We start from the raw sequence: 72,089 nt of genomic DNA on the forward strand, positions 1-72,089 counted from the left end.
ATCTAAAGGATCAGATGATTTCTTTGGAACTCTTCCCATTGCAGATCAGATTTTTTTTACTTTGATAATAGCTAATAAGTAGGGTGATTGTATAATTTATCGCGAGTGGGACATCTTTGGGAATGAAAATGTACAATGGGCATAAGTTGGAATGGTCTCTGTAAAAGCTAGGATGAATGTTCATCCTGTCTAGCAAGAGTCTACCAAGATACCAAGAGCACTGTGTGTTTGAGTCCATGTCTGCCATGGCCTCACCCCAGTCCTTCTCTGCTTTTCTCTCCCTGCCCTGTGCTCCAGGAAGTGGATTTTTGTGCACCCTGTCTCAATGGTTCATCGACCTCTGGCTTCTGCCAACGGGAAGCCTAGCAGGACATCAGAGGGCCAGAGGAGAGAGAAGTTGGAGTATTTCTTCCCTCTGCCTCCCGACATTGCTGTAGCATCGCTTCTGCCTTCCATGGCTCAGCTTCTACCGGGCTGGTCTTCCTCCAAATTCCAGCCCTTTCTGGCCTCTGGTTGACCAGTTCCTCTCCTTGCTTCCTCAGTGCTAGGGGCTAGAATTGGTTTTTCTCAATTGTTAGTCCTCAGGTGCCTCCATATCCCTCTTTAGTTTCTACAACCCTGCCCATACCTCTGTGAGTAGCTCCTGCATTGCTCATTAGAAGGTTCTCATTCGGAAAAAAAAAAAAAAAAAAAAAGAAGGTTCTCATTTGAACTCTCCTACTTGAAATCCGTGTCCTGCCAGGCTCCTGACAGATACATCTGCTTGCTAAGAGCCAGCACTTTGTGCCCATCATCTCATGGAGTCCTGACAGCAGTCCACGGGCTAGTGACTGTTCTCCCCATTTCATAGGTAAGCAAACTGAAGAGAGAGAAGTTAAATCATCTGCTAAGGTGCACAGGTAGAGATCAGGTCTCATGTGCACAACGGGAATCTGGGGATGGTGAGGCAGGTCTTGCTCAGACTCATACCTGGAGGGCCTCTGACCACATCCCGGAATAGCCAGTAGCTCCAGCAGTTCAATGCAAAGCCTGCAGCACAGAGAAGAGACTCAGATACGTGTTAAGACTCAAGCTGGCTTTCTGTAGACAGATAAAGCATTGACTGTCTATACTTTTCTCTTTTCCAGCCACTGCTTTAATATCGTAGAGCAGTGAGTTCCCCAGACCTGCAGCATCAGGTTCTCTTGTTAGAAATGCCAAATCCAGGGCCCCACCCCACACCTACTGAATCAGATTACCTGCGATGTATTATTGGCGACCTGTATTTTAACAGGCCCTCCAGGGGATGCTGATGCCCTGGCCCTTGGGCTCTTGTGGCTTCCTGCCTGAAACCTGGCCCTGTCTGCATATCAGAGTTCCTCAGGACTTTCCAAATTCTTTCTTTGTCTAATGGGATTGAGAACAGGTGAGAAGATGACATGAAAAGCCCAGGTCCCCTGCCTCCCTCCTTCCCCTGTGGGCCCCTCTCTATTTATGCAGCTGTTAAAATCACTGGAGCAGTTGTTCATGAATATTTCAGGGCCTCCAACAAATCCTGAGTCTGACTAGTAAGGCAAAGAGGAAGGAACCCAGAACTGCCTGACCTTATGGCCTGTTGCTAACAGGACTAGTCATTTATTCATCAAATCCTAGTGGGGCCCCCCCGAATCTGGAAGGAGAAGGCCTTGGTACACATGGGACCCATGGGGAACAAGGATAGTGGGTATAACCGATCTCCATGCTGAGAAGTTTCTATAGGAAGCTTGATGGGGACATTGCCAACACTGTGGTTTAATGGGGTTCTTTCTATTCTGTAGTGATAAGCAACAGAAACTAACTAAACCAAGGGAGAGATCAAAGAAGTTTATTAGAGGATGTATCAGTCAGGGTTCAATCTAAGAAACAGAACCAGTAGAAGATATATATTAAGAGTTTTATCACAAGGAATTGGCTTCCATGACAGTGGGACTGGCTCGGCAAGTCCTACATCTGTAGGTTAGGCTGTCACAAAGGCAGGCTGGCACTCTGAGGCATGGACTGTAGCTGTGTCCACGGGCAAAATTTCTTTTCTTCGAGAGAGCCTCCATTCTGCTTTTAAGGCCTTTCACCTGATTGGATCAGGCTCACTCGGGTGATCTAGAATAAACTCTCTTCCTTAAAGTTGACTGATTAGGGACCTTAATCACATCTACAGAAAACCTTCACCGTTACATCTAGATTTGATTAAGAACTGGAGACTATAGGCCAGCCAAGTTGACCCATACAATGGACCATCACAGAAGAGCATGGAGTAGTCTCAAGAATCAAGGAAAAGCCACACTGAAAGGATCAAGGACCGTTCTGGAAGTCCAAGTAGTTGGCGCCCATGGGATGCTTCTTCTGGGAGCCATTTCTAGGGAGAATAGTTCCAAACAGTTTTGATGTCATGTCATTTCTCCTCAGTGCCAATTCCTGCTGCAGCTGGGTGGCTCAGTGGCTGGGCATCTGCCTTCAGCTCAGGGTGTGATCTCAGGGTCTTGGGATCAAGTCCCACATTGGGCTTCCTGCATGGAGCCTGCTTCTCCCTCTGCCTGTGTCTCTGCCTCTCTCTCTCTCTGTGTCTCTCATGAATAAATAAATAAAATCTTTTAAAAAAAAAGAAGAAAAAGTGACCATTCCTGAGTTTATATGATGCCTTCCGTTCAATTCAAAACTCACAGGTCTTTGCTTTCCGCTCCCCGACGCCCCTCCCTCTCTCACGGTGAGGACACTGGATCCCAAGGATATTGATACATTACTCACTCACCCCAGCCTGCAAGACACACACAATAGTTTCAGAATTGCTGCGTTGTACCCCTACCAACAGCCCTCAAAATGCAGGTGAAGATTTTTTCATACTTTTTCAGTCCCTAGACTATATCCCACTATAGGTGTGGACAGTCAGAGTATTGTGCTCAAAAGTTACCAGAAGGGATCCCTGGGTGGCTCAGCGGTTTAGCACCTGCCTTTGGCCCAAGACGTAATCCTGGGGTACTGGGATCGAGTCCTGCATCGGGCTTTCTGCATGGAGCCTGCTTCTCTCTCTGCCTGTGTATCTGCCTCTCTCTCTCTCTCTGTGTGTGTGTGTGTGTGTCTCTTATGAATAAATAATAAAACAAATTCTTTTTTAAAAAGTTACCAGAATTACTCTTTCTGTGCATGTGTGGTTATAGCATCACCGTGATGTACAGCTCAGTGCATCCATTTACTTCTGTTTGAGTTGGAAGTTAGGATTTGCTTTCTAGACCCTTTTACATTCATTTTCTCTTTTAAACCATTCACAAGTTTCAAGTGTCGGAGGCTTTTTGTGAAGAGGCTACAGAAGCACAAGCCTCCGTCCCAGCCCCCTCAATCCACTTTTCTCAGCACACCTCCGTGGGAAAACATGTTCATTCATTTCCGGTTTATCTTTCCTGGGTTTCTTTTTAGAAGAAGAAGCAAACTCTATATACGTTCCTGTTTCCTCCTATTTCTTACCCAAAAGCATGTTGTACATACTTAAACATTCTTAAAAATTGTGGTAAAAAATACATTTACATACACTTACCATTTAACCATTTTAAGTGTGCAGTTCAGTCCTATCAAGAATGTTCACTCTGCCCTGTGGCAGAGCTCTAGAACCTTCCATCCACCAAACTAAAACGTATACCCAAGAAACAACAACTCCACCCCCCACCCCCCCCAGCCCCTGGCAGCCACCGTGCTTGCCATTACTATGAATTTGACTACTTTAGGTAGTGGAATCACACAGCATTTCTCCTTTTGTGACTAGCTTGTTTCACTTAGCACACTGTCCTCGAGGTTGTGTCTACATCCATTTGGACCTTGTTTTGGGACTTCATCTTTGCTGGAAGCCACTCCATATTCGTCTCTGTGGTTGCATAGTACTCTGCTGTACGGATCCACAATAATTTATTCAGCCAGTCTTCTGTGCACGGGCTTTTAGGTTGTTTTCAATATTTTACTGTAACCAAAAAAAATGTCACAGCGAATAACCTCTTCCATATGTGATTTATATTTGTACAAGTGTATTTTCTGGGTAAATTCCTGTATGGGGGTTGGCTGTGGCAGAGGGTGGAGGCATACACGTTTTCGTTAGATACCGCCAAATCCCCTCGTCAGAGCCCTGCCTTCCGGCAATCCCTCCAGCAATCCACGAGTGTCCCTGTTTCCCTGCAGCATCTCCAACAAAGCCTGTTGATAAGTTTTTGGATTTTCGCCAATGTGATGGACGAGAGACAGTATCTCAGGTCTGGTTCTAATTAGCATTTTTATTATGGTAAGTTCAATTGAGCATCTTTTCATGAGTCTAAAGATCATTTGTACACCTTTTGTTGTGAATAACAAAATAGATGTACCCAGTTTTGGATTTTCTTCTCCCTCTCCCTCAACTTTTTGAGCGGAGCCTTGCACTCTTGACAACTGTGTTTGCCCTAAATAGATAATAATGTAAAGAAGAGAAATATTTATTACTGATATATTTTTTTTCCACGCAGCATCCAAGTTTTCCCTTCTTAAAGCATCACAATCTCCCTCTTAGGGAAATGTGCCATTGTGTGGAGACTGCACGGGCCATGTCCTCCTTCCCACACCCAGGCCATGATGGTGGCACACACAAGCTGCCAGGTGTGGCTCCCTGGACTCAGAAACATGGGCAGGTGGCTGCAACGCAGGGATGTCATTCGTCACAAGTAGCAACAGTGTTAGCTCTTCCATCAGCTCGGCTTTAATTTTGCAACCCAACTCTCCTGAGATTGTGATTCCTGCTGGTCCCAAGCCCGCTATTTCTGGCTCTAGGAGAGGCTTCTCCAACCTCCCAGGTAACTACCAGCTTCTGCTTCTGCTACTCAGAATCAGTTTCTGTTGCTAACTCTAATAATCCAGAATCATTCTTTCATTTGGTGACAATTGTTGAGCTCCTACGGATGCATTGTTCAAGGCATGAGCAAGACAACTGTGAACAAAACAGAAAATGTCCTGCCTCCTTGGAGCTTACATTCTGATAGGGGAGACCCACAATGCAGGAAAGAGATAAGGAAGACAGATGGAACATGTTGGGGGGGGGCAGGGAGGCAAGTGTGTTGGAGAAGGAAGCAGAGAAAGGAACAGGAAGAGGGAGTGGCTTGGCAGCAATTTTAACTGAGGTGGTTGGGGAAGGCTGCCTGAGAAGCTGACAGTTGACTGTAGACTTGTAGGAGCTAAGAATACAAACCATGCAAAACACCTGGGAGAAGAAGCTTCCAGGCTGGCCAACAAAAGACGCACTGGTGCTGAGACAAGATTGTGTGATATATTTGAGGACATCGATGTGCCTAGAGATGTGAGCGGGGGAGGAGGGAGGGAAAAATAGTAAGTGACATCTAGGAGGTGAGGGACGGGTGGGGGGGGGGCACGGGGGTTGTGCAGTGCCGTCCCTCACATCACTGTAGAGGTTTGGGAGTTTCCTCTGAGGAAGATGGGAGCCATGGAAAGTCCTGAGCAGAGGGACGGTGTGATCAGACTTCTTCAACAACCTCTCTCTGGCTCCAGAGTTTAGACTATAAGAAGCAAGGTAGGGGGGCACCTGGGTGGCTCAGTGGTTGAGTGTTTGCTTTTGGCTCCGGTTGTGATCCTGGGGTCCTGGGATTGAGTCTTGCATTGGGTTTCCCACAGGGAACCTGCTTCTCCCTCTCCCTGTGCCTCTGCCTCTCTCTGTCTCTCATGAATAAATCAATAAAATCTTAAAAAAAAAAAAAAAGAAAAGAAAGAAAGAAAGAAGAAGAAGAAGAAGCCAAGTGGGCAGGCAGGAAAGCCAGTGAGAAGACAGGAATTATGCACTTTAGCGCAGGGTGGCAGTGGAAGGTGGATACCATAAAAAGATAATTGAAGTTTCTCCCCACCCCACCTGACATTGTCTTATATGCTCTCCGCGGTACAGGTGTGTGCCTGGGGAATTGCTGTACTATGAAACGCACATTTAAATTTCCTACCGCAGACTAGAAGTCCTACTGAGTTCGAAGGAGAAGATATCCCCATGGGTGGTTGGCCTTCAGGCTCTCAATTGTCCTCACAGCAACAGGCAGAGTGATGCTATTGTTATGATGGTACAGAGGAAGAAACGGAGACCTTGGGCTCTAGTGGGGAAATCAGACCAAAAACAAAACAAAACAAAACAAAACAAAACAAAACAAAACAAAACAAAACAAAAAACCCCACAAAAAAATCCACCACCAACAACAGAAAAAACAAAAAACAAAAAAACCAAAACCAAATAAATAAAAAAAACCAGCCAGTTGTCCTAAAAGCCATGAGAAAGGCCAAAATGAGGCTGGGCTAGGAATTGGGAGAGTGAGAAAACCTGAGGTCTGTATTGGAAAGAAATGGAAGGAGTCAGCTAAGAGAAGAATGGAGAGGAGAGAGGTCATAGCAGGCGGTAGGAACAGTGTGTACAAAGGCCCTGGGGCAGGAACGTGCGGCTCCGCCTGAGAAACTAGGGAAGGGGCTTGGATTTTCCTCTAAGCAGCAACCTCTGTTCATCTCCAGTTTCACATACATATGCATGTGCTGCGTTAGCTCCAGTTCAGCTGTTTCATTTTTGGGGGTAGAACATGGAGCTATTTCTTAATTGCTCTATATTTAGCTTTGTTTAAAAATCTATAATTTAAAAACCACTGAGGGTTGGGCTGGTAATTCAGCTTCCATGGTCCATTTACTCTTTGGCCTTGACTGCTGTGAAAGCCCACCAAGGTGACAGCATGTGCCAGTCACGATGGAAGTGTTTGTTAGCAGAACATCTGCTCCCCCAGAGCTGGCCTGGGTCTAGTTGCCAAACCCCAGAGCTAATCCCAGGGCCCCTTGCTTTAGTTTCCTACACAGGGTGGCCAGACAGAGACAGCAGAACAGCTGGGGCCTAGTGGAGGGAGGCAGCGAACGGCATCACGGGCCCTGGGTCATTTCGAGTCTGGGCTGTGCTATTTAGCAACCCTGTCGCTTCCTCAGGGCCTCAGTTTGCTCACCTGTCAAATGGATTGGATGGAACGAGAGGCCCTAGAGCTAGGAGGCATTCTCATTTACTGTCAGGGGGGGCGTCAACTGGCATGCCTTCTCCTAGGGTCATCTGACAATATCACAAATTTAAAAGCACATTCTCTGATGCAGCAGTTCTCGCCCTAAGACTCTTTCTTCCAGATGCACTCACATTTACACGAGTAATCGTGCACGAAGATATTTACATTAGCACCGTTTGTGATAGCACAGATAGGAAGCAACCTAAATGTCCACCAGTAGGCAACTGGTTATATGAATTGTGGTGCATCCACACAAAGGAGTATAATGCAGCCTTTGGAAAGAGTGAGATAGATCTCAGAGCACCTGGGTGGCTCTGTCGGTTAAGCGTCTACCTTTGGCTCAGGTCATGATCCCAGGGTCCTGGGATCGAGCCCCAGGTCAGGCTCCCTGTTCAGCGGGGAACCTGCTTCTCCCTCACCCTCTGCCCCTCTGCTCTTCCTCCTTGCTCATGCTCTCTCTCTCTCTGTCTCTCAAATAAATAAATACAATTTTTTAAAAAAAGATCTCTATGTAGATAAGCATGATCCCTAAAATATAATTACATCAAATGGTGAATATTGTGTGTATTTGCATTTTTTAAAAAAGTGATGATATAATATACTTGCAAATGCACACAGCATCTCTACAAAAAGAGACACGAGGGACCTGGTAACAGTGGTTGTCCTGGGAACCTGCATGACCGAGTGAAAGGGAGGTTGCCTTTTCATGGTATATTCCCTTCATACGATGTGGAGTTTTCCCCACAGGCATGATTAAATCAATAGATTAAATTAAATTTTAGAATGTTTTAGATGCCTGCAGAACCAGATAGGCAACCTCACTGACCGCAACAGGCTGAGTGTAAAACATCAGGGAGCGGCAGGGACGTTGGTGAACTGGAGTGCTCAAATCTACCCAAAGGGACAGCTGTCACTCAGCCAACTCGACAGCGGCCATGGGACAGGGAGGTCAGGGGCCAGGCGTCAGTGTGGCCAGACCTGACTTCTCAAGAGAAACAGAAATTCACATTTTAATGTGAACTCTTCTGATGCATAAGTGTTCACAACCGATTTACACTCATAAAACCAGACAAAGCACCGCTAGTCTAAAAACTTTGTTCCTGCTTGCATCCAGTTTGTGACTGCTGTATTAGATGACTTTCAAGTGTCCTTTCGACTTCACCCATCCTGTGCCAGGGATACTTGCAGCCGCTGCACATATATTTGCAATGGGTCTGCTTCAGGTTGGTGCAGGTGATTCTTCAGAAGGTGGCCCGGCCAGTAAGACAGCATGATCTCTCCGTGCCAGCAACCCTGGTAAATGGGAAAAGCCTCGGGCTCTAGGAAGCACGGGATGTTCGGCCTGACACATTCGGCCTTGGCTTTCCTCATCTGTGAAATGGGGACAACCATCATCCTGCCCTGCTGGTGTTTGTGAAAATCAAATAAAGAGCTGAGCATAAGGGGCTTTGAAAAATGATGGAGCAGGAGTATGACACTGCTTCAAGGACACAAACCTGGGTGGCCAGTGCCAGGCCTCCGGGTGAATTTCCTTCCTACCCTGCGCTCATGGGTCCTTGGGGAGTTTGCAAGCCCCCAACACCCCTGTCTCCAGAGGAAGTCTAGCGAATCCGATGTCACACACAACCAGAACCCAAACCGCTGCAGCAAGTTCACAGATCCTCAGTGGATGGTGAGACAGGCATGCCACGTTCTAGCACACATCCTCCAGACACGCTAGACCGGAAAGCCTGTTTAATTAAGAACTGGGCTGGAGCCCAGAAAGAAGTTATTTTCTACCACCTGTGAAATGACTTGATACTGAAACAAAACAAAACAAAACAAAACAATGTTCTAATCAGAGTGATATGGAAAACTTGTACAGCAGGACAAAAACTTCTCAACGAATCCCCGCTTTTGCCACCAGTATCAATACCCTTTTATTGTCTACATTTACACAGCGGTGGGTAAAGAAGAGCCTCCTTCAGTGTGGCTGAGGTTCTGAGCTCTGCAAGAAAGATGTGAGAATTGAACGGGCAATAAATAATGTATTAAAAAGCAATTATTTATCTCCTTCCCTCTAATGGCTAGTAGCGGCCTGTTTCCCCTGGAATGAATCTGTTTCCTAGAGTATGGCTCTCAAAAAATAATAATAACAAGAAAGCCAGCCCTTCCACATAAGAAGACTGATTACGGAGGACGCTTTGCCAGGTTCACAGAGGTTGCAAAGCACACGGAAAGGTAATGCGGGTCAGCGCGGAGCAGGGAGGTGATTATCTATTCACACAAGGCTCCCCTGAACAATCCGGGAAGAGAAGCCTCAAAGACACACTTGAAAGATGATGTGAAGGGGGAAACGATCAGCCGTGTCTCCCCAATTATGGGACTGGTGCAAGTCTGAAGAGAGAGCTCTTTGTATAAAACACTGGAACGCAAACCCACACCTGAGCCTGCAAGCCCCCCGCGCAGCCGGATCCAGCGCGTCTGCTCTGCAGCAGGAGCTCGAGGGGGAAGTGACGCTACACTTCACATCACTAATGAATTCGCAGCCCGGCATCTGAGAGCCTCTCATCTCCCCTGCCTGTCTCTCCTCGCCTCCTGTCCAGCCAGCCTCAGGAGGATCAGAGCAAGGAGCTGTTGTCTGTTGAGTGCCAGGCTCTGGGAGCTTGCAGACATTCTCTCTTTTCGACCTCAAATCCGCCAAACTGAAGAGGAAATGGAGATGCTTGTTTGGAAACAGAAACAACTGCAGGATTTGAACCCAGGACTGGCTACCGCCAATACCCAAATTCATCCTACTGAGAAAACCTCCTGGGCTTCTAACTGTTTAGGGGAAAGAAAAAAAAAAAGGTGTAAGTCCTCAGCCTTGGCATTCAAGGTCTCAACCCACCTGTCCCTTCTCATATCTGCCAGCAGCTCCACTTCAGCACAGCTTTCCCATTTAAACCACTTCTGGAATGTTCCTTGAACCACCTTGCAAATGCCCTTTACCTGGGATCCTCTGTCCTCATCCCTCCTCTCTTAATTTGCTCATGGTCTGCCACGGCTCTGGGAACAGAGAGCTTCTCATCTCCCCTGTCTGGTCCTGTGGCTTACCGTGCCCCCTCTCCCACCCCATGCTTCACAGAGCATATCTGGAGCCACAGCCCATGTTTCCCATAGTATTTGTTCAGCAACCACACTCGGCCCAGAAGAAATGGCTGGATTCTAGCTCTACTATTGGCAAACTTTGTGATGTTCGGTGAGTGAGGCAATGCTTCCTGGTCTCACTTTCTTCATTCTGATGGAGCTAACTAACGATCCTTGTCCTGCTAACAAAGCTTTTGGTGGAAAGGCTGGGGTGGGACGGACAATGAAACAATGAATTGCAAACAGTGTTTAAACAATGAATTGCAAACAGTGTTTAAATCTTGTCGGAGAAGTTGTGTTATTGTTAATATTTACATGTTTTGAATTTTCCTCCATCACATCCGGGCCTTCAAATGTTCCCAGGGAAAGGATGTAGGAGAAAAGTATGCTCTCGATTTTTATAGATGGGAAAACAGGAACCTATAAAGGTGGAGTGATTGACTTTCGGAAGAAACAGAAATAGAAACAGAGCCCCGAGAGGGTCTTTAACATCCTAACTTCTTGTTTTTTCATTAGATTATAGGGTCTTGTTAACAGACCTCTGTTCTTATTCCCAGAGAAATAGTAATTTTAATAACTCAAATCCAACACTCTTTTAGTGAGTAGTTACTTTGCTCCAGAAGGAGATTTGAAGGCCTGGTCTGGCTCCAGGAACATTCATTTATTAGTTTTAGCCCAAGAAACGGAGCCACAGTGTGAGCTTAGGGAGGAGGCAGGATAGACCAGTGGTTGGGCATGTGGGCCACATGCCCCTTCATCCTGTTGCACCCCGAACCAGCTGGTTACCAGCTGTTGGTTACCTGCTCTTTGTCTCAGTTTCCTTATTTGTTTAAGGGCACCTCTGAAGTCTTAATACTCATAAAGTGCATAGAACAAAGCCTAGCATCAGCCAAGAGTTAATAAATCCTACTGTTCATTTGCCCGACAAATATTTGCTCAGTGCCCCCGGTGTACCAGGCTTTGTCTTAAGCACTGAGCATCTAGCAGGGGGCCAAAACAAAATCCCTGCCCTCATGGGGCTTCTAGTCACATAGGGAGGCAGGTAATAAATACATAAGTAATTCTGTTAGCTTTTCTTAGTAATCATCATTTTATAGATTGTGACATTTTTCATTCGATTTTATTGGCAGAGAATATGAACACTTACTGGATCATTGATTTTAAATTTCTACATGACTTGGTTTCTAAAGATCCCAATTTTATTGTCCATGTCTCGTCCCCAGTCACTCACTGGAAAGCAAATGCCCAGGAGACCACAGTTCTACTATAGCAGGGAACTAAAACCAGTTTGGTGTTCAGACACTAAATGGTAGAAACTCAGGCAGGGTTTGCTTAAATTAGGGCTTGCAAACTCAAATGTTTGCTGAGGTCGAGTAAGTCACATAAAAAAAAAAAAGGCAGCTGGCTGAAACTGAGACTGGGAGGTCCCCATCACATGGGGAAGTGGACCCAGTGCAACCAGAATTTTCTGGAACAATCCAGTAGTTTTGTATAAAATTTCCTGATTTTTGTTTAGAGGCCACAAATTCACCTTTAAGATGAAACTGTGGAACTGGACCCAGTGTGGATGGAACGAAACTCTTCTGCAGGCCAAGTTCAGCCTGAGAACCACCAATCTGCAAAGATCCTTGGTTCATATCACTGTGCGTAACTTTCAGCTTTGCCCGAAACTGCCCTCCCTTTGGAAGACACTGCAGTTGTCTTCCTATTGTCTGTCTCTCTTCCTGGCATCATCATCTGTGACAGCGTCCTTGGAAGAGGATCTGGTGTGACGGGAGAGCCTGCGCCGACTCCGCTCCAGCGCTCCAAGCAAGCCTGCTTTACAGCGGGCCTTGGAGTCCATCTGAGTGTGGGGGGAGTAACCAGTCCCTGCTCTTCCAACTTGAGTAATCACTGACTCTCTGTACTTTCCATCTTTCTGGGGATGTTTGCTTTCCTTGCATATTAATGTGTCCCTCAGCAGAACGCTTGAGTCCAAAAAGGGAGCAAGTGTGGGGAGTAGCAGGAACATACAGACGCATTCATAGTCCGTCTGGCATAACACAGATGAAACCGGAACCCCTCTGGTCTCCTCCGCTTACCCCAGACATCCCGGAGACTTTGGCTCTTTGTTTCCCGAAGACTACAGGATTAGAGGAACTGGTCGCCCTGGCCCAGGATACAATCAGCCGTGCGGCTGAGTGGGGCTCAATCCTGCACCACTGATGAGTGACTGGCAGAGAATTCGCGACCAGCCCTACATGTGAGTGTGAGTGCGTCTTTATTCCTGTGTTCTCAGAGCCAACTAAGGCAGCTTTGAATCGTAACAAGCTTTTCAGGGCTTTGGGCTCTGGCCTTCACCAAATGGAATTCAGAGGGGATGAGTTTACATTTTCAGTTGCCTGGATTTCAAAGAAGCCCTTCAAGTAAACACACACATCTCCACCGCCTTCTAAGGTAGAGATTCTGAATGTTGACAGTGCTTCAGGAGCACCTGGACGGCCTGAGGACACAGGTTTCTGGCTCCCCTGCCCCCTTGAGATTTGGGATCAGAAGTCTAGGAGAGGGCCCAAGAAACACATTTCTGGCAAGTTCTGGAGGTGATGCCAATGCTGCTGGTCTGGGGACCACAACTTCAAGAACCACTGTTGTAAGGAATTAGCAAACAGATTTCTAAAGAGTCAAGAATGCATGCTCTCTCTCTCTTTTTTTTTTTTAAAGATTTTATTTAATCTTTAAATAAAGAGAGAGCCAGAGACACAGGCAAAGGAGAAGCAGGCTCCATGCAGGGAGCCCAACGTGGGACTTGATCCCAGGTCTCCAGGATCAGGCCCTGGGCCAAAGGCGGCGCTAAACTGCCGAGCCACCCGGGCTGCCCTCTTTTTTTTTTTTTTTTTAAGATTTTATTTATTTATTTGAGAGAGCACACAGGTAGGCAGAGCAGAGCAGCAGCAGGCAGAAGGAAGAGAAGCAGGCTCCCCACTGTGCGGAGCCCCCCCCCCCCCCAGATGCAGGGCTGGATCCCAAGACCCTGGGATCATGATCTGAGCTGAAGGCAGACATTTAACCCACTGAACCACCCAGGCTCCCCAGGAATGCATGCTCTTAAAATACGGGTTGCTTTGAATGATATTGAGAAGCTTCCAGTCTGGTGGACATGGAATCAGGACATCTGGTTTCCAACCCTGACCTTGCGTTACCAGATCTGTGACCTTGGGCAAAACACTTGCCTTCTCCGAATCTCAGGCTCCCTCCTGCCCACCCTCCATTCCCATGGGGAGCTGAGAATAATTCCAGCCCTCCTTCTCGAACAAGGGTGTGGGGAGATGCCAGTGACATCAGGCATGCATGGGCTCAAGACCCTTCATGCAGGCATGAGGGAATCCTATTGAGATTGTAAATCCTGGGTGGGGGAGGGCTTGTTTTCCAGGCTGTTCATGTCTTTCTGATGTGTGGGTCCTCTGCCCGAAGTCTTTTAAGGTGAAAGACCCTCAGAATTTGAGATCGAAAGGTTCATTTTCATGACAAATGAAACTTTGTGGAGAAAAAAAATCACTGTGACTTTCTCAGTCTCCAAGAACCCGTCCCAGCCTGAGAAATGGGCTCACTGACAGAAGTAGGCAAAGCTCTCAAAATAATGGCAACTCATAGATGTTCTTAACAGACTGCATTCCTGCTCATGTGGCAGGGGGTTTGTTTTAAACATTATGTTCAAGAAAAGATCGTTGAGTCGAAAAATAATTCAGCATCAAGGAAGAGCTTAATTAAGCCAAGACAATAAGCAGATGTTAAAATCATGGAGCACACTATGGGGTCTCTTCAAAATGGCTGGGATTTGACTCACCAAGCACGTCTCGGAGCTTCTTCTCCAGCACAATGGACAGAAGCTCTCCCATAATCAGCTCTTGATTTCTTTCTTGATTATAAACAGACATTTCTTTTCCCTGTTGGCTCAGCCCACATCCGTGCTGGGCAACACTAGAATATTTTCTCTTACATCTCCAGGCTCTTTTGCAACATCAGACCCGAAGGCTGTGCTGAGTTGGCAGTTGGGTGTCTGGCAGTCTGACCAGGGGCTGCAAAGGGTAACAGTAGATGTGAAGGTGCAACCTAGAGCCATGAGATAAGTTGAACGTCCCACTTCCTGCTCCTAAGTCCCAGGATCTTTCAAACCAGTTTGTGGCTTCACTGGCCCATTGATTTCAAGTGTTCTGTGTGACTAATATGGGCCATGTAGGAAAAAAATCTATAGCCAGACTGATTACAAGTTTCCTACTATCCTTCAATTCTCAGCTGTGGAGTGGGTAATTTAATTACAGCAAAGAGGAAAAGAATGTGAAATGATCCCTGCTTTGTGTTCTCCTGCCACCAATAGCTCCACACTGACAGTGTCAGCTGTTCCTTTAATCAAAGGTTAGTGGTGTGACATTGCATGTTAGGAGTGAGCCCAAAGACTTCCCCAGGGACTGGATGGAAGTTGAGGTGGAAAGAACTGACTTGGAATCCTGATATCATGGCATGCTCCAGTCAGGAGGATGTTTGCAGACCACTGGGTCCAACTTCCTTATTTTATAGATAGGGAAACGGAGATCCCAAAATGGGGAAGGACATGTCCAAGTTCACTTGGGTTTTAGTGGTAGGATCATAGAACTAAAAATCAGAGCTGGAAGGGCTTCAAGGTCATCCAGCCAATCTTCCCATTCAATAGGTACCCGCAGGGGCTGGAATTCCCCTCTGTTGCTGGAATGTTTCCTGTGATAGGGCACTCACTGCTTTCAGGGGCATCTCATTTCCTTTTCCGATAGCTGGAAGCATTGGAAAAATCACTATTTTATTTGTCTTCCGGTGGTTTCCTAGTTCTATCCTAGGGGACACATGAATAAATCTCAATCTTTCCTTTAATTGCCAGGCCTGTGGATATTCGAGGCCATCTATCATGTTTTCTATAAATCTCTTTTCTTGTCTAGGACAAGCATCCCTTATGCCTCCTGAGATTCACTGTCCATTTCTCTCACCACTCAATCGCTCTGCTCACATTTATCCACGTCCCTCTTAAAAGTACGATGCCTCAAACTGAATACAACCTTCCTGTGGTCTAATTAACATGATTATGTCCTTTGTTCTAAAGACTTCACACCTATTAATTCATCCTAAGATCACAGTGACTGCTTTCAAGAATAAATCATTTAGGGCTCTTTGGTTGTAAGTGATGAAAATGCAATTCTAAGCAGCTTAAATAAAAGTGGGAATTTAATGGTTCACATAACCACAGAATCAGGAGTTGAACTTCAGGTATGGATGGATCCAGGGGCTCAGGCAACATTCACCTGAGGTACGTATCTCTGTAAGTCTGGCTCGGCTTTTCCAATTATTGGCTCCATTTCCAGGCAAGATAAATGCCAGTCACACTGTCCTAGTCCCTTGGACCTGCTGTAACAATATGCCACAGACCAAGTAGTTTTATAAACAACAGAAATTCATTTTTTCACAATTCTGGAGGTGGGAAGTCTGACATCAGAGTGCCAGCATGGTAGGGCGATCACTGTTTTCCAGGTTGTAGACTTCTCATTGTGTCTTCACATGGTTGAAGGGGCTGGGGAACTCTCAGGACTGCCTTTTATGCGAAACTAACCGTGTTCACGAGGCCTCCACCCACATGGCTTAAGTCCCTCCTGAAGGCCCCACCTCCTAATAGCACCATCTGTGAGCGTTAGGATTCTAATGTATGAATTTTAGGAGATCACTTTCAGCACAGGACATACCAAACCTAAATTTTCAAAGTTCCCAATACATGGGAATAAAAGAGAACAGGCCTCCGGATGAGTTTGTTAGGGCTGCCATACAAGGTACCATACTCTGAGTGGCTAAAACAACAGAAATTGATGGCCTTATGGTTCTGGAATCCAGAAGTCTGAGATCAAAATGTTGCCTGGATTGGTTCTGTAGAAAAATTTTTCCCCAGCCCTTCTAGGTTCTTTTGGCTGGTCTATTAATTAAATTGACATAAGACAGATTAACAGGGAAAAAACTAATTTAATTACCTATTTATGGGAGCCCCAGAAGAATATGAGAGCCTCAGGCCTAATTGAGGCTAAGATTGCCATTCTGGGCTAAGGAGAAGGGGACTGGGGTCTGGGACTTCAAAGAGGAGGGAGACAATTCACAGGAAGATGGAAAGAGTAAATGTTTGGTAAGCAAATGTCTGCCATGCCACGTAGAGACCACGGGACCCAGGCTTTGCCAGGCTTCCCCACAGCTTCCCATACTTAGACTGTATTTTTGGTAGTTATCTGTGGTGATAGTCTCCTTCTGGAACAGGTCCCTTAGTAAAATCTTTTAGGCAGTTAAGGGGGCGGGGTAAAAGCTCTCACTTAGTCTCTTGGGCCTTGATTGACTTCAGCTCTCAGTAATCCCCATGCCAAAGTGGCACATCTTGGAGATGCTCTTTCTGAACCCCTTCAGTTCCTCCTGAGGGCCATGAGGAAGAATTGGTTCCAGGTTCTCACTGAGGTTCTGATGATTTGCTGGCAATCTCTGGTGTTTGTTGACTCACAGAACCATCATTCTAATGTCTTCATTTAGGGTTCTCTCTATCCATATCTGTTTGTGTCCAAATTTCCTCTTTGTATGAGGATGCCAGCCATATTGGATTAGGGGTCCACCATAATGGATTAGAGTCCACCTTACTCCAATATGACCTCATCTTAACTAATCCCATCTGCAGCAACCCTAGGCCCAAATAAGGGCACATTCTGAGGAGTACTGGCAGTTAGGACTTCAAAATATGAATTTGGGGGCTGGGGGGCACACAGTTCTATCCTTAGCAAACTTTTTTCATGACAGTATGACCAAGGACTCTCAAGGTTGCAATTCATGGATTTCTAATGAATCACACACCCATGCCTGAACTAATTCATCTCTGTGATGCCAGGATGGAGACATGCCCTTCCCCAGAGCCAGAGGTGAAGCCAACAGAACCCAAACCACAGGGGCTGAAAGCCAGGGAGGGGAGGTGCTCAAGGATAATGGAGATGCCCTCAGAAGAAGTACGAATGGACGCCAGACACACGAAACCGGTGGACATAGAGTGCATGAGAAAAACCGAGCAAGCCTAGAAGCCAGGGCCTGGGCAGCAGCTGAGGCTCCAGAAATAGGCAACTTAAAGGATGGGCTTGACTTTATCCCATTAGAAAGAAATTGTGTGTGTCATGAGTCAAAATGGGAAGCTGAGCCGCCAGACTGGTTTTGGTTCTTACATGGCATCATGGAAGTGGGGCTGGTTCTTGGTAGCTTTGTGTTTTGCATTCGTTTCTTTTCATATTGGAAGATTAAAACAATAGCTTCTGGTGATCATCGCACATATTATTGATTAAAATCCTTGCCCGAAGACCTTCCATCTCACTTTTCAGCCTGGTGTGATTTACTTTTCTTTTTACTCCCTGTAACATATGATTAACGCTGATCTCCTGAGTCCCGGTGAGATGAAGCTGGGTGTCAGGTACGATTTGTCAGCTTGGAAGTATAGATTATTTTATGTTTCTCGAACTTTGTGGCCAAGGGAACACAGCTCTTGATTGTTAAATCCATCCACACTTTCCCCTGGGCTATGAAATGCCAGAAACATTAAATAGCCCACTTAATGCATAACCTCATTCTGTATGCTTGACTATTTTGTTTTTAATTTTTCTTCCCTTTCCCGGCTGCTCACATGAAATGGGATCAAAGAAAAAAATTATCCTCACTGGATTTTGTTAAAATATTAATAGGTTAGGGTTGACTGGCTAAATTGAATATCTTTGCTGATCTCACTTGCATGTTTAACTTGTGCTTAGGAAAATATGTTTCCTAGGTGATAACCTTTTATGTACCAGCCTGACTTCATTGAAATGCATAGAGATAAAAATATGTCACGCTCAGCGGCTATGCTATTCTTGTGTGGCACTGTGATTATTCAGATGGTAATTGACCCCCACCTGTAGACAGCTCCTATTCTGTAGTCAATCATTTCATTTGATGTTAAAATATGTGAAAGTACAATTATATAATTTACATTACAAATCATGCTGAATGCCAGGGGTCTCTGAACCGCTGACAAATGCAAAGGAACCGGGGATTGGGGGAGAGAACCCTGGTCAATAAATGAAGTGAATTACACCGGGCAAAGGGTTCAACTTTTCTTATTTGTGTCCACAACAAGAGCTTTTGTCCATGTGTCATTGAAAGAGTAGCTATGGTCTTCTCTCTGCACCATAAATGGCAGCCTTTTAGAGGCCTTTCTAAGGATGTCTCCCCCTTTTCTGGCAAAGAATCGCTTCTCCCATTAGGTAGAGAAATGAGGGCTTGCCCAGGCCGGGGGGGGGAAAGCAGATCTATTAAAAGGAAGAAGGCGTCAGGTCTGGGAGGTTAAGGTGGATCCTTGGTGGAGAACCCAGCATAGGCATTTACACAAAGCTTGTAAATGAGCCTTGCATGTTTCCAAACCCCAGATCTTGGCCATCAAACTTGACACTTGCATTACTATTATTGGGAGTCATGGCCATTATTTATCTAGCATTTAATATGTGCCCAGCACCGCGTTAAACATTTCAGATACATTATCTAGGCAACCCTCACAACACAGCCACATGAAGTAGTAGATCTGCCATCAGTACCCTTTTCCAATGAAGAGAATGGGCACTGTGGTTACAGGGCTTGCCCAGGGTTAGATGAGGAAGATGGAGTTAGATGGAGGAAGAGCAGGTGGTGGCAGAGCCAGGCTGGGTGACTACCCTGCTCTTCTGGATCAGGCATCTGATGCCTAAGTGACCACGCAGGACTGAGAAGGTGCACAGGACACGGTCTCTAACTCGTCCGGGCTTAGAGGAGGGCAGGCAGGTCCAGGTGGTAATGGGGATCCTTGGTGGGGGGTGATCCAAGTAGGGAACTCACCAACCATAGAGTTTCCATGTCCACCTTGTCCACCGATGGGAAGCAGAAAGCCAACATGAGTCCTGCTCAAGACTTCCTAAGGAACTAGCCTTTGAGAACTCCTGTAGGCCAGGAGAGAATGCATGGCTATTTCTCTTGTGGGTACATAATACTTCCTGCATTGGAGTCACCCAAAGCCAGATTCTTGCTCTTTCTTCTGTTGCATTCCAAAGCAGCTGGGCTCTGTAGTCCCTGAGGCCTCTGGCTTCCAGAGCAGGTGCTGTCCTGATCCAGGCACGTGAAAGAAAAAGCTCCATTTCCCCCCACAAAGTGATTTTGGGCTCCTAGAGCTGGGTTGGTTTCTGATGTGGACACCTGATCCTTGAAATGTGCCGGGAATACTGCCCTGTTGGCTAAGAACCACAGGTTTGCTTCCAGTGCCTCTCCCGTAGGCGTGAGCCAGCTTCTGAGCAACCTCTCCTGGCAGTCCTCAGGAAGAGTACATTTCCGAGTACATCACCTGGAGCAGATGCTCAACATCAGATAGTTGCCTTCATGATTTTTACACCCTATCCTCCTATACTCTTAATCACCAAGAATAATTGCAAAAAGCACAGAGTCTGCAGACAAACACCTGGGTTCAAATCCCTGCTCTGCCATCTGCTGGCTATGAGATCTAGGATAAACAACCTTCTGTTTGCCTCGGTTTCCTCATTTGTAGTGAAATGAACAATAATGCCTGCCATATACATCACAAAAATTAAGAGTTAAAACGTAAAGCACTTGGAAATGAAAAGCCTGATTGATACATAGGAAGAGTACATGTGAAGTGTTAAATAAATTTGCGTTTTTTTTTTTTTTTCTTAAATCAGGCTGGTCTTTTTCACCCAATTTTATAGGCAACCTAAATTTATTTCCTTTTTTTTTTTTTTTCAGTAGGCTCCATGCCCAGTGCCAGGCCCAACTCACAACTGTGAGATCAAGACCGGAGCTGAGATCAAGAGCTGGGTACTCAACAGAATGAGACCCCCAGGAGTCCCTTATTTCTTATCATCTTAAAAAAAAAATGTAGGGCAGCCCGGGTGGCCCAGCGGTTTAGCGCCGCCTTCAGCCCAGGGCCTGATCCTGGAGACCAGGGATAGACTCCCATGTCGGACTCCCTGCTTCTCCCTCTGCCTGTGTCTCTGCCTCTCTCTCTCTCTCTTTGTCTCTCATGAATAAATACATAAAATCTTAAAAAAAATGTAATTGCTAAATATTGTTTTAAACTCTGTTCTCGGACCCCCAGTGGACTGGCCACTGCATTCTGGGGAGCACCCCCCGCAAAGAGTCAAGTTCAAACCCCTTGGCCTGGCAATCAAAATCCCCCACAGCTCGTCCTCCACTCACCTTTGCCCATTGGCTCCCACTGACGACTCACCACGTACCTTGTGGCCTGTTGATGGATATACTTAAAAGACACAGAGTTGTTTCATTATTTTGTCCAGAGGCAGCGCAGCGTAGCGGTGAAGGACGCAGGTCTAGGGGCGAATGGCCCAGGTTTGAACTCCAGCCTCTGTGCCATCTTGGCTGAGCAATAGCATTACTCACCCCCCGGGTCTCAGCCGTTCCCATTTGCAAAATGGGGACAAGTGTTAGAATCTACCCCAGTAGAGAGGTTAAAAGCATTAAATAAGCTACTTCGTGAAAGTACCTAGTTCAGGGCTCTGCCAAAGCGAGTGCACCCGAAGTGCGAGCTAAGCCAGTCTTTGGTAGTTTGGTCACATTTCTATGTTTAATAAAAGCCCTTAAGCCTGCGTAATGGCCCAAAGAATGCAGCCTGGACCCCCCTGCCTGGGCTCTAGCAGAGCTATTTGAGGAGCTCGCCCCAAAGCCCTTTCTCCCCGCCGGGACTGCTCAGCAGACGGCCAGGACGGCGAGCTGGCTGCGCTGGGAACCGGCCGTTCCTCCTTTCAATCAGACATCCCGGCAACAGAAATCGCCCCTCCGTGAATGAGCCAGACGCTCTGGCCAGGGAAAATTTCCCAGGCACTTTCCGGAGACTCATTTTGAAAGTGAATTGAGACATTATCTTTAATTAAAGTGGCAATCTGCCCCCCATGACTTTCCCATCCCTAGATGCTCAGATGACGGCTTCGTGTTTTGTCCCTTCCCTGCCTTCTCTCTCTCCTTTTAATTTCAAACCCATCAGCAGGCCAGTTTACTAAATTGGTTTTAATGGAAATTTAGCCAGCATGAATAATAATGAAATGTAAAATTATTCCTTAGCTAATGAACAGCCAGCGGCTTTGGGGTTAATCGTTTGCTTCTGGTGTCAGCTTATTTATATTGAAATAGAATTGTAATAGGATTCCAAACTAAAACTGTTTCATCTTCTTGATCATCGCTTACCTTAGGGTTTATTCTTTATCATTAACCATTGTTCAGTAATCGCTCCCACTCTGGATCTACTTGTGAATTAATTAATTACCTACCTAAACTTGAGTGGTATTTTCTTTGATAGAAAACTTATCTCATTTTACCTTAGCATTGTGCTTTTATTCCAAAGCTCTCCATAGGCACAGAATTATCTTCTTCACTGATCTTGACACCAACTGGTCGTCTTGATCAGTGGGGAATCAAGGGGTTCTCATGGCTTCTGGCTGTCCCCACAGATGCTCTCAGCTGCCTCCCAACAGAGGGCTAAGACTATTTCTAGAAACCCATTTTCCTTTTTTAAGACTCAGGTCCCCTTTTAAAGAGGTGTGGGGATAGATCACTAGAGCAATGTTTGTTAAGCCTGTGGAGGTTGTTCAGGAGTTATCGCCGAGGGACATTGGTGGGCCAGGGGTCAGTCACTCATTTGGGGGAGAACTAGCCATCCAAGAAGTTTTTTCTTTTACAGATAGGTTTTCTGACTTGAGTTTTTATCTGGAAAAACAAAAAGAGCAAAAGGTGAAAGGGTTAGTTGCACTATTTAAAAAAAAAAAAAAAGTTTAGCCTATGGGCCAGATTGATAGTTCCCAAATTTGGCTACATCGAAATCACAGGTGCAAAAATTTCTTGGATATTACACCAAAAGCACAGGCAGCAAAAGGAAAAAAATAAATTGGACCATCAAACTTAAAAGCTTCTTTGCATCAAAAGACACAATCACCAGAGTGAACAGGCACCCCTCAGAATGCGACTGCAATCGTATGTCTAATAAGGGATTAATATCCAGAAAGTATAAAGAACTCCCACAACTCAACAACAGAAACCCAAACAACCAATTAAAAAATGCACAAAGGACTTGAAGAGATATTTCTCTGAAGAAGATATAGAGAGGCCCAAACAAGCACATGGAAAGATGCTCCACACCTCTTTGTCGTGCGGGGAAATGCAAATTAAAACCACAGTGAGATACCACTTCACACCTACCCACCTACCTCAAAGAACAATGATAAAGACTGGAGGACAAAATACATGGGAAATAGCACAATGAAACATTAAATAAATTATGAAGACGTCAGTTAGTTCACCGGACACAAATTGAGCACCTGCTGTATGCCAATAAGGTGCTCCGTGCTGGTGCTCATGGTTATAGGGACCACGTCCTACCAGTGAGCTTGCAGGAGGGCTTGGGAGGGAAGGTGAAATGGTAATAAAAGATGAAAATGTTTAAGAGCAGATTGCTATCTGTCTGATGACAGGTATTTATTTTGGGTTGTTCTTAATTTTTCTTCATTTAAGAAAGACCAGGAGGGGCGCCTGGGTGGCTCACTCGGTTAAGTATCTGCCCTCTGCCTTCCGCTTGGATCCTGTTCCCGGGGTCCTGGGATTGAGCCCGCATCTGGGCTCTCTGCTCAGCAGGGAGCTTGCTTCTCCCTATCTCTCTGCTTCTCCCTTTGCTTGTGCTCTCACTCTCTGTCAAATAAATAAAAATCTTAAAAAAAAAAAAGAAAAAGAAAGACTAGGATATTAAAGAAAAAAAAAACACCCCAAACTACCCTATTTAAGACTGTGTCTAATTCTTAAAACACCTGGAAGTGGATTGAGCACTGGCCACCTAGATTTGGCTTGTTTCTGTTACACTCATCTGGAATTCACTAGAAGACCAAACCAAAGCACTTTACCCAGAGGCCCTCAGCGCAAGGCAAAATGAGGCTGGACTATCCAAGCAGAGGTCAGGACCAGCCCTCAGCCAAGCTGCCAAGCATTATGAGATGTAGTGTCAGGATCTGAAGGGGTCCTTGGTGTCTGGTTCACCCATTTCATTCTGTAGCCAGGGAATCTGTGGCCCTGAGAGGGGAAGCCCCCCAAGCATGTTGCCACACAAGGGAGTGCGATCACCATAGTCTAATTGTCTGCTCATCTGTCTTCACACCATCGCCTACCACACCCTACGGAGCATCTCTCCCCTCATGGGGGCTCCTGCCTCCCCGTTCTCAGCTGACCTCCCATCCAGTCCTTGTTAGAACTTCCTTCCCCTTAATCCTGCTCCTTACAACTGTTAGAGATGATTAAAGAACACAATTTGGGTGATACAAACAGACTTTATTTAACATGAACTGGGCAGTCTCGGCTCCCGAGGGTTTGGGTGAACTGCCAAGCAGAGCGGAAAGCAGGAAGCTCGGGTAGGATCAAGAGTAAAGAACGAAGAGAAGGACAGAAAATGAACGAGGGACAAACAAAGTTAAGCACAGAGCGCAGAGCTGGTTTGGCGTCTGGGGGCTGGCTGACTGGATCTGCCGTGTTTCCGGTCAAGTGGAACACTCACGGGGACGTGCAGGCTGTGTAAGCCTCGGGTCGCTGCTGCGGCCCCTGGGCAGAAGCGACTCCATCTTGGGCCTGGAGATTTCTTTCCACACAACCGCTTGCTCATTCTGAGGTCACACTGAAGGGTAAGCCGTGCCCTGGGGTGAGGTGGGGGGGACATTGTAGACTGGCTGGAAGGGCTTTGCCGGCTGGGACCCGTGATTTCCTCCAGCGTCCCAGCAAGGCAGCCCCTGCCCTCCCCCACGACGCACTGGGCCATGGCCAACCCTCAGCCTGAGGCCTGAGCACCTGCTGACCAAACTTACCAGGTACTCAGGGTCGTCCACCACACTTCCCCAAGGGGTGTCCTTGGAAACTCCGATTCAGCAGATGCCATGTGGAAGCCGGACTGTCTGCTTGCCCCAGCGCCCGGGTGATCTTAGACGTTGTCTAGCTGAATCAATTTATCTTGCCCTTCCTTTCCTCTGCGTAACTTGCAGCCAAGAAAATTGAGCCCCAAAGGTAAGGAAGAAGTAATATTTTCAAGTGTGTAAAACTTGTTCTAGGACCCACCTACCTTTTAAGAACTAATTTATTCTTCTGTTCCAAAGCTTTGAGGAAGACCATAGGAGGATAATCATCTCTCTGTCGCTCACAACCTTGACAGTTGGATGGCTCTTTCTCGTGTCTCTCCTCCGGGACAAGCGTTATCATTTTCCTTTGGCAACAACTCCCTAGTCGCCCCACCCACAAGTCCTCTTCTAAAAACACCCCCCAGTGTCAGTTCGCAGGGAGGAGTAACAGGGCCTGGGAACAGATCACTCCTAAAATTATAAACGAAAAACATCAGCTCTAAATATATCATCCATGATGAGCCTTCTATTTTTAGTCCATTGTTGTATGGCTTGATATCCAGGAGCTATTGGTGTGCTAAGCTTTGCTGAAATTAGACTGCAGATATTAAAAGCAATTAATGTTCCTCTCTGTAGTTTTATTTATTTATTTCCAGGTTTCACAAAGCAATTACTTAAGAGGCCTTCAGAAGAAATCCCGGGAATCATTTTCAATCAGCAGAATGAAAATGTTGCCTTTTGTGATTTGGCAAATAAACGACGTGTAGAAATAACTCCCTTCTATGCCGCTGTGTACTATTCATTAAGGGCTAATTGCTGTGGTCTCTAAATGAAATATGGCAAACTGTGCCACTTCTGTGCCAGTTTGTTTAAAATCTGCAAAGCTTTATTATTAATACTATTTAATTATGAGAATGTCAGCCACGCGGAATTCCAAACCCATACTTTCCCTTCATCATTAGCAACAGGGCAAAAATGAAACACTTTCAACAATGAAGGGTTCATATTTCAAGCTTATACAGTAGCTGCTAAAAGGCTATACTCAGAAAATCAATTTTATTAAAGTCCTCCGAGCACTAAAGGGACTTGCATGCAACTAAGCAATTTTAAAAACATGTCCAGGAGCCGCGACTTTTTGATTCATGTTTTTAGCGGGATTATTTTGAACTATTTTCAATATTGTCTCCTTACACTGGGGTCAGGAGTGATCTGGGGAAGGGGCAAGCGGGGCAAAAGGGACGTGTCCTCACAATTTCTCCCTGCCTCAATTTCCATCAGACACGGGGATCTATGGAACAGGGTATCTAGAAGAGAGAGACTAGGGGAAGAAGGACAGGGAGGGAAGGGCGACAACATCTTTCATTTTATTTATTTAATTTTTTCATTTTAAACTCAAGAAAACAGTATCTAACTATGGATCTCAGCCACAGCTTTACCAGCTTGGGCATGGAAGCCTGCTCAAGACCTTCCCAGCTAGGCAAGTTCTGCTAACCATTCCAAAAAGGTTGTGTTTTGTTCAAATTCCTCCACTGGCAATTCATTTACGGCCTTCCCACAATCATCAACGCTACTTACTTTTATCTCTGAACTCTTCTCTTGGTGATTTGTGTGTCTTGTCTACTCAAAAAGGTTGTGAGCGTTTTGAGGGCAGAGACCACGGATCCATCGTCTTAGAACCAGGAAGCCAACCAACTCTTTCCCTAAGCAAGCACTTTCATCTTTAATTACTATTTGTCTAGTTGCCTGTGTCTCTTCTCCCCAACCTTTTTTGCAAACCCTTTAGTAAGATGCAGCTTACGTCACCAGAGTGTTCAGAATAGTGCTTGGCACATGGCAGGTGCTCAACATATGTTGGCTGAATCCACTGGTGTATTAATAAGCAATGGCTCCATCTCTGTGGCTCTCATGTAGTGTGGCCTGGGGCTTTTGTTTTAGTAGGTACACAATGATTTCTTTCTGTATTATTATTTTAGTGTTTTAATATCATGTAGCATTTTAGTATTATTGTTTTCAGACTCATTGGCAGGGCAACACGGGAACTCCAATCAGACAGCTTGGGTCTGAATCCAGGGGATGCCTATTTGCAGCCATGTTATCTCCCTGAGGTGGATTATTGATGTCTCTAAGGCAAGAACTGGGCCTTCCCAGTTTCTCTTCTGGTTTAGAAGAGTGGTAAAGAACTAGGGTCTTGCCATCATATAGGCCTTCATTTGAAGAAGGATTTCATTCTGTATGCCTTGTGTGACCTTGGGCTACTCCCCTCATCCTTCTAGGCTTTTATTGCTTTCTGTGTAAAATGTGCATAATAATGACTATTCCATAGTGCTGTTCTAAAGATTAGATGGGATGATACACATGCGGTATTAGTGTTGGGTTGGGTACATAACAGGCTCTATAATGGAGGCTTTTGATGACATCAACAAGGACACCATGGCTATTGTTTGGTTAGGGGGAGGGAGCAGGGTGAAGTTTTCAGTGTGAAACTGTGGCAGAGAAGCCAGGGATGTTTGAGTCTCGTCCCAACTCCGGCTGTGAGCAAGGCCTTTCATATCTCACTTTTATCATCTTTGAAATGGGTACAATCCCATTCACCCTGTTTGCATCCCACTGTTGTGAGGCTAACATAAAGGATAGATCTAAAAGGAATGGCACTGTGCACGATTACTCAGCCTCTATCTAAAATACGAATTTGTTGAGCGTTCGAAGCCCTGAGTGGTGCCTACCACTGTGGGGACCTGTATCATCTAAGTCCTGTCCTCCAGTGTAAGGTAAGGCTAGCCCTGCCCTAACAATAAACTTAACATTTATTGAGCACTTGCGGTGAGTTGGTCCTATTCCTAGCGCATTGCTGGTTGATTCATTTAATCCTCATAACAAACCACTATGACAATATCATTTTCACTTCTCTTACAGATAAGGACATTGAAGCTCAGAGAGAGAAGGTGATTTTGCCCAGAATCACGCAGCTAGTAAGTGGTAGAGCCGAAATCCAAACCCAGGCAGTCTAGCTCTTTACTACCCTCAAGTTGTTTGTTCAGAGGTAAGCTGCTTCCCCTCTCTGGGTCTTTGGATTCCCTTTTTCAAGACGAGTGAATAGTTTTTCCCACATGCTCTTTGGATCCCGGAAGTCCTCAGGGACAGAGGAGAGGAGTGGAAAGGGACTTTAGCAGGAAGGGTGGGAGATGGCCAAAGGGACCAGGGCTCTATTTTAATAAAAACAGAAAAATATTTTAAGTTGTCAAACCATTAACATTTTTATACACAGTTCCCTTCCTTGTGTGGATATTTACAAAGATCCTCTGCAGCCCAAGGTCAGATAAAAATCTTATCATCTGGTCTATTTCTTGCTTTGTTTTAGTTTTACGTTTATGTCTTTAATTGGACTGGAATTTAGTTGAGCGCAGGAAGTGAGGTGAGGCTCTAACCTTGTATTTTCTAAATAGTTAATCAATTTCCTTGGCACAATTTCATTAAATCATTATTAATTTCCTAACTTCTTGGAAGTGCCTCCTCTATCAAACAAATGAATATGTAAATTTGAGTTTGTTTCTGAACTTTCTCTTAATCTGTGGATGTCTGTCTACTCGTGTTTCAATACCACAATGGCTGTTGCTCGTGGATCAAAACAAATCCAGATCCAATGTCTGCACATTAATAATATTCAAAACTGAGAACTTTGGATGTGAGGTCAAAGACTACATGGACCCATTACCATTAGGACTTTGCATACCTGGGCAGCCTTCCATCAGAATAGTGCAGTGGTCTATCAAGGCTCTGGAAACATTGTTTGCCAATTAGTCATTTGACTCATGGTCCAAATGGTTGGTGGGAAGTCTTGGCAACCATCATGAAACATTTGTAAAAGATAAGGGTCAGGTGGAGTGCTAAGAATGTGGTGCGTTCTCCTGATTTCTGAGAGCCTGCAGAGGCATTTCGAGATGGGTTTTCATGTTCCCCCAGTGTCATTCTCTGACACAGATTTGAGCTGAGGAAGCCACTTCACTATCATTGGAGATGGACTTCGGTGGAAAAACCCATTCAGTGCAGGGAAAAAGTCCAGTGAGAATTTCTCTAGCTGTCTGTCTCACACTCAGGGCTGTGTCCCCTCCATCCCATAGCAGGTATGCATTGGGAAGCTTTGGAAGACCCTTGGAGTTTGGAGCTAGAAGTCATGCTGCATGAAGGGTGACCATTTACTTTCTGAATAACCTTGGACAAATCTCTGATCTCTGTAACCCTCCATTTCTTGCTCTGTAACACGGAGTTAATTGTTCTTGCCATCGTATACAGCTGTGAAGGTCAAGTACAATGATACATGTGAAAACACATTATTTTGTAGCCTTTAAGCGATTAAACAGATGATGGTTATGAGCACTACACCTGGACCATGATTCTTTTTTTTTTTTTTTAAGATTTTTCATTTATTTATTTTTGAGAGAGAGAGAGGGAAGGAGGGAGGGAGAATGAGTTGGGGGAGGGGCAGAGAGAGAGGGAGAAGCAGATCCTGGACCCCGGGATTATGATCTGAGCTGAAGGCAGACACTTAACCGACTGAGCCACCAAGGTGTCCGTGGACCATGATTCTTTATGGAGATGAATTGTCAAAGACCAAGTATTTTTCTTTTGTTATTGATTTGGAAAAGAGTCGGATTGTTCAAAAGTCTCTAAAGCTTTAAACAGGAGTTACAGAATCCTCCAAACCCCAAGAAAGAGGAAAGAGCCTGGAAGAAGCCATTCACTGGACAGCTAGATGGCAAGTTTCATTTGCGTGATAGGATTTTTTTTTCTACTGAAAAGAGGGCAGTAGAGATGCTGTACCTTCCAGAAATGTCTTTCTATTTAAAAAAAAAAATGCAGTTGATAAAATCTCCAGTGTAGGTCCAAAGAAATGCAGTGCCTTGGGTCATGCACTTTCATGGAAATCTATGGTGGCATTGAGTGGCCTTTCTGCCACACCAAGATTTAGTATTATGGAGTTTCACACTGAACTCCTCAAAACAATCATCTCTTTTCATTATCTTCACTTGTACTTTTTCCATTTTTTTTTTTTTTTTTGAGCCCGGTCCAATCAGATTTGTCTCCACCGAGAAAGCTCCTTTCAAGGTCATATTAAAGGATAAAGCCCATGGCCAAGTCTCAGACCTCATCTTACTCGGCTCCTCTACAGAGTGTGCCATAGTTGATCATCCTCTACTTCAGGAAGCATTTTCTTGGCCTCTAGGATACCACACCTCCCTGGATCACGCTCTCCGTCAAAGGAAACTTTCTTAATTGGATCTTCCACTATCTCCCCACCCAACTGTTAAATGTTGTGGCACCTGTAAGCTCAGTTCTCAGATTCTTTCCCTCCTTCTCCCATCCCTGCTCTTTCCTCCTTTCCCTTTCCTGACTTTCCCCCTCTTTTCTTCTCTGTTCACACTCATGTCTTTGTTGGTTTTCTCCTCTGGCTACTTATCCAGCCTTATGGCTTTAAATCCCATATTAGAGCATACTTTTAGATGAGACCTCTCTCTTGAACTTCAGGTGCACATATCCACTTGGGTGTCTAAAAGACATCTCAAACTCAGCAGGTCCAAAACCAAATTCCTGAATCTACCACTCCTTGGTGGTCATCCTGTAATTGCCCCATCTCAGAAAATACCTCCATTTTCCCAATCATTTAAGCCAAATTCCTGTTGACTCTACAATATATATCAGGACTTCTCCTACTCACCCTCTCCATGCTACCAACCTGATCCAAGCCACCAGTATCTCTTGGGTGGATGACAGTAATGACCTTCTATCTGGTCTCCTTCCTTCCAATCTTGTCATGGTCTTTATAACACTGAGAGTCGGAATGATTCTGTTAAAATGTGAATTTGATACTGTCATTCCTCTGCTGGAAGCCCTTCAATGGCATCTCCTCTTACTTGGAGGAAAAGTCAAATTCTTACAACGGCATACGAAGCTGTACATGAGCTCCTTCTCTGTCTCTAATATAATCTCCCACTTACTGCCTCACGCATTCTGCTCCAGCCAACCTTGCCTTTTTGTTGTTCTTATCTCAAGACCTTTGCACTTGCTGTTCTCACTGCCCAAGCTGTTCTTCCATCAAGCAGCTGCATGACTTATAGCCTTATCTATCTCTGGTCTCTGTTCAAATGGCACCCAATCAATGAGGCGGCCAGCCCTGACCACCACTGATAAAAAAACAAATCCACCTCTTATCTTTGCTATCCTTTCTGCCTTGTTTTATTTTTCTTTCTTGACCTTATCACTACATGATATCTCTGTGTTTGTGTGGATACATAATAGGTGCTTATAAATACATTTTGAACGAATGTGTGAATGAATGAAGCAAGCCTGGCAACACAGATTCTTATGAAAGTACTATCTATCCAATGGGCTTCTTCTCTCTAGGGTGGAAGGCCATCTACCAGCTTCTAGGCACCCACCGGTGCCTCACACAGGATGGCTTTTCTGTGTCCCCCCTAGGTTCCTCCCAAGTGGTGTGAGGCAAATGCACAGCTGTCCCCAAGCCTCAGAGGTCCAGATCCTGGTGATGGGCCTGGCAGGATGGGAAGGATTCAGGGTGTTGTTGGCTTGGCAGGCATTTGGACACAAGTCTTGAAAAGGAAACAGAACGACTTCACAAGGGAGACCAAAAGCCAACCAAGCAGGCTGCCATCATAAACTGCCGAGTTTGCTGTCCTAGGTTTGTAGAGAATTTGTCTGGACTGATTTCCTCCGGGGAAACAGTAATGTGTGTCAGCAATTACTCTTTCAAGTCGAAACACTATCTTTATCACAGGGCACTCAAGCGCTCGCTTGCTTGCTTGCTCGCTTGGAGGGTTGCAGGGAGAGGAAGGGGTGATAACTGGGACCTTCCTGGGCCTGGGGCAGGGATGGGGATGGGAGAGGGCACAGGGTGCCAGCTCCCACCAACTGGAGAGACCCTGGCCTGGGTAGCCAGCTTGAGACTCAGGAGTACCCCTGAGCTGGAGCTTGGGAAAGAGAGCCAAGCCACACAGGGCCGGTTTTATGCTTTTAGTTCTAAGACAGCGATCGTGGGGGGAAACTCCCTGCATTTGTGGGATCATAAATTTTTTAAGGTCTCTTGGCTCCACTTTTAAATTTAGTGCCTGAATAAAATGTTGGCTCGAGCTCCATATTCGATTATTAAAAATCATACTCAGGCCTGGGAGACGAGTATTTACACATCTGCCTGCGCATCTAAAGCCCCACATATCAAAATGTGGCTCACATCACAGTGCGGTTTCATGGGAAGAGAGGCACCCGGGAGCCCAGCACCACGTTTGCTCAATGAGCAGTCGGACCACGGGGTCATTAAGGCTCTTTCTTGCTCTGACACTCGTGAGTACTCCTGGCTGCCCTTTCACCGAATCCATTGTTTGTTTTCTCTCATGATTTTTAAAGAAATACATGGATGCATATGTTACGTGTGTGTGTGTGTGAGAGAGAGAGAGAGAGAGAGAGAGACAAAAGGAAAGATCTGGAAGGACACAGACCAGCTTGATAACACGGTTACCTCTTACAAGGGAACCAGGATGAGAAGGGGTCGGATCAAAAGAAACCTCACCCTTACACATTTGTTATACTTGTACTTATATGTTTAGTTTTTTCCTAAGAACATGTGGTGGCATAATAATTCATTAGTTTTAAACCAGTGCACGATTGTGTTGGTGTCAGGGTTACAAGGACATGGCTTTTAAAGTCAGGGGAGGGGCTCTGGTGTTGTTGCCAAAAGGGATGATACATACATCCTTTCCCCCTAAATAAAAACCAACCATAAAATACCCCGAGGAGTGAGATGTGAAAAGTGTCCATTTTGGCCCATTTAAAAAAACATCTGTACATTTTATTTTGGTGGATTATGGATCATCAGAGTCCCAGGCATGAGAAGTATTTACCCAAAGGAGGGAGAAGGGAGAAGTCACTAACAGGAAAAGGAGACATGGAAGCCGTTGAAATAAGGACGAAGTTTCTAATGTTTGCTTTAGAGGAAGTTTAGTGAAAAGACAGCTGCATCCCAATGGCTCCATTACACCTACAAAAATGCTGTAAAAACACCTGTGGTTCAAGAATGGCTGACATGGCAAAATACATATAGATTCCAGAAAGAAAAGAAAGAAAGAAAGAAAGAAAGAAAGAAAGAAAGAAAGAAAGAAAGAAAGAAAGAAAGAGCCTATAAACAACTAATCTGTAGTTTGGAAATTGTTTTCCATGGATTTTAACTGGACTTCACTACCACCAACAAAGCACACACTCATGTGCATGCACGTATACACACATACACACTTTAAAAGCATCAAAATGGAAAAACAAACATCATCAATTGGAGGAAAATTCTTTTAATATTAAATGATTCTCAAAACAATGCCCTAAATACGAATGCATGTAAATGGTGATTTTTAACGTTCCAAAAAGATCACTGGGGTGCCTGGGTGGCTCAGTCGGGTAAGCATCTGCCTTCAGCTCAGGTTGTGATCTTGGGGTCCCGGGATTGAGCCCCACGTCAGGCTCCCTGCTCATTGAAGAACCTGTTTCTCCCTCTCCCTCTGCTCCTCACCCCCACTCGTGCTCTCTCTTTCAAATAAATAAACAAAATCTTTAAAAAATAAATGAGATAAAAATATTAATTGGTGATACTCTTTTTAAAAAATTACAAAAGCCAAAAAGACACAGCAGTGTCATTTCAGTTGAGAGCTTGGGAGACCAGCGGACTTCACCCCGTTTTAGAACGAACAGTGATTCTGGGTTGAGAGGAGGAGAGAGACTGGTCCCAGTCAGGGACTCCATGCTGAGTGGGAAGTGATCAAGAGAAGTCCTCAGCCAGACCCTAGCCGGACCTCCTGACCCCCACATAAAGCAAACCTTGGAGGTAGCATCTAGATGGTCACTCTGCCCCCTGCCTACCTAGCCTGCCACTCTGGGCCTTTGGGAGCTGAGTTCCCATTCTCAGAGCCTCCCGGTTTACATGCATGTGCTGGGTAACAAGAGAAGTACGTGGGGCTTTGGGGTAGGGGGTAGGATGGGGGCCATACTCTTAAGGACAGTAGTATCTCTGCTTCTTTGCTTTAAGCATCGAATCTGTCATTTTAATTGTCTCCATAGCAACTCTACTCTCATAAACATAATTTCTCTGCTGGAAAAGCTGGGTCACGAATGAAAAAGACCTGATTCAAACACTAACCTCTTCATAGTGAAAATGGATTCATCATGGCTCAGGGTTAGCAGGAATGTCAAGGGTATCTAGTTCAACCTGCGCCTGATGCTTGAATCTCCCAGATGACATCCTGTTAGACACTTTCCTCTTACATGTCCACATGGGAGGGGAACTCATTACCTCCTCGCAGCCCAGAGTGGAGAGTCTCCAGTAACTTTTCCTCCCACTGAGTTAAAATCCAGCTCTAAAATCCTTCATCCAATGGTCTATGCTGCGGGGTCTCCATGACAACAGGCTGTCACATCTCCCTGGGGTCCCCTTCTGTGTTTCTTCACTACTCCTCACATGTGTTTTTCTAGGTGCCTTTTCTGTGGGCTCACTGCTCCACCCCCTACTCACTCCCCCCAACTTGCCTTAGCTGAGAACCCCAGAACCGCTAATGGGTGTCTACAATTCAGATGTTCAAGGCATAGATTGCATTAATCAGGACTCCTTCCATAGTAAGTGACAGCAGCCTGGCTCAAAAGGGCTTAAGCCAAAATAGGGAGTTGTTTAGCTCACGCTACAGTAAAGTCCAACAGTGGGTCTCAGGCATGGCTTGATCTATGGGCTCACAGATGTCCTCAGGGCTGAGGCTTATTATCTCCATCCAGCCCCTGGGCTCTCTGTGGGCGGCCAGAGGGGCAAGATGGGCAACTGCAGCTTCAGACTTAGGCTCTCCCAGCTCTGAAGCTGGCTGAGGAGAGGGCTCTCCTAATGGTTTGGCCCAAAGTTCTGGGTCTGACTGTCCCAGGCCCGAATTGGATCCTGTGCCCATCCCCGTGCCAATAATGGAGGCCACAGTATTGTAGAGTTCTGACTGGCTGGGTGTGAGTCAAACCCCCACCTCCGGAGCAGGTGTTGGAGTCAGCTTCCCCCCAAAACCCATAAACAGAGACCTGGATTTTCCAGAAGAGAAGAGGAGTCCAGTTACCAGGAGGAGGGAGAAGGGAAGCTGGGGGTATGAATGTCCATTACTCCAGTTGAAGGCATGCAGCTCCTGTTCAGGGGTCACTGATGGGGACAAAGAAAAGATTCTCGAAGAGTTAGGGAAGAGCCATGGAGGGTTATCTGTGCAGGTCGGGAATGTCCTTTGTAAGCACAGAAACAGCCAGATTCTCCCCCGGGGCTTTCGATAAAAGCTTTTCCTCACAAATCCCTCAGCTTTAGCACCAGCATTCACAGCTTTCGGGTTGTTGCCACATTGTTCAGAAGGGAAGCTGATTTTTACACTTAAATTAGGTTGCTTAAAAAAAAAAAAAAAAAAAAAAAAACCACTAACTACTCTCCTTTTCCCACCCTTCTCCTCACTTTGTTCAAAGACGATATTCCTTCTCTGGGATCCACTAGAGACTTTCGGTGCTAAATGGGTGCCATGAGGATGGGAACTGCATCCAAGAGGTGGTACCAACATTTTCTCAAAGAATGTTGTTGCCAGAAGGTGGGAGGTGCCGGGGCACCAGGTGGGGCTCTGAGATGAAGTACAAAGAGCTCCTATGGTCATAAAAGTGAAATCCCACTGGATAGATTGGCTTTGCCCACACGAACAACAGTTCTGAGGACAGGGATAAAGCGCAAGGAGAATGCCCAGTCACCAGTGACCGAGTGCCAGAGCCACATGAACATCACGCCCAACTCGTGTTATTCTAATGTTTTTATTAAAATCCAAGAAGACCACAAGCTTGAGACAGGGGAGATGTTTCAGTTAGTACCATGACAAAACATCCCAGGTATATATCACCCTCTTTCGAATTTGTTTGCCTGAGACAAATGCCCCAGTAGAAAAAAGTCAAAGACTTTAACCAGGCAGTTCATAAATGAATAACAATGGATGGAGAATCAACCTTCAGAGCAATCAAGGGATTTAAAACAAGATGTGATATTTTGGGCCCATCTAAAAGTTGAAGGTATTGAAAGTGATAGTGCCCCAGGGTTGGTGGAAATGTGGGCACGTACTCCTGTATTTTGCTCAGGAGGGTATGGAGTGGTCCAGCTTTTTTGGAGGGTGTTTCGGTATTTCTACAAAAAGCTTCCAATATATGTATGCCCTGTTACCTGGCAAGTCAACATTTAGGAATTCTCCTAAAGCAGTTATCATACCTATTTATAGAGCTTGATGAATATGAATAATTACTGAAGCCTTATTTGCAATAGCAAAAAATTTATGAACTTAAATTTCCGTAATAAGAGACTGGCTAAAGGAGCCATGAAAATCATGTTTTGGAAGAATCTGGTGACATAGGAACTGTTTATAATATACCTGAAATTAATAAACAAATTGTATGTATGTGTGTGTGCATGTGTGCACACGTGTGTGTGTGTGTGTGTGTGTGTGTATCTGGGAGAAAGATTGGAAGGATGATGCCCAGAATCTTAATTATGGTTACCTCTAGGTTTGGGATGGTGGGTGGGGTTTTTTGCGTGTATTTTTCTATATTTTCTATCATAAAAAACAATAATGTTGACAATGGCTACTAGTTATTGAGGACTTATCCCGTGCCGGACATTGGGATCTTTTCACAGATTAATTTACCATACCCACTACCTTATGAGAAAGGTCTTACAACTGTACCCACTTTACAGATGGAGAGACTAAGGGGATGTGCCCACTCAAAGCCCTACCTGTCTTCTAGTCTGTGCTCTGGATACCCAGAAGCCTAGCATTTCCTGCCTAAAAGGCCCTGTTGTAGGTAAGCCTACTGAGCAGGGCCCTGAGGATGGTGGGAGAGCTTTCTATCTGTCCATCTGGGTCTTGTTTGTTAGCGAATGTACACCTAGTGTGCATTTTTAAAAAGATTTTATTTATTTGAGAGAAAGAAAGAGGGCACACGAGCAGAAGGAGGGGCAGAGGGAGAGGGAGAAGCAGGCTCCGCTCTGAGTAGGGAGCCGAGGACCAACGCAGGGCTCGATCCTAGGACCCTGAGATCATGACTGAGCTGAAGGCAGCCACTTCCCCGACTGAGCCACCCCTGCACCCCTCACCTGGTATGTATTCTGAGCCTTCTTCCCCTGCCCTTCTTTATCCTTAAAGAAAAAAAGCAGAGCAAATGAAGGAAGTACTGAGTAGAATTCCAGGCCTACTTTGGCTGTGTGACCTTGGGCAAGTCACTTCCCCTCTCTGAGCCTCAGAGTTTCCAGCTGGGGTTCAACTCACTGTTCTGATGCTCAATGATACTACTTATTAAAGAGGACCTCTAGAACAAACAAACGGCAGCCCTGGTGGCCCAGGGGTTTAGCGCCGCCTTCAGTCCAGGGCATGACCCTGGAGACCCGGGATCGAGTCCCATGTCAGGCTCCCTGCATGGAGCTGCTTCTCCCTCTGCCTGTGTCTCTGCCTCTCTCTCTCTCTCTGTGTGTCTCTCATGAATAAATAAATAAAATCTTAAAAAAAATAAAACAAACAAACAACAAAAAACACCCAAAACTCAGGGGGTATTGGTAGGAGCTGAAAAAAGTCAGTTCTCTTTCTTCAGGCCCCAGACCCTTGGGCCTTCCGAGATACAATTTCTGAAATCCATTCTTTCGTCCCCTTATTCATACGACTTACTCCTGTGTACCCCTTTCATGTACACGTTTGTCCTCAATCCTCCCCAAGGGCTATATTCACTGGGTGTGTATTAAACAAATGATTATTGGGGCACTTGGGTGGCTCAGTGGTTGAGCGTCTGCCTTTGGCTCAGGGCATGATCCCGGGGTCCTGGGATGGAGTCCCGCATTGGGCTCCCTGCAGGGAGCCTGCTTCTCCCTCTGCCTGTGTCTCTGCCTCTCTCTCTCTGTGTCTCTCATGAATAAACTTAAAAAAAAAAAAATAAATGAGTCATTATTGACCTTCTAATTGCAGGAAAAAGATGTGTTTCTAGGTAGTTTCATTAGCCATGAGATGAGAAAAATCAAAGACAATGAAGGTTTTGTTGGTGTCCTTTTTGGACCTTCCAGGTAGGTTGAGTTTCAAATTCAGCTCTTGTTGAATCTGCCTTCATGCCCCGACCCGCAGAGGACAAGCGAGGTCTGTGGGGAGTGCCTGGGGTGGGTTGGCATCCACGGTCTATGCATGCATTCTGCTGAGTTCTAACCCCGCTATTCTGCTGCGTGCACGCTGATGAGGGGCTGCCCTGGGTGTACATGGTATGTAAGTATGGGGTGCGGGGGAGAAGCCTAGAAAGCAGAGTCCCTGTGAGAACACATAACCCCATGCGAATGAAGGACCGACCATGTAGGCCCCTGGTCTAAAACCCTCCAATAGCAACCCTGGAATTTAGGGTAAAATTCAGACCCCTCCCTGGAGGCCCACAGGCCCTAGGACAATAAGCCTCGCCCACATATCTGATGCCCGCCTACTCCCCTCCAGCATTTTCAGCTCCAGTGCCCTAGCTAGAGCATTTTTAGACTGCAGGGACCTACCAGTCTTATTCTTACCCTCTGACCTTCACCTCAGCTGTCCTTCCGCCCAGAATGCTCTTTTTTCCAGACCTTCTCATAGCTGGCTTATTCTGGAGGCGATGTTCAAGTACCCACAAATAGCAAGGGACCTGGTTGGTCTCCACTGAGGATCCCCCGGCACCTAAAACAATACTTGGCACATAGCAGGCCCTTGGTAAACTTTGGAGACACAAATGATTCTTCCAGGAGACATCCCCAAGGTCTGCCTGGAGGAGGGGGCATGGAGTTAGCCCCAGAACACTAAGCAACTCACTGGGCCTCCCCTTCTCTGGCCTGCTTCGCCTTTTTTTTTTTCTTTTTCCATCTGGACACACGCTCTTTCCCAGGATGACCTCATCCATGTGTCTTCTGGACTTCGGCTACTATCTTTGCCCTACAACATCGTTTCACAGTCCCTCCCTTCCCCTTTGTCCATTCTCAGCTGTCCTATTTCTGGTGCTTAATTACAGTCCTGCCATGCAGACAATGATGATGCCATCATTCTCAAAAGATGATTGTGTCTGCTCGCTCTTTTGTCCAGAGCAGAAAGACGGGCAAGACCGTCCAGATCATAGAAATGAGTGCTGTGTTAGTTAGAAACCATTTCAGAAAGCCCTCAGAGGACCCTGTCCCCAGGCTCACCCACACGGCACATGTAAGCTTCTGATCTGCTCCGGGGCCAGGATGTCTTACTAAATTAATGACAATTTTTAGACCTGAGTCGCGCCCCCCCATCTTTTTTTTTTTTTTTTTTTTAGAAGCTTTTAAAACAGGTTGTGTTTTGTTTTTGTTTTTGGTTTAAACGATAGGAACTCAAGTTTTTCCAGCCAGCAGCAAATGTAGACATAAATAGCTTGTGTGGGAAACGTGCTTTTGAGAACTTCAGCTCCCGTTCAGGTTTTGGCAAACAGAGCTGTTGCTTTCGGTGGACACAAGAGGCAGAGGGCCAGAAGCTCAGACTTTTCAAGGCCCTTCAAATAGTGGTTGGGACCTAGGGTGAAAATAATGTCACTTACTCCAAAAGGAGAAAAGGGACCACTGTCTCCTGAAAATAAATAAAAATGTTATAAACAAAACCAGAAAATTCTTTCCCATTCTGTATGGCAGTCGGCGGAGGGGAGGACCCAACCCCAAACAAACAACCCCAAACTTACATCTCACGTGGGACATGAGTGTATTTTATTTGACACGGCCTCGGAAGGGACAATGCAAGGAAGAAAAGTTGGGTCTGTAAGGGGTCTCGCAAGGCCGGGCTGCTAAACAGAGTTCCCATGCTCTGGTCTCCTGACCCCGCTAGAAGCCACTTGCACCCTCAGAAGAGAAAAGCTTTTGCGGTGGTCCAGGAGAGGCTTTTATTCCTCCACCATAAACCGGAGAGTTTCAACTTCACCAGCAAGAGGGAGATTTAAGAATTAAAATGATGAAAACTTATAAAATCTTTCCAACAGGACGGTAATTGCAGTAATAATCCCCTTTGTTATAGAAGCTACTGTATTATGGGTGACCTTGACTTCTATTATGTACTGTTACCTTTAGCTCAGAATCTATAACTCAAGAGACTATTAATTATCTTGCCATAAGTGCTGGCCCGAGTAGGGGACTTTCTGGAGAAGTAAATGCCACATCAATATGAAGTGGAGCTCCTCGGCCGGCCGCTTGACGGCTGTTATCAGCGATTAGGGTTCAGCAACCCACGGTCAAAGCCAGGAGATTATTCCTGCTTAGGTTCCACCCGCCTCTAACTTTCCTCACCGCTGTGACCTCTATCTGTGATTTACCCTGGCGAGCAAAACAAAAACGGTTTACATATACAATTTAAACACTCTGACTTTTCCCATCAACCACATCCCTGGGGTGTGCTCTACTGCTCAGAGTTTTGTAGAAATAAAATGCCGTTTTCAAATATTTTTTTTTCCTTGGGGTCCTTTTTTTTTTTTCCCCCAGTGGATGGTGGAATTAGGTATTCCCTGCCGATGGAGGTATTTCCAATCTTCTGTCGTTTATTACCACCAGGATAGAGGATGTTAATTAAGCCTCTATCCAGCCGGATCAATGTGGAATATGCTATGTTGGGGACAACACGAAGGCGATATTTTTTAAGATCGAGCTAGAAATCAGGTAAAAGAAGGGCATTTGGTTTGCCATCATTTTCTTAAAAGGGCGAGCCCCAGCCGAGGTTCTGACTACGCGGCATCCGTTGGAAATTTTATCCTTCCATTTCAGTCTTCAGTTACAGCCGAGGAACTATTCCGAGAAGTTCTCAGCAATCTTGACTAACCCCAAAGCGAAATTTCCATTTTTCCCCCCTAATGCCCTAATTGAATTTCGGGGTCGGTTATGTTTCGCGTAGGCATCCACCCCACATCAATGGCATAGATTCAAAAAGAGTCTTATGGAGTGGATCAGATCAATGTGGCCTGCAAATGTGCTGATTTACCCCAGCTTGTAAAACAAAACAATTTACGTATACAATTTAAACATTCTTTCTAGTTTTTCATAAACCACATCCCTTGGGTGTATAATTGAGATTTCCTTGCCACCCAGAAGATAGCAAGATAGTCCGCTGGGCTTTGTTCCTCTTCTGCGGGAGGGAGGCTGGAGCCCGCGCGCTTAGCAGCCCCGGATTCGCCGCTGTCAGATGCTGGACCCGCCGGCGACGCTAGGGAGCAGACTGACACCAAGGATTGTGGGTGTGCTGCAGACACCCCATCTGAAGAGGCGCAGGCCCCTGCCGCCAAGCCTCCTCTGCTTCCTTCTTCCTCCAGGCTCGTCCAGGGCCAGAGTGGGAGGAGAGAGCTCCGCTCCCCTGAGCGCACGGAGGGGACCCTTCCATCCTCCAAGGGCTCAGCCAGCTTGAGCCCAACTGCCAGCGATGGGGTCCTCGGAGGAGATGCAAGAGCCACGGAGGAAGGGATTTTTTTTTTTTTTTCTCCTACCTTGGTTCTCCCGTGGTTGAGCCCTGGAGGAGAGGATGTAGATCTTCCCATAAGGGAGGCTGGGGCCTGTCCAAGTACCTGAAATCGACTTCCATAATCAAAGGACCCCAGGCATCTTTTTCCTAAGGGGTATCAGAACACCCACAGTAAGCCAGCGAATTCTAGTTGTCCATCGGTAGGGGAATAAATGAGCAGTGAATAACTAGCCAAGTCATACAAGTAAAATCATAAGGTGGGATATTAAAAGGGACGGATTAGGTCCCTTTTAGGGTTGTCAAGTGGACAAAGGAAGTTGTAGATTTTACAAACACACCCAGGGACGCTGTGCCTGGCGTCTGGGCCCTCTATAGATGTAGAAAACGTACAGAAAAGAGGACAAGAAGGAAACATACAACGTTCAGTCCAGTCTCTGGAGAAGGTGGAGAGGAAGGAGAGAAGAGACCTCAGTTTTGCGAGTGTTGTTTTATTTTTATTACAGTGATGCAAAGCCAATATGACATTTAAAAAAATATTGGTTCTTTCTGGGTTGTGGAAGGTGGTTTGTTTTTATTATTCTTTGTGCTTTTTTGTATTGGAAACAAGGTTTGTTTTGTTTTGTTTTGAAAGAAAAATAACTGGAAACATGAGTGTGTCAACTGCAGCCGGAAATTCACTTTGAATAGCTCAGGGCCTTGGGTCCGTAAGCACCCAAGTCAGAATATGGCTCAAAAGTTCTAGAAAGCAGTCACCTTTATAATTTTAAATTGCACCATTTGGGTATAATTGGGTCCCTGTCCCCCTCCTCCCCTCTCCTTTTAGTCAAATTAAACTTATTGATTAGAACCCATTAGTATGTAATGGATTGTTAATTTGACTCTTTTTACAAATCATATTTATCTGCACCAATAAAATATTTGGATTTAATATTCATATGTCACATTTATGGTGACGTTGATTGAGGACCAAGCAATTTGAAGTGAAAGCAGACATCTTGTCCTTTCCTCATGCCAGGGAAAATGCACAATTAGCTACATGAACCCTTCCAAAGGTGGGAGGCTTAAATATGAAAAAAAAAAAATAGAGAAAAGAGAGAAATGTGTCCCCCCCCCCCTCTTTCAAAGTTGAGAGAAACTCCATAGGGCTTTTGCATACTCTTCAGCAATAGACCAGAATTAGGGTACCCCGGTGTGGTATTCCATTTATTTGTAATGTGGCTGCAAAGTCTCTGCTGAGAACAAGAATCAGATTTTTGGCGAACATCAATTGAGCTGTGGCCTCTTGTACTCATTTCTCTTCTGGAGGAAAATAGAACCCAAAGAAAGATCAACTACTTGCCTTCTTTTGCTGGCAGAGGACACTTAGCATGCAGGTGCTTAAAGGCAAAACAGGAATATATTTTCTGCGTAGTTCAAACACAGTATATATTAACTGGATGCTGCGGGTGATATGGCTGCTGGGGATGAAGGACAAAATATTGAAAACTGCTACCATTTAATGAGTGCCTATTCTCTGCGTGGCTCTTGGGGTGATGGTAAAAATATTTAACAACTAATACAGCATGAGTATGGGCCAGTTAGAATGGATGTCAGCCGAAAACAAAACAGCTGGTAAGTCTTACTGGTGTACCAGCAGAGTTTCTGTCCTGCTTGCTTCTTGAGCAGGAAATGCTATATATCTAAGTCCATTTAATGCTCAATTATGGGAGCTGTATTTGCCTGAGCTAATGATGCCCTTTCTTTTTTTTTTTTTTTTTTTTTTCTTTCTTTCTTTCTTTCTTTCTTTCTTTCTTTCTTTCTTTCTTCTTCTTTCTTTCTTTCTTTTCTTTTCCCTCCTTCCTTCCCTCCCTCCCTCCCTTCCTTCCTTCCTTCCTTCCTTCCTTCCTTCCTTCCTTCCTTCCTTTTTTGCTTTTAAAAAATTCTATTTTTATATTTACACCAGCTTAATGCACATAGTTTTTGTGTTTTGTTTTGGTTTTGGTTTTTGCAAGCCATCCTAAACCTTTTGAGAAGCAGGCAGGGTATACACAGTATAAATAAATAAAAAATAATACATGCTTTTCCTGATCCTGGCCAAATCCCATTACAAAGAGAACCAAGGCACCATCAGAATTCCTTTGTTGCCTAGGGGTTGTCCTATCAATATTGTATAAAGCAAGCAGGTCATTGGCTAGGCCTTGGGATTCTTTCTGTTATTTCAAGGGTTTCGGGTGATATTTGTTGTAATGAGAGCCAATCTGTAAAAATAAAATTCCTTTTTTGCCAGGTGGTAATGAAAAAAAAAAAAAAAAAGGTTTGCACAGCCAGTGACGGGCTATGACAATATTTGGTCCATGGTCTTTGCAGACAAAGAGCTTGGCTGGTCATCATTAACGATAGAGCATGATTGCTACAACTTTTTTGACAGCCAGCTTCGGTAGAAACTATATGCAGCCTATTGTCAAGTCATTTTACTGAGCTCAGGAAATTTCCATTTGTCACTTAACAGCCATGTGTCAGAAGCAAGATGCTTTGAACACGAATTGTGATTTCTTTCAGTTATCTTCTAAAAATGCATGTCCTTTCACTAGTATGAAATGACCTAATTTTTTAACCTTTCTTTAAAAAAAACCTATTAACAACCAAGTTTTCATATTGAATACCATCTGGATTTTTTTCTCTCTAAGAAACCCAACCCCCTTCATGAGCAGTCATTATTCTAGATAAGTATATGGCGAGCCAGGATATAGAGAGGAAGCTGTGGAAGTTTCCTTGGACTCAGCAGAAATTTGGTGTCAGAGGCAGAAATAGCCCCTAGTAAGTGCCTGGCTAATAGTTATGGAGTTCCTCCTCCCCTGCCCAGGTTTTAGGGGATAGATTTTTACAAGATGATGTTATGGCTCTGGACTGAACTGTAAAATACTAGAGGACAGGGAATAGATTGCATTTGTTTATTTCTTTCTGCAGGACCTAACAAAAGAAGTATTTGTCGATTACATGGTAAATTCGGGGACGAGAGATGTTTTTAAAATCTTGACTGAGTTACTTCAAAGTCTGGCATCCCTGTTTCATCGTATCTGGACCGAATGTAAGAATATTTTGAAGATTATTGAAATGTTGGGTAGCTCTTGTGCTGTTTGGCTGTTGAAGAAAATGAGCAACAAGGCAAAAACATTTCTAAAATTCATAATAATGATTTATGCGGTAAGTTATACTCCCTCAGGCAAAGATGTTCTATAAACCACAAAGTATTTGGCCACTGCAACATTTCAAACATCTTACGATGCTTAAATGCCATGAGATTTATAAATATTTTTAGTAGTTAAATAAATTTAACTTTGAAAGTTACCCAATATTCTATGAGGTTTGAGATTGGAACTTGTTTTTCTTTTTTTGTATTTGACTGTGCTTCATTTAGGTTGATGCAAGCATGTTCGTATGAGTGCTTAATGGCATATCATAAAGGATTTAACTTAATTCCACCATAATGAATTAATTCTCTCAGTGACACTGTTTTCATTATAGATTTAATGACATCACCTTGGCTAAGATTCAGGAATTCAGAACTCTAAGTTACTCTGAATTATCTGAAAACGAAAATGGAAAGATGATTCTGTTTTGTGTCTACGTGTACTCCGACTGCGGATAAGGGCGCATGGGGAACGTCTCGTCTATTATTTTGAGTAGTCGAGTTAAAAATAAAACTCTTAACACCAGTGAGGAAATTGGATTCCACGTTCTCTTAAATTGTCTTTAGGGACATTCATTTTATAAAACATGAAACCAGGAAGAAGAAGAAAGCCCCAGTGTTTCTGTTCATTTGCTTATGTCATGATTATTTGTTGTAAACATCAACGGATAAATATGCAATCTCAAATCATAATTCAGAAACAAGTTTCCGCCAGCTAAAGAAAGACGGGGGGAGTGGGTGTAAAAATATTTAGGTTGCATTTTCGAGTGCTGTGTTATATTTCCTTTTGGGTTTGTTTATTTTGTGGAATTAGAGGGATGGTGCCTCCTATTTTTACAGGCTTGTATTGTTACCCCAGGAATGCTTCGGTAGACGCAAAATTAGAAACAAATTTCGTGTGTTCTCCAGGGCCTTTCAGACCCTAAAGGACAGGAACAAAGTGCAGTGGTTTGTCATCAGAAGTCCAGGAAGCCACAAGGAAATGGAGCTTACGAACCAAATTGTTCAAAATGGGAAAGAAATGAAAAATGTGCAGCAGATGCTCCCAGCCCAGAAGTGGAAGCTTCAGGAAGAAGGGACCACCAGTAATGCTAATTGGTCTTGAACAATGGCTGTTTGCACTGAGACATGAGACAGAGTCCCGTTTCCCTCTGATTCTGTTCCATAGACATCTTTCCAGGATTTGAAATTGATAATTGTCGACACAAAGATACACTTGGCCTAATTTGCCAGCCTAGTGGAGTCATGGGTGTCACCCCACATGTCTCCATGTGTGCAGATGGTTCCTGCCAGGTTCAATCAAATTGGAAAACACAAAATCTGTGTTTTTTTTTTCCTTCAGACTATTGAAAGACGCTGGTTGTCAGTGCCCTGGGTGTTGAAATGAGAAATGTTATGCTCATTTTTAGAAGTGTTTCTTATGCTTATAGACCAGCACATCAAAAACTTAGTTATTTGGGCGAAGTTCAGGGATGGGGAAATAGAGCCAATCAGTAGAGGAATCAAGTCGGAATTAGTGAAATGCCTTAACAGAGCAGATATAATTTTGGGTTTCCACCTGTCAACAGAACTTCTGCTTTAATCAGTTAAGTAATTATTTATTAACTCGGTGATTGCCAAACATCATATAAGTATGATTTTTTGGTACATCCGAGTACCTCTTATGCTGCCATTTGCCTACTTTTCTGTTCAAACAGACTTACTTTTTATTTATTTACTTTTATAATTTTTAAAAAGATTTTATTTATTTATTTGAGAGAGAGCCGAGCACTGGAGCAAGCATGAGCAGGGAGGAGGGGCAAAGGGAGAGAGAGAAGCAGGCTCCTCACTGAGCAGGGAGCCCAATTCAGGGCTCAATCCCAGGACCCTGAGATCATGACCTAAGCTTAAGGCAGACGCTTAACTGACTGAGCCACCCAGGTGCCCCTAGATAATATTTGTTTTAAAAAGCAAGTTTATATCACTTCTATAAGTGGGGAAAAAAGGCCCACAAAAAAACAAGGACATTACTTACCACCTATACAAAGCAACCATTAAAATAATTGTTGCTGGCCTAGGATTCCCTGAGCCTCAGGCCTTCTCTTTCTTCATTAAAAGGGAGATTCTCCTGTGTCAGAAAGGTGTTATGCTGGTGCCAGTGGAGAATACTCTTTGATAATCAGAAGGCTGTAAAGAGCAGTGAAGAAGGACTAACCTATTTGACTCAAAAGGCCCACGGTGGCTCCATTTCTCCGGGCTTGGAACTAGTCACCAGTCTTATCCTTCCGAGGCTTCTGTGTGCCAGCTGAAAAAATACCTCTCCGTCAGAACTGATCTCTACATCTATATTATTTCTCTAGATACATACTGAACTTTGTATTATGCACCTAAGTTCCATAGGAATTTAGAAAAGCTGATTAACAGCTACTGTTTATTGAGTGCTCCTTCAGGGCACCACGCTAAATGTTTTTAATGGGCCCTCGTGTTGAACCCTCCCACTAAACCTAACTACACGGGCATCCCACATTACAGATGTGGAAACTGAGAAGTTAGCAGGCCCAAAGTCAAACAGGTGAAAGTCTTGGCGTCTATGATGTATATCAAATAATGCTTATTTATATTTGGTATTTGGTTTGTAGGCAAATATGGGCTCCCTTCTAGAAAAGCACCTGGTCTTTTGTATTGGTTAGTTATTGCCCCAATGATACTGTGTAACAAGCCAGGCCAGGACTCAGTGGCTGGCAAACAACAATCATTTATAGTTGCTGATACATCAGAGTCTGCTGGAGATCCTCTGCCCAGGGGCTCTGCTCCACCTGCCTCTCATCCTTCCCCTGGGACCAGCAGGCTTTCCGGGGTATGACTTCAGAATGATGGCAGAGCAGCAGAAGAGCAAGCCTCTCTTTGCAAGCACAGGCTCACTGGCCCGTGTAAGCCACTAGTCACACTGTGGCTATGAACAGCCCATTGGCCAAAGCAAGTCGTGGGGCTGAATCCAAAGCCAAAGGGCAGGGATTTACACAATAAATACATGATGAAGGACTTGGACCCTGGGAGGGGTGATGAATCAGGCCAATGATGCAGAATCTCCTCCCTCTTTTTAAGCACAGGAATATATCCTTCTCCTGTTTGTAGTTTTAACTTGATGGGTACTTGTTTATCCTTTTAAATATAAGGAGTATCTCAGTCCAACCTCTGTTCAGTGGCAAGAATATGAGCTACAGAATGGTGGATGTTAGAATTCCTAAGTATTTAATGCAGCTCTGCTGGTTTCTATCATGAAGAAACTCCAAGGAGAGACAAGTCCAAGGAGAGGAAAATGCCTTTTCCGGGTCAGAGAATGAATGAGTGGCAGAGGGTGGACCAGACCCAGATCCCCCCACTCCTGTCTGCCTCGCCTACCTCCCGCTCTGCAAAATCAATGGGGTCAGAGTCAGTGAGATTTTTCTTGATGCTTTTTTCAAGTAAACAAGGGAGTTATTGAACTCCACAGAGAACAAGATAACTTATTTGAGTTAAAAGAGCAGCACAATAAAAATGTTTAGAGAAGTTACTATAGAGATATTTTGGGTCTATCTGTTCATTGTAACTGAAACTAGATGTTACCAATGAACACAGGCTTACATTTAAGCTAGTGATTTTGGAGACTGATTTGTACTGCTTTAAAGTGTTTTAAAAGCAAAAGCATTAGTGAAATCATTTACATCGTGTCATTTCAAATATGCTACACTCGAAAGATGGCAACATTTTCATTTTAGGACTTGATGGGGTTTCTTTTTTCTTTCCTTGATGACATCCAGTTGATTTCACTTTGGTAGGGTTCACTTTGTCCAAAGCTGGAAAAGAAAGCAGCATGTTTATTAAAAAAAAGAAATACCGGGATCCCTGGGTGGCGCAGCGGTTTGGCGCCTGCCTTTGGCCCGGGGCGCGATCCTGGAGGCTCTGGGATCGAGTCCCACGTCCGGCTCCCGGTGCATGGAGCCTGCTTCTCCCTCTGCCTGTGTCTCTGCCTCTCTGTCTCTCTCTGTGTAACTATCATGAATAAATAAATAAAATCTTTAAAAAAAAAAAAAAAAAAGAAATACCAAGGATTGAGACCTGCTTTATCAGAGAAAGGCCTTGGCCACAGAGTCTGAAGATCAAGCACATCCTTGCCAGACAAACCTTCCCTTCGTCCCCGCCCCAGGCATGGCAGCTTGTCCCAAGTCTGCAGCAGCAGCCAGATCATCCTGCCTGTTCTGCCCACTGTACTGTGAGTAGCATCCCCCCCAGGCTCCAGCTGTGAGCGGTCAGTCTGTGCAGCATCGAGTTATTTGGAATCCCTGCCAGCAGACACGGACCACAAGTGGGGCAGAATCAGAATTTCCAGAGCTAGGAAGTTCTAAAAGATCATCTGGATGGAGGCTCTCATTTTAAGGTGGGAGTAGAGGCCCAGAGAAAGAAAGTATCTTGCCCCACATAGCACAGCTCGGTAAATGGTTTAGCAGAGGTTTGAGCTGGTGATGTAATTTATGGAGATAATGTTCTTTCTGTAGGGAGGGAGCTCCTTGAGGGCTGGGTTTCTGCTGATTTCACCTCTGTTATCCCTATTAACTTATTAGGGTCCTTAGGATTGACACAAGGATTCTGGGCTGCTCTGGGAGTTATTTTCTGGGCACTTTAGTACAGTCCGTGCTCTGCTTTAGGCAGAACCTGTTAAACATGAGCTGAAACCAGTCCTTACATTTGTATTACGTATTATGCTTTTAAAAAGCATTTTACAAAGTGGAGTCGTGTGTCATTGACTCAGTAATCCACATTCTCTGGAAATGACTTAAGAAGAAAAAATATAGTAAAAAAATATTTTAAGATATTAAAGCACAAAGATGTTCACAACAGTGATTTTTATAATGGCGAAAGGATCGTAACAGCGTTAAGGTCCAACCACAGGGGGCTGCTGAAGGAAATGATGGTTTCGTGTAGCCATTTCAATGATGTGTGATCACAACCTGAAAATGCATTTCCCCCCAAAAAAACCTGACCCCAAGTCATGAGTGTCAAAAAGCTAGAAAAACCCCACATCATTGATTGTCTTGGATCAGATAGATGATAGTAAGGGTTCTTTAAAAACTGCTTTGGGGAGCTTATTATTTGTTTATTTTATTTTAAAGATTTTATTTATTTACTCATGAGAAGCACACAGAGAGAGAGGCAGAGACACAGGCAGAGGGAGAAGTATGCTCCTTGAAGGGAGCCTGATGCAGGTCTTGATCCTGGGACCCCAGGATCACACCCTGAGCTGCAGGCAGACGCCTAACCACTAAGCCACCCAGGCGTCCCTATTCATTTCTTTAATGAGCATTTATTATAAAACCCACCTCTTATTTCAAAAGAAAAATCACACACCATATATTATCTTGTGTGATCATGGCAGCCTCCTAGAAGCCCAGTAAAGCATACTTTATCATCCCCCAGTATATATACAATGGGACTGAGGCTCAGAGATTTTCTTTAAAAAGATTTTATTTATTTATTTGAGAAAGCAAGAGAGAGAGAGAGAGAGAGAGCACATGAGAAAGAGAGAACACTGGGGGGAGGAGGGACAGAAGGAGAAGCAGACTCCCCACTGAGTGGGTCCCAGAACCCAGATATCTCACCTTGAGCTGAAGGCAGACACTTAACTGACCTAACCACCCAGATGCTCCTGAGACTTCTCGTTTTTTTTTGTTTTTAGATTTTATTTATTTATTCATAAGAGACACACACACAGAGAGAGAGAGAGAGAGAGAGAGGCAGAGACACAGGCAGAGGGAGAAGCAGGTTCCATGCAGAGAGCCCAATGTGGGACTTGATCTGGGGTCTCCAGGATCAGGCCCTGGGCCAAAGGCAGCCTAAACCGCTGAGCCACCCCGGCCGCCCTGAGAAAAGAATCTTAAAAAGAGCTCTCTGGTGAGCTCCATAGCCAGGATAGCTAAATGTGTTGCTACTAAGACACAGAGGCTATTAGGGGGCATAAAGATACAGGAAAACGGGAAAGGGTCCTGCCACCCGGCCAGTGAGATGGAATGAGGTGCTGGTTTTTCCCAGTTGCCGTAATGGATGCCGTCGTGCTGGGTGCAGCTCAAGAGCAAGTGCAAGTGTGGTCAGGCAGAGGGGTTCGGTGCAAGAGCATGGGTGGGAGTCCAGAAATATGAGTGTGGATTTCAGAGCCAACACTCACTAGAAGAAGTAAGTTTAAAAAACAGAAGTCTCAGGGGCGCCTGGGTGGCTCAGTGGTTGAGTGTCTGCCTTTGGCCCAGGGAGTGATCCCAGGTCCTCTGTGTCTCTCATGAATAAATAAATAAAATCTTAAAAAAAAAAAAAAAGATTCTTTCTCAACACCTAGAGCAGACACAGAGTCTTGAAACCCTCTCATGTAGCTATCATTATTTCCACTGTAGAGATAGGGAAGCTGAGACCCAGAGAAGGTAAGCAACTCTCCCAGGGTTAGCCACCTAGTGAGATCCAGTGCTGGCAACTCCCAAATCCATACCTTGGTCACTCTGCCAGGCTCCCTCTCCCAGATGTACACATGTGGTCTTGAAGAAAACTAGATTCCCAGGAGTCTCTCCTGTCCATCAGGATTCAGTAGTTCTTGGGTGCGGCCTGGGAATCCAGATTTTAATTCACACCAAGTGAGTCTCCTGATGCTATAACCAGAGCATCACGTCTCATTTTAACATACTGCCTTGTTTTAAGACACCAAATGTAGAGCCTACCCAGCAAACACAGACCTCTATGTCCTTCCTCTTTTCTCTCTCCAACACCTGAACTCAGCCATGCCTTTAAAAGGTGTTAGCCAGGGCCAGCCCAGTCTTCACATATTGGGGGAAAAAAGCATAATTGCTCTCTTTTGTACCCAAGGAAATGGGAGGTCAGAAATGCATTGTGATTGGGCATTTTGGGGAAAACATGTAGAAAAAAACCCAAATCAAACACTAGAGCAGTTGCCATTGGGAATTATTCAAGTTCTACTCAAATATATGAGAGTTTCAGAGTATTCCTTAGCCTGAATGTCCTATGGGAGGAGATGCTATTCCTGTTGCCTTTATTTTTGTAATTCTCATCTTATGACCAGGACTAGGGTAAATAACTTGTTTGAGACAACATGCTGTGATGGAAAAGCGCCAGACTGAGACGCAGGAGAATGGGCACCCCTGCTAAATGACATCCTCAAAAAAAGTATCCTCAAAAAACCCAAGATGGATGGGAAGTGACAAGTATGGGGCTCAGTCCTCTGTTTTCCAGGTTCTGAAATGGGTGGTAAGCAGACACAGCCCCCTTCTAAGCCCCTGCAATCTCTGGCAACTGTGAATTCAACAAATCAAATCAACAAACTAACACAAAGAACCAAAATAAATAAATAAATAAAAAGGACAAGTACTTGCAGCACTTCTAACCTACATCATGCCCAGTTCTGAAACCCTTCCTAGTAGGTCAGCACTGACATATTTTTCTGAGAAGGCATCAGCAAATGTGCTTTGGGTCTCTCTCTGTGCCAGGAAACGAGGGTAGGAGCTGGAGACAAAATTTCCTGAGTCTTCCCTAATCCCACTGAAAACAAAGCTGAAACAAACAAAATATTCTGACCTTAAGTGTTTACAGTCTAGTCGAGGGTGAGGGGAAGGTAATAAATGAGTCTCATAAATAATGGATATATATAATATATATTCAATTCAATATATATATTGAATTATATATATATAATATATTATATATGTTATAATATATATTGAACCAGTATATAGGAACTCCAATAATATACTAATAATATAGGCATAATATTGGGACAGGCGTGAGTGCCATGAAGAAGACTGGGTGGTACCATGAGCATGTAGGTCAGGAAAGCTTCCTGGAAGAGTTGACAACAGAGCTGAGAAGGGAAAGGAATCTTGGAACTTATGGCTCTTTGTGCCTTAGGACATAATGGTTGTGGTCTAATCTGACTTTCAGTAAGTGGAAAATCCAAAAGAAAATAACTCAAAAGTGAAATAATCTTTGTTCACAATCACTAAACTTGCTCCAATTCCAGCAGACCTGAGCAGTCATACCAGCCCGAGCCACCTCACACGGCTCACAAGAGCTAATTGCTAAAGTTTCAGGAATTTTGAGTTGGTTGTAAAACATAATCATTATTAAAAATTGAACTATATGTGTGCCTTGGTGGCTCAGTTAGTTAAGCATCTGCCTTTGGCTCAGGTCATGATCTCAGGGTCCTGGGATCGAGTCCTGCATTGGGCTCCCTGCTCTGTGGGGAGCCTGCTTCTTTCTCTCTCTCTCTCATTAAGAAATAAAATCTTAAAAAATTAAACTTTAAAATTTAATTTTAAAATTTAAAAATTAAATATAACCTTTCAGTTGAGTAAGTTCTACTAAAAACAAAGCTAATATATACTTAAAACTCATCGCTTCTCAGTTATTTGTACTATGTCAATGGTCTTGAGATTGTTTTCATGTATTGTGTGCATGTGGTGGAAATGCCATACACCTATTCCAACTGTGAGTCTCTTTCCGATTTCTTGCTCGGTGAAGGCATACTGGGGACGTGAAATCAGTCATGACAGTATTTACACCGCAGAAATCAGCCAACGCTAGAAGTCAGGGCTTCCTTTTACTCCATCCTAGAAAGCCTACCAGTCATGCAACCAAGGCACCACTGCCTGGCACTGCCCTTCGGAGTCACTCACTCTAGGTGATCCCTGAACCCTTAGCAGGGTCACTGGGTTGACTGCAATCAGAGAACCCAGTGGAAGAGTCACAGCTCAGTCCTCGAGGAGCACTCAGGTACACACAGTTGCATGAAGGAGATAAACATCAGTGAGGAAGGGCGCAGCATGGAGACCTTGCCATCTGAGAAATGACCTTCTGACTCAGCTGGAGCTGGCATCGTCGGATGCCTCGCTGGATGGCAGGTCGTTCTGCAGCAGAAGTAAATGAGCCAGTGGACGTTCCCTCTTTGCTGAAAAGAAGGTGGAAGTCAACAGGTGCTGAGACAAGAAAGAGAGAGGTGAGAAGGTTGTCAAAAGAGAGAGTAGAGGCAGAGGTTTGTGGCCAGCTCTCCCTGGGGAAGTCTATAACCACTGTTTAAACAAATAGAGTAATTCGTGCTTACAGCTTAAGAAATTCAAAACCAAGATTGATGGGAAGTGACAAGTAGAATCATCTCTCTCTCCATCCACTCCCCAGCTGTGGTTTTCTATGTCTTTCAGACCTTTCTATGCCGATGTCACATTTTTTTCTCTCCCCACTCCAATTCTCTATGAGTTGGTCAGTAAGCTGCTTTTACTTACTGTATTTGACTCTTTTCTTCATATTTTCAGTTTGTCTTCTTGTTTTGCCACACAAAATATTTTTATATAGTCAAATTTATCTATCTTTCTTTAAGGATTTATATTTATTTATTTATTTATTTATTTATTTATGATAGACACAGAGAGTGGAGAGAGAGAGAGAGAGGCAGAGACACAGGCAGAGGGAGAAGCAGGCTCCATGCCGGGAGCCCGATGCAGAACTCGATCCCGGGACTCCAGGATCGCGCCCTGGGCCAAAGGCAGGCGCCAAACCGCTGAGCCACCCAGGGGTCCCCAAATTTATCTATCTTTTATTGAATAATTTCTTGGTGGCATGCTACATAGAGAATAGCCTTATATTGTCCTTTTGGTAAGACAAAATTATTTAGGCTCCCTTTCAGTTCTTTTCTTTTATGGTTTCATATTTTATAGCTGAATATCCGAGACATCTGTAATAGTTGTAAAAAAGCTCATTAATGTTTAATTTCATTTTTCTCCCAAATAGCCAGTTTTCTCAGCACTGCTTATTGAATAAGCCATAGTTCTCCATCAGTTTGACATGGCACTTTTATTATGTGTAAGGTCCCCATATGTATTTAGGTTGGCTTCTTTTGGCGATGACTTTTTTTTTTAAGTGGGCTCCACACCTACCATGGGGCTTGAACTCATGACCCTGAGATCAAGATTTGCATGCTCCACCAAATGAGCCAGCCCAGCACCCCGGGCTTGATCTCTTTTAATTCTCTTTCATTGACCTGCCCACCTGGCTTTGCACCAGGCCCACCCTATTTTAATTATTGCAATTTTTAAATATATTTTAATACCTAGTCATGCTTCTCTTCACTATTTTTATTTTCAGAATTTTCCTGGCTATAAGACTGTCTTTCCATATGAATTTTGATATCCTTTTGTCAAGTTGTTCCAAAAAATGCCTATGAAATTTTAAGTTAATAACACCCCCTTGATGATGTGTTAATTAACTCAGTAGGGAGAATCCTTTCATACATTGTGTGTGTATCAAATCATCACATTGTAGACTTTAAATATTACAGTTTTGTCAATTATACCTCAATAAAGTTGGAAAAATTCACCTCCTTCTTTGAAAAGTTCTTTTGACCCATTTTCTCATTTTATTCCTAATAATGATGCCGGTAATCCAAGGCCGCCTGTACAGGTTTAAAAAAATCTGTCAGGGGCAGCCCGAGTGGCCCAGTGGTTTAGCGTTGCCTTCAGCCCAAGGCATGATCCTGGGGTCCCGGGATCGAGTCCCACGTCGGGCTCCCTGCATGGAGCCTGCTTTTCCCTCTGCCTGTGTCTCTGCCTTTCTCTCTCTTTCTGTGTCTCTCATGACCAAATAAAATCTTTAAAAAGAAAACAAACCTATCACACTCTTGACACTTGCCCACAGTCACCTAGCTAACACAGGGGCAGTGTCCTAAGGCTGAAACCCAAAGTTTGTTTGTTTTTTAAATTTTTAAAAAAATTTTTCCCCAAAGTTTTTATGACTCTAAATCCAGAGCTCTTTACGTCATCTCCAGAGAACTATCGATGAAGGAACCAGTTAAGAAAAGTGAGGAAAAAAATATAGTCATTTAAATCGAGAGCCAGGAAAGAGATCAGCCAAGCTGAATTCATTTGGAATCCAGGTGTGTGTTGAATTCTGCAACGCATCATGTCAAATGCGGCCACCTGTCCACCTATACCATTCAATGCTGCCCTTTCTCTGGTTTGTTCCCATAAGCAACTATGCAGGGGTCATTAGCAGCAAAGACTCCAGAACTTCTTGCTAATATTATGTATTAGGTACAACCACATTGCTGCTTTGGGCTGCTTACTTAAGAATGGAGAGAAAAAAAATAACACTGAGACTTTGATCTCATGCTTTAAATCTGGCTGTTATAAATAGATAGAATTTCAGCTTAAATATACTAATGATTTTTTTCACTATGCAAATTATATCGGTTCCTTAGCAACAGAACAAATAAGTGTTTCTCCTCTAATTCTGCGTATGTTAGTTTAGAGAAGGCACACAATAAGTTAATTAGAGAGTGGTTGAGGGTGATTTGTAAATGTCATATTAACATGCTGCTTGCTTTTGTAGCACCCAAAGACTTTAAAATATATGGATGCCATTTCTGGCATGGTCGATTCTTTTGTGTGTGTGTGTGTGTGTGTGTGTGTGCCTCTAGAACCTTTTCCCTAACTAATATTCGGAATAAAGGCTTGAAAGTGGCATGTGATGCTTTTGGTTGCAGCTTCCAATTGCAGAAGTGCTCAGTTTTGAGGAAAGTAGATCTGCAAAAATTGAACCTGAAAATAAAGGTAAATCACAGAAATACACTGCAATCCCAGTGTATCACAGGTGCTCCTTAAAAGCCTTTGATTTCATGGGGAGAGAACTGAACAATGACTTATCCAAGAGCCCAATGTCTGTGGTTGGCTGAGCTTCTAACCAAACCCAAGACTCCCTGATCCGTCCGCCAGCCCTTTCTCACTTCAAGGTTTGCCCCTATGTTTCTTAGGTCACCAGCTCTTTACTGTTTATTGGTAAGGCTTTGTTCATACTTCTGTTTTCTATCCACCTTGGACTTGATTTTCTCCAAAAGTTACCCTCTTTCCTCTCTGCCCACCACAAATGACTGGTCTGCATTACATCTGATTCATGAACCCTCTCTAGGCAGGGGAGTAAGGAGAAGGAGTGAGTTGGGAGAGTTATCATATCTGGGACAACTTCTGAGTAGAAAAGCTGAAAATAACTTTGAGAGAAAAAACAACAACAAGAAATTAACTGATTAAAACAGCCACTTGTTTTCTATTTTAGTTATTTTAGTTGAACAATTTAAAAAGTTTGGGTGTGTTTCTATCTGTGTAAGCCACCACTCTTATTCTGACTGTTAAAACATGTAAAGCAAAGACCACCTTTATAGTTTACGTCTCCCAGCAGACTGAAGAAAAGCAGTAAAATGGACAATGGTATAGACTTTGTGTTCAGAGACAAAAATCACATTTTGGGAATGCATTTAGCCGCAAGTCACAGAAAACCTGACCAATCATGGCTTAAACTGCAGGACTAGTCATTGCTCATTTTACATTAAGTCTGGATAGGCGCAGTGTTAGGATCAGTTCAGAATATAAATGACGTCAGGGTCACAGTTGTCATGATAGTTGGTGCCACTGCCCCCTACCTCATGGCCTCATGAGACCTGTCCAAGGACAGGAAATGCAGGGAGGCCAGGAGGTGAGGGGTTGCCTTATGTATCTCTTCCCTTTCATGAGGAAGCTTTCCCAAAAGCCCCAGGGGTAGTTCTGTGACATCTCAACAAAGCCAACCTCAGCTGCAGAGGTGGCTAAGAAAGCCTTCGTGCTGACAGGCTGGCAAGGACGGAAGGGGTTGGGTGCCTACCACGTGCTGGTCTGCCAGCAGAATGCCCAGCCCCTGGCCCCTTGGCCTTCTCCCTCTGTGGACATGCCGTTGCTATGTTCTACTGTGAGTGGCTAAGGGCTTTCTCTCTTGGCTGCAAGTTGGCAAGGCCTTGGTGCTGGGGACTCGAACCCCCGGGTCTCCCCTCGAGTGGGACAACCCTGAGGCATACTTCACATCTGGTCCCAGTGGCTCCTGGTGGGATAGCCACCCAGTTGCCCACAGAGGTCCCTCATCTGTCAACAGACCCTGAGTTGGCTTCCTTGCCTTCTCTGTGATGCCTCTCCACCCCTACACCGATGTTTACTGGGATCACCTTCCAAACAAATCGTTTGTGTTCAAGTCTTGCTTTGGAGTTAGCTTCCAGGCACATTCTGGCCTATGATACTGGCTACGTGAATGCTCCTTAACTTCAGTTCTTCCAGCCTTGGAAGGGAGATGCTAATCTTCATTCAGGTAGTCCCGTTGGGAAGGTCAGTGAAAGAGACATCCATGTAAACATGTGGCAAACCTCAAAGCATTAACTAGACACTGGGGTAATGTAGGCTGGAAAACACGATGTGCCTTTTCACCCAACCCATCAGTTTGGATTCCATCTCTGTAATTTCGCCCATACTTGCCAAGGACTGAGTCTTTGGGCAGAGATCCCTTCCTTTGACAAGTAAAGGAAGTACAATTGCTAAAGTGCTCCTTTCCCTCAATCTCAGCTAAGAGCCTTGCTTTTATGGCCATTACTGCACTAGGATTCCAATTAGCTATTATTCTTTAGAGATGGGGTGGCCGTGATAAAATGGTCCGCACTGTTGTATTACAGTTTTCCATATTCACTATATTGACAAAGATGAACAGTTCATTCTCTGTCACAGGTACTCAGTTGGAGACTCTTGGGACTGCCTCAAACATCTTTACTCCCTGGTCTCATTTCCTCCATAGAGGCAAAAAACAAAGGCACCTGGGTACATTGGATACCATCATCTTAATGAAGCCAGGTTTTAAAAAAAAGGAGCAAAGTCATCTATTTCCAGGCAGTTGAAATTCTCATCTAATATGGCCTGTGGTTTCTTCTCCTGTGGTGTTTCTCTTGACCTCCAGGCTGGGGAACCGTGGGCCCTGTTCTTCTAACTCCTGTCACCTGCCTGGTGTTGTTCTTCTGGCCTCATCATGACCTCCTGCTGTGGGTCGTATGTGGGCTGCCTGGCACCTGTGTGGGCTTCTTCTAAAAATAGCACCCGTGTCTGGTGTTGCCCAGCTAACCTCACGCTCCTGTCCTTTGCCCTGCTCTGTGTCCCTGGAGACTGGCATCTATAGTCTGCATCACCAGGCTCCCTTGATCTCTGGCTTTCCACCGGACAGTATTAGCAGGAGCCCAGGGGTCCCTCTGCTTCCTGATGGCTGAGGCAGCACCCCAATTTCTCTTTGAGAGAAATCACCTTTGTCCCACTGGGTAGAGACAGTGGGACATCATAATGAAGGGGCCCTGCCTTTCCTCAGCCAGGACCACGTGGCTCAAGCAAGTCCAGAAGGGACTTCAACCAACAGCAGTGTAACCACCTGCCAGAGGAATAAGCTTCAAAATGGCTGATGAGAAACCCCTATTGCTCAGACTTCCTGAGCTGCTCCGGTGGGTGGCTTTTCTAGGCCTGATTCTGCAATCCTGCCTCCCTCATCCTCTGACCCCTTCCAGAAGCTTCCAATCAATTCCCTATTTTGCTCAAGTGAACCAGTGTAGGTTTCTGTTGTGTACCCCCCAGAGAATCTTTGCTGATGCTTTTCCCAAGCAGCTTATTCTACCCGTGGCCTTCCCCAAGCATCCGTATGGTCTTACCTAGAGGCCCTCCCTACGTCCCTTGTTGGGGAAATTGATCCTTTTGCCTCCTTTCAGTGATTGCACTTGCTACTCACTGCATTTGGATAGCTTCCTCTTTGCTATTCACATGCACACCCATATTCTATGAGAGTGGCTTCTCCTGATACTTTCCAGGTTACCCCACCTTTTGGAGTTGCTAATTTTTGCCTGTGATTCCTCTTTGTAATGGTACAGGACCTCCAGACCTGAGCCATACCAAAAAAAAAAAAAAAAAAAAAGGCAAATACTTAAAGACTGTGTTTCAAATTAGTTGGCATCTGTAGCTCTTGAGTATAAAATTGGCTGAGGAAATGCTATCAGGGAGATGTGTATAGTATGTTTAATTCATCAGTGTTTATAAAGCTTAAATTTGGTGGTGGGGGTGGGTGTTGAACACGAGGATACAAATGTTCATCAGTTGGAGAATGGGCTAAATGCACAGTGAGGAATTCACACTTTGGATCACTGGTGATTGATGAAGAGGAATGGGCTACATTTCTTCTCATGGATGGGCATAGGTGTCCCAGGAGCTTGATACCATTTGTGAAAGAAACACACAAACACCAATGCTATCTCCACATGTCTGCATGGGCTTACACATATTTGTGTCATGCAAAGAAAAGGCTTAGAAGACACCACATCAAATTGACTGAAGTGCCCACCTCTGGGGAAGAAGAGACCGGGATTCTTTTGGGGGAGGCTCATATGGTCAAAGGGGATTGTGGCCAAGACTGACAGGCTCATGGTCAATCCCATTTCCCCTTCTTCCTGATAACCCAACTACATGGCATTTCCCAGCTTCCCTTGTAGTTAAGTGTTCTTGTGTGATTAAAATGTGGCCATTGGAAAACAGGGGAAGAACTCACCACCTTCCAAAAGGCAGCCCTCCTTGCCTTTTCCTTCCTCTGCAACCTGGAAGCTACTTTTCAAGATGGCAGGGCCACAGAGAGAAGAAGCTGAGTTCCTGGACCTCTCGGCCTGGGAGAGAGCTGCCCGCAGATGAGGAACCCTGGATTGGATTTCATGAAAGCAAGAAATAGACTTCTACTCTGTTAAGCCACTGAGATATCGATGTTTTTCTGTGCTGGGAACTAGCCTTATCCGAATCAACGTTGAGATTTTAGTGTTAATTGAAGTGTTTTTACTTTTTAGAAAAGAAGAGTGCATTCATATATCACTTGTGCAATTAACTTTTTCAAAGATGGAGCAAGAGCAAATCTGAGAAGGACTCAGGATTCAGTGCAAGTGATAGGGGATGCTTTTCTGGAATCCCGAGGCTCCAAGTGGAGTCCTGCCATGCACCAGCCAGAAAAATTCACTCTCCATTTTAGAAGGGCATGAGCCAAGAAACCTGAATTCTAGCCCTAACTCCTGACTCCACCATCAGTGGAGCCTTGAATGAAGCACTTCCCTTCCTTGGGCCTCGGTTTCCCAAATGTTTATGGTGGGTTCCCCAGGAAGCAGCCTCTGAGACTCTGAGGTTGACTGCGGAGTGAGTGTTCTTGACAGGTGAGAAGTGAAGAAAGTAGGATTGGGCAGAGGGAGAAGTTGGATTGTGATATGGTTGAAACAAAGACCTCATGATTCCCTGAGGAGCATGGGATGGGCTTTTAGAGTTGTCCCCAACTGGGGTAAAGTGGCCAAGCCTTCGCAACCACCAGTAATAGACCAGGGTTTGGATGCAGAGTGTTGCTTGACCTTGACACCTGAGAGCCATCAGCAGCCAACACTGGTCGCAGCTGGAAGGAGTGCCTAAGTCATTACGGGGGGTCTGAACATGCACCCCAGATCTACCACCTATTCCAATACTTACGTCCTATGGTTGGGGAGGGAACCAATGGAGACCTTGAATTGGAAAGAACTTTGTCAATTATAAAGGACGTGCCCATGAGGTAATTTACATTTGTGTCAGACACTGAAAACAGAGAGACAAATACATGCACTTCAGCTGAGTTTTACTTCTCGTTTGCTCTCTAACGGGTGTGGGCACCAGAATCCTAGGAAAAAAGAAAGCACAGAACATTAAGTCCAGAGAGGTCCCGGAACAGAGGTGGGTCCAGATCGACTTATCTAGTCACTTTCCTGTGCGTATCCATTCAATAATGACGGCTGATTTCATAATGACGAAGGGGCTGAGTTGCTGGTGTCCCCCGATGGTCTGAAATTACCAGGGACCTGACATATGTCAGGAAGGTGAGAGCCACGGTCATTTCGGGGTGGGCTTGAGGTAAATGTACTCTGGATCATCATCCATACTGTGATCCCCATCTGTCTGATAAGATTAAACCCTAAAAGTAAAACCACTGCTGTTCGAATTGAAAGCCAAGACTGCGGCACAACTTTGGAGATGTGAAGACTTTAGCCAGGAAGCGGCAGGTGCTAGGAAAAAATGATGCCAGGAGGGAGTACGTGCTTCACGATGCTGTGGCATGTTTTCACAGATGTCAGATTCGACCCCAGAGTTCTTATCTCCCCACTCGTGGAACCTGGCAGCCAAGAGAGGGTTTAGTTTGGCCAGGGAGCTCCTTGTTGATTCTGGAGCTGGCTTTCTCCAAAAGTGCCCTGGTGCTTTCCAGGGGGGGAGGCTGGATATGATCCTTTGGGATACAGGATGAAAATGTTAGAGCTTCCATCTACTTTCTATCTTTTAAAAATAAGTATTTTAATATATTCATATTGTATATAGTTCTATCATAGTGCTGGCATGTAATTTATGAACAAAAAATGCCTATATTTGGGATGCACCTTTGAAAAATTTTTACTAATAGTAATATGCACCTTCTAGTCTAGAGAAGAGAACCTCTTAAGAGGTCACTGGTCCCTCTTTAAGAGTCTGATGACCAGGAAAGATGCTATCTCCCCAGAACACTGCATGTGTACCCACAGTTCTGCAAACAGTTTTAGGGTTCGGAGAGCCCCTGAAGTCCAACCTATGGGTCCAGGGGGAAAGTTCTTGGCTCTGAATGTCTTCACTCAAGGATTATCCTAGAATATCTTGAGGCTACTTTGGCATCCGGTCACCCAAAAGGACACTCAGTTAAGGAGCTTGGCATTTAGTGTGGCAGGGCCTTGTGGGCTTCTTCTCTTGGAGACATACACACACACACACACACACATACACACAGATTTATTACATATTTTTCATTATAAAGCACAATCTTGCAGAACATGCAAATGTAAATACAAGAAAGGTTAAAATACTCATAATCTCCTCTTCCAGAGATAACCACTGTTCTCATTTTGGCATATGACCTTGTACCCTATTTTTCTATGCATGTTTGTACTTAGAAAAAGCTTATTTTTTAAGAGCTTTAGTGAGGCATAATTGGTATATAAAAACGGCACGGGTTTAATGGATAAAATTTGGTGAGTTTGGACATACGCCTACGGGAGTGAAGCCATGATCACATCCAAGGTAATAGTCATACCCATCACCTCCCTAAGGTTTCCTGGGTCCTTTCTTTTGTTTGTTTTGTTTTTGTTTTGTTTTGTTTTGTTTTGTGGTAAGAACACTTCACAGGAGACCTACCCTCCTAGCAAACGTTCAAGTGCACAGCACAGTATCCTTAACCATGCGCAGGGGTTTCTGGAATTGAAATGAAATAGATAAATCACCCTTTAGCATATCTAACCAAAGAGGAATAAGCATACGCATAAATACTGAGGTGCCCAGGATCTGGACTCCAGGGCACAATCTGGGGCTCTTTTCACATGCCTTTGATTTATTGTCTGATTTTCTGCAAAACGTCCCCTTCCCTTGTTCCTTTCCTCTCTTCCTTCTCTGATCTTCCTCTCTCTGTTCTCATTCATTCACTTTTCCACATTGGGGGTTTTGGGGCATCTACCTTGAATCAGCCCCTGAGCCTGGGGTAGGGAGCATAGTGGATAAAACACTCAGTTCCCTGCTCTGGCCACGTTCAATATCTCCTTCCTGGTTGATTGCATGTTGCTATCTCTTTCTTTCCTTGTGCCTAGGCACTAGCATCCCATCCCACCTGTAGGCATTCTTTTCTCTTGTACCCTACACCTGTAGAAACCTCCACATACTCCGGTGCCTTCTCTGACGGTCAGTATTCCATAAACTGCCAGCCCCACGTGAGGCCTCTCTCGGCTGAATTTATGGCTTGGCAAAGCCATTTCATAAAAAATGATTAATGATAATTAACATTTTAACTTCAGGCCATTTAATGGCACCCGACAAAGGGGTCAAGTGAAACTCATGGGTGTCATATGTCAAATGTCACAGTTATGCGATGGGGCCACGCAGTAGCTGAGAAGGAGCCAGGAGAGTGCGCGAGGATCCATACCGCCGAGCTTCCCCACCGCCCCTGGGCTGCCCCCCGCCCCCCACCAGTTAGATCGGCACAGCTTCCACCCCAGATCTGAAGTATTTGTGCTTCAGCTTGAATGTACGTTTGACAATTCAGTTTGTAACGAATGTAATAATACCAGACTCCCTTCTCCCCTCTCTTCAAAGCACAGCATGCTGCTCATGAAGAAAGTCCACTGATGTCCGGTGCTAAGAGACTTAATTTTCTAAATGTCCCAAGCTGGCTCACCCTACAACTTGCTCGTCACACTCTGAAGTCTCTGAGCTGATGTCCTCAGTGCTTGTTCTTCATGTCCTCATTCAATTTCCTCACCCCAATCCAGGCTCCCCTTTGCTCCCCTCCCACACTCTCTCTTGTTCTCCAAGGGGTGTATGGATCACCCTCCTGCAAGGCCCCTCCTGGTGCCAACCCATTCTCAGGAACTCCCTTTTTGGGGGGCAACCTCATCCACTGCTCTGCCCCAGCCTCATGCCAACAACCATCACCAACAAAAAAATTAGCAGAAAGTGAGAGCAGGCATCCGTGCTTTTCAGAACTGAAATCAGAGTCCTGTGAAATAATGAGATGAATGATGGAGGCCTAGACAAGATGGCAGACACCATGCACTAGATCTGGTTCCTGAGGAGGTGGGATCTTGCTGTGGAGATAATAGCTGGGAATAAAAAGGAACACACTCCTGGGTGAGGGAGGAGTCAGTTCCCAAGGAGAAGAAAAGTGTGGTAGTGAAACAAAGCTTTGGTCATGAGTGATTCCACATGCCCAGATTCCATCTTTGGGGAGTGGCTTTTTGCTAAGAGAATTGGGACCTCACAATGACTATACAGTCCATGTCGTCATTCCAGCAGGGACAAGAACAGTAAGCTGAGGCTGTGTGACACTTCCTGGGAAGATTGCCTGTAGCGGAAGAAGATAATACAGTCATAGACAACATTTATGGAGCACTCATGATAGCCCCTGAGCTAAACACTTAACATTCATCAACCAACTTTGTCCTCACCATCACCCAATGAGCTAAGTGCTAGTTTTTATTCCATTCTGTTGATGAAGAAGTTGAGCCTTGGGGAGCTTATGACACTTCTGTGCCACCACCCGGATACAAAGTGGTGGGGCAGAATGTGAACCCAGCTTTCCACATTCTTCTTTTTTTTTCTTTTTTCAAGATTTTTACTTATTTATTCATGAGAGACACACAGAGAGAGGCAGAGACACAGGCAGAGGGAGAAGCAGGCCGGGAGCCCAATGCAGGACTCGATTCCAGGACCCCCGGATCACGCTGTGAGCTGAAGGCAGATGCTCAACCACTGAGCCACCCAGGTGCCCCTATTTCTACATTCTTAATCACACCACTAAGCTGCCTCTTGAATGGCTGAGCATGTCATGGTGACTTTGCAGTGAGGGAAGGGTAGAAATAGAGAGTGGATAGTAAGACCATGTTTCCTTTCAAATGCATTTATTTAAAAATATAAAAGTGAGTCTATTTAAAGAAAACTACCAATTGAAAACAGCACAAGCTCGGATATGACCTGAATCTTGCAGGTAAAAAGAAGACTAGCAGAGGCTGTGAAACGCTGAAATGTACATAACAGGCTCCGGGAATGGTGCTGGTAGGGAGCGTGTTTGAGGAGCCATAGGGCAGAATGAAAAATTTTCCAATGTACTAAAAAAAAAAAAAACAAAAACCTCCACTGTTAGGCCTAGTAACAGTCCCTTGGTCGGCAGCTTTCTGACCTTGCCTCGAATGTCAATGTCAATAGCTGTTGTCACCAGTCGATGGGCCTCCCTTTTGGTACTTAGAGATTCTCTTTATGCACTTAAAAGGCATCATTAGTACCAAGTGCCTATTAAAGCAGTCTTGCTGTTCAGAATGATTTTCTGAAGCAAATGCAGAGGAAACGTGTTGAGGGTTGAAGTCATTAGCTGTGACCACAGAAGGACTGACCGTGGGCAATGGTGCCATTAATCTTGATAAGGGGAAGTGTGAGCAATTCATAAAATCCACTTGGTGAGGTTTCTCCTTAAATGGACACCCGAGTGAATGACCCCATGTCTTTACTCTAGGTAAGACGTGTCACAAGCGTGAGCTGTGACACGGACGTGGCCTAATGAGGGAGGCAAGTGGTGCTGCTGGGGGTGGGGACAGAAGCAGCCATGCCAGGCTGCATGGGGAGGCAGGGGCGGCTGGGGTTTAGCAGTAGAAGAGGTTGCAGCCGGCACTTGAGGTAATGCTTCCCAGGAACCCCACACAAGACTAATGCTTACATGGCAACTACTTAATCCTCATCACTGTCTGTGGGCAGTCACTATCCTCACTCCCATTTTACAATTGGGGGACCCGAGATCCAGGCAGGTTATGCCACTTGCCCACGCTTACAGAGCTAGTAAATGGCAGAGTTGGGATTCGAACCCAGGTCTTCTGGTTGTAGAGGCTGTGCTCTTACCATGTTGCTGATACAGTTTGATCTTAGAGGATATGTTCTCAGCTTCTCTCTGCCTTCACTTAGGGGACAGCATTGGCTTTGAGGTCACACAGACCTAGATTTGAACACAATTTTACCACTTCCTAGATGTCCGACCTTGAACAAGGGACTTGGCTTACTTTAGACTTAGTTTTCATTTATGGAGGGAAGAGTTGTTATGCAATTATATGGTCAGGCAGGTAACAGGGCTTTGAATATATATGGCATTGTCTTCTTCTTCGCCATCAAGGCTACAGACACTGATTGCCAGGCCAAGACACTGATGGGTGATTATGGGTGGGTGGCAGGATGCCTGCCTCAGCCAGAGCTTCTGTGGCTAAGGGACAGCCAGGCTGTTGGCCATAGAGTCAGCAGCCTCTTCCCAGTCACTTGCTCCCTAAGTGGCTTCTCCATCTTGGTTTCTGTCTTAGAGTCTGTTATGGACCAAATATTTATTCCCTCCAGAATTCATATAATGACATTCTCAGCCCCAATGGGGCTGTATTTGGAAACAGAGCCTGCGAGGAGATATTGGGGTTAAGTGAGATCATAAGGATAGGGCCCCAATCCAATAGGGCTAGTGCCCTTATAAGAAGAGACAGATACATCACACACGGTCTATCTCCACTAGTGAGAAAACAGAGCTATCTGCATGCCAGCAAGAGAGCCCTCACTAGAACTGAATCAATCAGACCTTGATCTTGGACTTTCCAGCCTCCAGAACTGTGGAAAATTAATGTCTGTTATTTAGGGAATCTGGTTTATCGTATTTTGTTATGGCAGCCCATGATGACTAAGATAGAGCCCCAAGTCCTCATGTTGAGTGGGAGAGAAAAGTCTGGAAATGCATTTAAAACTGTACCTTTGCTGAGGATTCCAATTCCAGTAAAGATGGTGATACATTCTTTGCTACTCTTTCTGTTGAGTGTTAGAATTAATTTCCTCTCCTCTTGACTCTGGGCAAGCTTTAGTGACTTGTTTAACCTTCAAAACACAGTGGAAGTAACCTCTGGGACTTCTGAAAATACGTCATAAGAGACCTGGTGACTTCCACCCAGACCTCCTGGAATACTTGCTCCTGGAGCCTAGCTGCCATGATATGAGGCACCTCAAGCAGCCCTTAGAGACAGTAGAAATCTCCGCAGGTGGTAAAGCCCCAGATCCTCTTTGGAAGTGGCTACTTGAGCTCCAGTCGAGCTGCCTCTTCTAATACCACATGGATCCGCAACAAACCATTCTCACTGAACACTGCCCAAGAAGCAGATCCATCAACAAAATCAATGACTGTTGTTGTTTTGGATTTTATTGGCCTGGGATAGCCCAGGTATGGATATGAAAAATTTAAACAAAACAAAAGACCTCTCTGACTTATTTTATAAACCACAAAGTTTGAGAACTATTGCTCTAGACTCACCACCATTATCATTGTTGGCATCATTGTTCTGGGACAGGTTCTCTAAGACTTTAAAAAAGCTAAATTGGAATTTGGAGACAGTCCCAGGCAATGAGGGAAGTCACCAGTCTCTGATGATCTCCTAATAGTCACCCTTTACACTAATACAGATTAGTTTACCAAAGAGTAGAACGTGTACCACCAGCGTATCAGCAACGCTGGTCACAGCATTAACTAATGCTGGATCTCAGAATGACCCAAACTACTACCCACTTTTCAACTGTCTTTCAATCCTCTGATTACACAAAGATAACAGATAATACATATATAGGATAATAGGTTATCTTTCTACTATCTATCTATCAATCATCTCTATCTATCTATCTATCTATCTATCAATCAATCATCTATCTATCTATCATCTATCTATCTATCTCTGCCCCTGGTTCCTGGCACAGAGCTCTTAAAACCCACATAATTTCTTTAGTGATAAGAACACTAGGAATACCTTTTGTTCTAATATTTGGCCTTTGACCTCAGTTCCTGATAAGAGTTCCTAAATCCCTTGGAATTTCCTGGGTGGTAGGAGTGTCTTTTATTCTAATGAGGTGATTCCTGGTGGGCTCCTGGATGAGGACTGGTCATAATTAGAAGCTTGGGATTTTCAGCCACACCTTCCAATCTCCAGAGACCAGAGACAGGTTAAAAATGGAGTTAATTATCTATCATGCCTATGTGATGAAGCTTCCATAAACATCTCCAAAGTATGGGGTTTGGAGAGCTTCCAGGCAGGTGGACACATCTAGATATAGGCAGGGTGACACACCTTTCCTCCAAGGGGACAGAAGCTCCTTTGCTCTGAACCTCTTACCTCTTCATTACCTCTTCATCTGGCTGTTCATCTGTCTTCTTTGTTACATCCTTTAATAAACTGGTAAACATAAGTGTTTCCATGAGTTCTATGAACTGGTCTAGCAGATCAACTAAACCTGAGAATGGGTTTGTAGGAACCTCTGACCTGTAGTTGTCAGATGTCAGTTGATGTCAGTTGTCAGTTGACCTCAGTTGTCAGATATTGTGGGGAACTCGGGGCCCCACTGCTTGTGACTGGCATCTGAAATGAGAGCAGTCTTGAGGGACTGAGCTCTTAAACTGCAGCACCTGGCACTATCTCTAGGTAGACAGTGTCAGAATTGAGTTAAACAGTAGGACACCCAGCTGGTGTCACAGATTATTGCTTGGTGTGGAGAAGCCTCACACAAAATTGGTGACCAGAAGTGTCAGAAGTGAAGACTGTGAAGGTGGTGAGGGAGTAAAGGAGAAATGCAGGAGGAAACACTGAAATTTTTCCAGCATGGCGCTAGCTTGGCTTTAACACCTCTCCAGCTGTTGGCAGAAATCAGGGAGTTGGTTTGCCACCAACCAAAATTCAAGTAACACTGTTCTAAATCTTTGTTCCTACAGCAACTAAGTGAGAGAACTAAGAGGAATTGTGAAGGAGCCATATGTTTTACGATGACCCCAACTTATCAGGAGAAAGCTGAGTCTCAGAGACTTTTGGTCACTTGCCCAAGGACTCAAGTCATTGTTTCTCATCTCCAACTTAACACTCGGTGAAGAAAATCACACTGATAGTGGAGTCCTCTGCCATATAACTGGAGAATATCTACAGATGCGGAGAAGGGAAGGAGAGACATAGGAGGTAGGAGAAAGAATGTCATGGAGAAGAGCAGGCCTCACTGGTTTAGGAGACATATTTCAGGGGTTATGCGGGGAAAGAAATTGGCTCAAAAAAGGAAGAACTTTCTAATGCCAAGGCTGCAAATAAGTGGCTATGTCAGAAAACGGCAAGAGGCTTACGCCCCTCCATAGGTTCTTTTATTTGCTTAAAATACAGTCTTTCCTTCTTGGTATTGGCTTTTTCCAACTGTGTAGGGATTCTTGATTACATGTTCATGTTTGGGGACAGAATTCTCTTACTCACTAAGGTACAAGTGACTCCTAAAATGCTTCCACCCTGAAATCCTAGTGTCTTCAGACAACTGGCAGAGGCGACTTATTTTCTTAAATGGCCTCTTCCCCCTCCAATCACTACAAGCCTTGAGCTTTGGGATGGTTCTGGGTGGGGAAAGGGGGTGTAGGGGGAACTGAACCGGATGAGGAGATTGAATGTGAATCCAGATTAAATCCGGAGGAAATGTTTACACTTGCTATTGGGATGTGACTTACTCTTGGGCCAGCAGCAGGTACCCTAAGCCCTCATGCTGAGTTTAAGGCTTAGCTACTTAGATGAGAAGCCCATCAAACCACATAGGGTGCTTGTTACAAAGGCAGATCTCCCTGTGTGATTCTTCAACTTTGTGCTGATTCTCCTCCTGGAGATCCATGGCCTACACTTTGCCGAACACTGACCTGGAGTGTCCCAGGGAAATATGGGCAGGGGGAAAGGTGAAGGATGTTCTCAGCCAGGATATGGGAGTGTGCCCAGGAGGCACCAGGGGTCCTTTCCCACCAGACCTTCCTGAGAAGGATGGAGGTCAGCCTGGAGTTCCAGGGGCATGAGATCACAGACTCACAGACATTTGGAGTCGCAAAAACATAGGCTCTCTTTCATAATGGAATAAAGAATCTTGAAATAATAGAATGCGGGGGCCCCTGGCTGGCTCAGACAGGAAAGCATGCAACTCTTGATCTCAGGGTTGTGAGTTCGAGCCCCATACTGGGCGTGGAGCCTACTTTAAAAAAAATAAAGTAATAAAAATATAATAGAATGCATTAGCAGCAGAACTTAGCCATTAAGAATAAGTAGTATTCAGAGTTTGACTTTACTTCATTAGCTAAATAACTAATGTCGAGTTACTTCATTTCTCTGAGCTTCTTTCCTCATTCATGGGATGGGCATACTAGGAAGTACAATATAATGTGTGCTAGCACTGTTGTGACATATAAATGAGTCAGAGCGTGTAAAGGACATGGCATTGAGTCTGACAAATGGTAAGGGCTCCAGATGCTCTTATTATCATTAGCAAGGTCATAGGATCTTAGAGCCAGAAGTGATCATTGAGATTATGGAGTGAGTCCGGTGGCCATGTAGTGACTCCCAGTGGAGAGGGATCAGTAAAGGAAGAACATTCCCTTGGTCCAGCCTCTCCTCTCAACCTAGCCTCCTAGTGCGGTGCTCCCCAGCCGAGGGACGGGGCACTGTCACCATCAAGGAAGTTTGAAGGTCCAGCTCCTAGAGACTGTCCAACCTGGGAATGTCATCTTCCTTTGTTTCCCGATTCCCCTTCGCAGAGCTCACATGCCAGCTGCCTGTGGGCACCAGCGGGCTCAGCTGGGGAGAGGGGGGTTGTGTCCTCCCTCCCCCTGCTCTGGTGTTTAATCAAAACAGTATTCAAAATATGATTCTGGGAGATTATATTGGGAGATTTGCAGGAGGCTGTCAGTGGGGGCAGAGATGGTGGGAACAGATTGCCGGGGGCCCAAGGCTCGGATAATCGCAGGCTCAGATGTACCTTTCTCAGGCCTTCACCCTTACTCCTGGGTGCTCACCACCAGTGCTGGCACAGACACTGCACCAGGATAGAGAGCTAGAGGGATGCCTGTATATTACAGCTGGGGGACCTGATAGGGGAAGGGGGGCTTGTCCACAGCTACAGCAAAGCAGTCATGGCACTGAGACACTCCAGCTCTTTCCTGGGATTCCAGCCACTCTTTTCTACCCTTTCTATACCATATCCAGCCAAGATCTAGGGCTAGTTCTGGGACAACCCTGGGCTGCAGGCTCCTGCTCTGGGTTGGGAGAGGTGAGGAGCAGCTAGGTCTCATAGACAGGGGCTGGGGAGACAACTTCCTGAGATCCTGGGTGGGAGGGGAGGCAGATCCAGGTGAGCCTCCTCTCCAGGGATTCACTGTTCTATAAAAGGCTGGACCGCAGGAGGCAGAGTGTAGGTCAGAACTCTGGTCTCCCCCAGGGGCAGCTTGCGCTCTCTGGATCAGCCACGTGACCTGGGGCTTGGGTGCATCATTGCTCTCTGGTTTTCAGGGTGGACTCCAGGTGCAGACTCAGTGTGGTGCTAAGGGTCCCTCTCCCTTCCACCAAATGGGTAGCTGGAGCCCCCCTCCTAGCCTGAGGCCCACTGAAGGTGCCTCTGTGGACTCTGCCGCCTCTGGAGGGGTCTACCTGGTCCCCCAGGAGGGGGTGGGGTCGAGAGCGCCTAGAAAGAAACCTCCAGCTAATGCTCTTTATTACAAGCGTTAATCCTGCAAAGCCGACTGGAAATAATGTTTATCTTTTCGCAGTTTAATTTCCCGGACCCTAAGCCTCGGGTCAGTGTGGGCGACTGGAGGTCCCCGGGGAGCTGGGGGTAGGAGCAGCTGTTGCCTAGAAGAAAACCTAAAGCAGGGAAGGCATCACCCAGGGGAAGCGAGGGAAAGGAGCTCTGGACCCCGAGTGGAGAGCTGGGGTCCCTCTCCTCTGTGGATCCTTTGTGACCCTGAATCAGTCTTCTGCCCTTCAGGTTGGCCTCAGTTTCCTCATCAGAGGAAGAGGTTTCTATTTTGTAATTCGTGATCTCTAAAGCCCCTTCTGACCCCGTCATTCTATAAAAAAGAAGACTGGGTGGAGACGGGAGGTGGCCGGCCCCTCGTTCCCCGGCAGTCTTTCCAACTACTCTTTCTCTGCAGCCTCCAAGGGGTCTTACAATCTCCCACGAGGAGGTGAGAACAGGGCCCTTGCTGCCCCCAACATCAGTGCCAGCCGTCACCCGGTCTGGGCAGCCCGAGCTGGAGCCCAGCGGTGGAGACGCAGGTCCCCAGGGATCCGGTCTGTGGGTGCACATCCTGGCTGTTCTTCGGCCTTGCCACCCGCATCAGCTCTCCACAGCTCCCCTCTAGAGCCCCAGCTTGGGTTCACCTCCCTCTCTCCCCACAAGCAGCGGCCAGGTTGCTCTCTGGCTCAAGCCGAGGCCAGCAGCCCGGGGGCGCGAACTCAGGCCAGGCGCGGGCTGCTCTCCATCCCCTCTCCCCCAGCCCTGCTCCAGACGCTGCTCGTTGCGGGGGCGCCAAGTCCCCTTCCCCGCCCTTCAGCTCCCATTGGTTGGCCTGTACCGGAAGTGATTGCTGACACTGGATTAAATGGAAAGAATGCCCCCACTTGCCTCTTAGGGACCCAGCAAGCTGCCACGCTTTGCCATTTTGTCCAAGGGGAAGTGCGCGGGGATCCCGGCTGGATGCCAAGGGATGGTCAAGATGATCCCCATCGCCCCTCTCCCAGTAAACTAAAACCCAAGTAGTAGCTCGGAAACAAATGCAGCGTCCAAAAACCTCCGCTGCTCCTCCACCTCCAGCCTCACCGTTTGCGCCCCTCTCCTCCACTGCACAGAATCCGCCAGGCGGCACCGGCTCCAGGAGTTGCATTATGCGCGGAGACCTTGGCCGAAACCTGGCCAGTTGGGCTCCCTGCTGTGAAAGGGCCTGAGGTTTTGCAGCTTACACCGCCCTGTCCCCGGAATCCCTGTTTGCATCCCAGCTTCCCCTCCACCCC

General features: G+C 45.2%; 2 long non-coding RNA genes across 2 annotated transcripts; one reads left to right on the top strand and one right to left on the bottom strand.

Moving 5' to 3' along the window:
• Window positions 1-11,248: 11,248 nt before the first annotated feature.
• Window positions 11,249-25,897, bottom strand: LOC140633871 (uncharacterized). Its single transcript, XR_012031437.1, has 7 exons — window positions 25,682-25,897; window positions 24,331-24,577; window positions 24,080-24,246; window positions 23,132-23,911; window positions 20,427-21,947; window positions 16,502-19,557; window positions 11,249-14,206 (listed from the first exon to the last, which is right to left on the bottom strand). It is a non-coding gene; the product is annotated as an uncharacterized lncRNA (long non-coding RNA).
• Window positions 25,898-64,829: 38,932 nt separating this feature from the next.
• Window positions 64,830-68,457, top strand: LOC140633873 (uncharacterized). Its single transcript, XR_012031438.1, has 2 exons — window positions 64,830-64,914; window positions 68,009-68,457. It is a non-coding gene; the product is annotated as an uncharacterized lncRNA (long non-coding RNA).
• The last annotated feature ends 3,632 nt before the right edge of the window (window positions 68,458-72,089 follow it).

The sequence above is a fragment of the Canis lupus genome, chromosome 5 (assembly GCF_048164855.1).
Source record: "Canis lupus baileyi chromosome 5, mCanLup2.hap1, whole genome shotgun sequence".
NCBI lineage: Eukaryota > Metazoa > Chordata > Mammalia > Carnivora > Canidae > Canis > Canis lupus.